Source organism: Ostrinia nubilalis, chromosome 8, assembly GCF_963855985.1.
Source record: "Ostrinia nubilalis chromosome 8, ilOstNubi1.1, whole genome shotgun sequence".
Taxonomy (NCBI): Eukaryota; Metazoa; Arthropoda; class Insecta; order Lepidoptera; family Crambidae; genus Ostrinia; species Ostrinia nubilalis.
The window spans coordinates 13,734,974-13,807,062 of record NC_087095.1 but is presented as its reverse complement, the minus strand read 5'-3'; the positions used below and the strand labels follow the sequence as shown (position 1 = coordinate 13,807,062).

The following is a 72,089-nucleotide window of genomic DNA, read 5'->3' as shown; positions in this document are numbered from 1 at the left end:
TCTATATGAATGGGTAAGGACTGATAAGGTCTGATTATAATATTCGGTCCAATCAAACTAACTAGACACATTGAAAGCAATTTGAATGGAAACTTGATATCTGTCGCGCAAATTGGAGCGTGGCTTAAATTCAGATTACGAAATTGTATATTGTATTAAACGTTAGTTTAATAACGTCACCCTTTATACTAATAATTATAAATGCAAAAGTGACTTAATTTCGAAGATTTTAATTATAATTAAGAATCAAACGAACTTACCTGTGATGTTTGATATCTAATTATACGAGTGTCTTGACCGAAGATGATTATGTTTTACATGCAGCAGTACCTGGGATGATGCCGTCCTTATCACACTTTTAGAGAATATTTATTTCAAAATATAAGTTTTAAATATAATAAAGTACGTGTTTTGACTCCTCAGCACCGTAGTACATTCCGCGGTCCGCCATATTTCTTGTCATTATTTTAGAGCAAATTTTTTCGATCGGTTAAGGGTAATTATTCTCGGGTGAGGTGGGACTGTAATCATCTTCGGTCAAGACACTCGTATAATTAGATATCAAACATCACAGGTAAGTTCGTTTGATTCTTAATTATACTTCGTATCTCTCCCGAAGATGATTATGTTTTACATGCAGATGTTTAGAGCATCGAAAAAATTACAACCGTAGAAACTATTAACTTGTTCAAGGTATTTTAGTAAATAAACAAAACATTGTTTACTTTCGTAATAATTAATGATGGTTTTGAAACGAACAGTTAACAAAATCACAATCACACAAAAAGTTAAATTAAGTAAGTTTCTAGTCTAATATTTAAGAAATGCCTACTTGACAAGATTCGGTCCACCAGCTTGCAAGCCTTACGAATGACTTACAAATTTTAAATTATTATTAATAAATTAACGCCAGCCCGGTGGACGCAGACGTAGCCCGTATGGCGGGTATTATGAGCGCTATAAAAATCGATATTATCAAATTTGAAGTTCCACTGAGTTACCACTTTTTAAGTGGTTTTTCGTAACTGACAAAAAGATTATCATCTGTGCGTATACCAATAGTCCTGTCAATGTAAGATTTAAGTGTTGAGGCTGGGCATAGTACAAGGTTGTCCATAATGTACGGTAATATATAGGTACAATAATAAATGGTTGATAAAATTAATCGAGTCCGGTTTTAATGTTTTCATCAATTTCATCTACCTACTTTAATTTATATTTAGTCTGGATACAATAAAATATTATTAGTAATATTATTAGATAAACTCGGAGTATTCATTATCTGTACAGAAACCAGAACTAGAAGAGGTAACTGTAAATTTTTTCAGGGAAATGATAATTTAATACCAAGTAGTGTCATATTTAGGCGGTCTGAGGCGAAACACGCTTTTGAGAAAACGTTTAATACAGTCATTAGTAGTAATATCCTGATATAACAGTATAGATAAAGTCAAACGGTAACCATTGAGAGTACTGTACTGTAACTAACACGAATAATTTAATTTGTCCGTTGAGTATTCCAATAAATGAGCTGAATTGGAATTACAACCATGATTTTAGACCTGAAGTATATTGTATAATATTAGTATGTACTATGTGAGAAAGATGTCATTAACATATCCAGAGAATTAGTAGGTGCGCCTCGCCTCAACTGCGATTGCCTGATAAGTTGCCGACCATCAGGGTTAAATCCGCATGGAGAGGATGATCAACTCTGAAGGGCGAACACAACAGATTTTTGTTAGGTTCGAAACGTATGACTTTTGAAACGAGGAGCTTTGACCACAATAGGTACCACGGTAGTAGGTTAAAACACGGTAGTAGTAGGTCAGAATGGTACTACTACTATGACCTTAGCGCCATTCTTTTTTTTTTTTTTTTTTGTATAAAACTTTAGAAAGTTACATTAAATGTGAAAGTATCAATAACTTCGGAAATATGGTCTAACTCCCAAGATGCATTCGTAGAACATTGGTGATTTTGAATAGTAAATGTACTGGCAAATAAGACGAATTCTGGAATACCAAAAGGTAATGTAATTTCTGTAAATGCGTAGTCTGCTAAATTCATAGTACGTGTCTATATTTGATTGACGAGATTCGAAATCTGTGACCGCGTTTTCACACCCAACCACACCAATTCCATAACTCTCGAACAGTATTATTTAAAGTGTGCTGTATACTACCCCTTTTTTTATTAGGCAATAACCGTTGTATTGTCTATTCTTAATAAGTAGGTGAGATGCAAATGTTTCAAGATCATAGAGTGCAGCGAGCAATTCCAGGGTATTTAAATGTAAAAGTAACTGTAACTGGGACCAATTTCCGATGGCTGTTACACGATGCGCGATTGCGGTTGAGGTTGACCAGTGGTTGAGGCATCGAAACAAATCATTTGATTGCAGGGTACATGATGTGCTGTGTCAATGTAATCTCTCCAGTCTCCACTATGCTAAATTATGTTTTAAATACTTGGCAGATGCATTATAATATTTATTGTAGTTATTTGAGTAATTGAGTGCCAAGATGTTTTTCCCGGTAACTTCGTGTACATCCAGCCGTAATTTTAACGGCGGGGCACGCTGAGGTCAATAACCCCAAGAATGAAGCAAATTACTGGAATGATATTTTTCGTAGTTTTAGCAATACCAGTGTCTTGCACTTTTGTTAAGTTAAATTAATTTCTATCGTATTAAATGTAAATTTTAGAAATGTAGGTAACATTATTATTTTGATTAGATAAAAAATCTTTTGTCCTCCTACCCTAGTTGCTCTTATAAATCTCCCGTTGTTTGAATATTATTCCAGCATTCTGACCGTTCCAATACATAAAAATTGGTACAAGTATTGGTACAGATAGATGGCCGAGTGATTGCAAAAAGTGTAAAACTGCTTTTAATAATTTTGTAAAGACAAAAGGCACCGTGCGGATGTAAGACAAAAACGATCGATCACGAAGAAATTCAAACAACTGAATATTAAAGTGCTTGGAGTTCCATGACAAACGAAGCCAAATTCATCCATTTTCAGCAATTGGTAATAAAAGATAGGAGTCTTTCAAATCTAAGGTTTTCACATAATAAAATGTATTGTTATATAATTAATTATGTAAAGTCAGTGGTAGTATTGCATTTTAAAATAGTTCATATTAATGAATTTATTTAATTCCTTTAAATTTAGAATAAATCTATGTCTACAATTTGGCTTTTGTACAGTTGTCGAATATACCTACTACTCCCCTCAGGTGTAGTATGTGACCTACATTGGGGTACTCCAACTTGGCATGGTTAAGTTTAAAATGGAATTTTATAACCCTGATCCTAATGCTGAATAAAATTATCATCTCCGATTCGGTTGATGATAGTTGGGTCTCGGGTTAACCGGAGACGGCCCCGCGGCGCAGGCGGCGGCGGCGGAGCCGGCGGCTGCTGGGCTGGCCGGGGTTCACTCACTGCTCAGCGGCTGCCGCTCACAATGCCCCCCTTGCGTTTAAAGTCTGATGAGTTGTAGACGTGCTGGGCTGGTATTACTGAATTATATTAGTCATAGATGATTTCGAGTGGTCTGATAAATCTGAACCAAACAAGAGATTCGTTTTGATAAATCTTTTATGATATCTTTTTTTTTTTTTTTTTTTTGCTTGAGTGTGAGTGTCACAAAGTAACCGCCAGCATCGCTCAAAGTTTTCATAATTCCTTACGGAATATTATTCCATTTGTGACATAGCTAGGTCATCAAATCATATTGAAGGCTCGGTGAAATCAGTTGCAATAAGGAAACAGAAGCAGAATCAGATGTTCAGTTGTATTGCTGCCTTTGTTGAAGCAATTATTATGCGCAATTTTTAGCAAGTAAATAATGTTTCATCAAGTCTTTTTTATTTGTAGGTAGGTAATCCATTAATCAATATTTTCCAATCTGTTGCTAGATCCTTGTGAAAGTCTTTGAAAGGCTTTGTCTTGAAAAATACCCGGTATTTTCGTCTGATGTAGGTAATTATTGTATGCTATTTTAGTAATACTTCACAATAAAGATTTTTGTATTTGATAGGGTAACAAATTATAAATACCCCATGTATATTGTATATTATTATATTTATAATTATGTTATACTATTTTACGACGTGTTGATACGTCTACTCACGTTATATGATAATACGTTAGGAAAATAATCAAAGCAAAATGCAATCAGTTTAAAAATGTCTTATCCACACACGATATTAATTTAATATATGCCGGGATAATTAATACGCTCAAAGGCAATAAAGCATCCACACACGATATACGTCGGGATGTTTATGTATTTTGTATAACACGATTTTTGTACGTGTAGTTTAGTATCCACACACGATATACGCCGGGATAAGCAATAAAGCATCCACACACGATATACGTCGGGATGTTTATGTATTTTGTATAACACGATTTTTGTACGTGTAGTTTAGTATCCACACACGATATACGCCGGGATAAGCAATAAATCATCCACACACGATTTACGTCTGGATGTTTATGTATTTTGTATAACACGATTTTTGTACGTGTAGTTTAGTATCCACACACGATTAAGTCGGGTTAATACAAAAAATAGAAATTATTCACATTATTTCATAACAATTTCAAAATACACGATTCACAACTTACCAGAATGTTTTAAATATGTATGTATGTATGTCTGCAAATCTGCAGTGACTGCACGATGGAGACAACGATGTTTTTTCTGGTTCATCATCATCAGATAAAACTATAATTTGTCGTTGTCTATGTACATACGAGGTTTCTTAACAAACTTTTCACCATATCACTATTATCACCATTACTTGATCGTTTCCTTTTACCCATTTTTACGCTAAGTTATTTTTATTGAAAAAGTACGTGTGAGTCGGACGAACACCAACACAAGTAATGACAAGAAATATGGCGGACCGCGGAATGTACTACGGTGCTGAGGAGTCAAAACACGTACTTTATTATATTTAAAACTTATATTTTGAAATAAATATTCTCTAAAAGTGTGATAAGGACGGCATCATCCCAGGTACTGCTGCATGTAAAACATAATCATCTTCGGGAGAGATACGAAGTATAATGTACCTATTTATTTTGATCTAATCTGGACAGACTAGAATTTACACCAGTGAAGCCGTGGGCAGTTGCTAGTAATGCAGTTAGTATTATATTTTCAAATTATCAATTTAAATAAGTAAGTACGTTTTATCTGTTCCATGTTAAGATATTTCTTTTACTGGAATTACTGGCCAGGCCACGTTCTAAATATTGTACCACAGACAGCTATAGTAATTTTGAAAGAGATCACTTTAATTGTTTACTACGACCATACATTAAATACAATAATTTTCTACAGATATTCTCAATCTGTAGAAAATTATTGTGCGTAGAAACAGTACAAACCTCCAAAAACTATTTACACAGAACTTTACAGACAGAAATATTATTAACCTGCCGAATTTATTTGAATATGATTGAAACATTAATTTTATAAACACATCCAACAATTTTAATATTTGTTCCAGTAAACAATAACCCAAATATTGGATTTTATAAATCGACTTTCTTATTACTAGAAAAAGGTTTTTAGGTGAAATTTTGGCTTTGACTTTGACTTTTGTGTACCTAATAAGTAATTAGGCTTGGAGAATTAAACCTCTATGTAAATAAGGTACCTACCTACATTTTGACATCGACAAAATACAGGATGGAATTTTGTAATGCCACCTGGAAGGAAAGTACTCTTAATATTGTAGATAGAAAAATTTTTTCAAAGAAAACATTCCTTTATTTTTGATAAGAAATAGAACTGCATTCAAAAATTTCCAAAAATTTGCTTGCCACACCCGGGAATCGAACCAACTAAAAGTTACACCCTGTATTTTTATTGCATCGATCGTTAGGGTCAAGTATAAGGATAAAATCTCTTTAACAAACTTGATTCATCAAATGAAAGGAAATCCATAAAATCTTAAATTATTTTAATCATGGACAGAAAATTGTATGGTATGGTAGTGAATTTTCGATAAAAATTCAAAAATCTATGAATGCAGTTCTCTTTCTTTTCAAAAATAAAGGGATGTTTTCTTTCAGTAAAATTTTCTATCTGCAGTATTAAGAGTACTTTCCCTCCAGGTGGCATTACAAAAGTCCACCCTGTATAGAAGCCAATATTATCTACTTGATGAATGCAATATAAGATTATAATCCGCATCAAAAACTTACATGTTTTCTATTACACAACCTAATCAAAGAAGTAGTTCTACAAACGTTTATAACTCTTCATTTACATAAAAGTTTAGACGGGATCATTAATAAGTATTAAAGGTACAATTTTGCTCCATAAACTTTAGTAGTAAGATTACCTTGTTACAATCAAACTTTTAGCGACTATTTGTTAATATCTGTCAAGTTAAATATACAAAATGTTTTGCTAATTTAATTACAGAGTTCTCCATCAACTGAAGTTAGTTTATTGCAGAAATTAATAGAGTAATAACTAATAATTATTTTCAGTTTACAAAATAATAAATGGGAAAGTTTCATAAGCTTAGTCAACTACTGACTCTCTGAGAGCGTAGGCTTTAACTCGTTTCATGTTATAAATATAAGTGCAACCAAATTTTCTATTAAAGTATCTTTTAAGGCCCTTAACTTTTCTGATAATATTTTATTTTTCAAGATATAGTGTTTTTTTTTCTCTTTCTCCTATTGATTTCTTTTGAGACATTTTGTACTTAACATGAACCGCACTCCCAGCTCTCTGCATGATCTAAAGGTTGACAGGCGGAGAATGATTTTGGCATTAAGTCCAACTTTTGTACGTTATTTGTGCAATAAAGTTTTTAAATAAATAAATAGTGGATTTTTTCTGTTACAGTAACATTGTGATTTCTTGAAATCCTGTTTCTGTCTGTCTTGTATACAGAATATAAGTAAGTATTAAATGGAAGACAGAGGTATCGGATTCAGTTTTAATGGGGTCTAGTAAGCAATCGATCTACCCTGGGTCCGGGAGTGCTAGAAATTAATAAGTTGTTTACCCTGTCTGAGGACTGACAATTCACTTTATGGAACCAATAGCTTTTGCCCGCGGCTTTACCCGCATGAAGTTTGTCACAGATCGTCATAAATTATAACCTATAATGTTATTCTGGGCTATCAATAATACTGTATAGTTTCATCAAAATCCGTTCAGTAGTTTTTGCGTGAAGGAGTAACAACATGTTAACATCGCAACATCCATACAAACATTCGCATTTATATAGGATTTTCCAAGGAAAGAAGCGATTTTGACGACTTGCTGAGACTGCTACATGACAGTAAATCTGCCAATCAAGGAAAATCTTATTCGATAGTGTGAACGTAACAAGGTCTCGAACCTAATGTCAGATCTAATAAGCCGCCATATGTGTCTGACATGGCTCAATTGGACGGAAAATTCTGACATATCCTTCGAAGCACGGATACATTTTTATTTTAGCACATCAAGCTAAAAACAGTGACAAATGTAATACAGGATATTTTGAAACAAAAACATATAACGGTCTTATTCATAATAAAATGCTAATATAGGTTTAAAACCTACATTAGCTAAAACGTTTGATAGGCTTAAAACACTCTTATAAACCTCTGATAAAAAACGTTATTCATAATCGTTTACAAACCTTTGATAGCTAAAACAGAGTTTAATATTTTCTTTCCACAGACTATACAAAAAGAATGAACGAAAACAGCTTTTTTGGTGATTTAACTTGATGGACCATGTAAAATCATAGACAAATCGCAGAAAAAAAAAACAAAAAATTGGCAGCTGTGACGTTTTACTTACTGACATTGACATTTGGCACTAAAATTTAATAAAGTTTTCGGTTTTTTCGATCAACTCCCAAGTTTTATCAAACTTTTATAAAACTTGGGATTGTATGTTCTGGATTCTGTACCTCTTACCCTGTACTCTGCAATAAGCTCTTACGACGACCCGGCTAGTTACATCGGATACTAATTATGTCCATGACGAAGGAGAACAGACCGCCTAAAAGGCAACGATCAGAAAACTGGTTGGAGGAAGATAAGGTAGTACTTATTTTTAGCCTGATAAAGTGCCTACTAATTTTTGTAGCATGGTTTTATTTATGTTTGACGCCTAGTGTTTGCTTTTCAGTATTTGCTGAAAGAGTTGGTGAAAGAAAGAGTAAATGCAATCGAAAATAAAAATACAGACACTAACACGAATAAACGGAAGGTTGCGGCTTGGGCTGATTTACAAACAACGTTGGTACATCTTTTGATTTCTGCCTTCAATATAAAATTTTGCCTTTACCTGTAATTCAAAATCCTGTCATTTCTTTTTCAGGTTTAATTCAATGTGCGCTGGTATGAACCGCTCCATTACCCAGTTAAAATCGCAATGGAGCCTCATAAAAATCAGTGCGAAGAAAGACAAGACCATTGCTAGGCAGGCTCAAATTAAAACTGGCGGTGGTCCACCATTATCAGTGCCTGACGATAGGGCTGATGATATAGCATCTTGGTTGCCCAATGAATTTGTAGTCGATGTTAACAGATTTGACTCGGACTCAAATAAAAGTGAATTAATTAACATTCAAGAGGAGGAATCAACTCAAAATACGCAAGATCAGGAATTGATAAATAATGAAGAAATCCAATATGAATTGGTGGTACTTGATGAAGAAATAGAAGATACACATGCTTGTACTACTAGAGGCATATTGGAAGATAAAGAAAATAAAAAAGTAGAGGCAAAAGAAAATAAAGCAAAACCTAATTTTAAAGCACCAGCAATCAAAAAAAAAAGGAAACTGTTAAACAAAGAAGGCTTAATTGATTTAAGCAAAGTTAGGATTTCCGAAATTGCAGAAACAGAATCAAAATGCCGGATTGAACTGCATGAAGTTCAAATGGAAAACGAACGGAAGAAAGGGAGAAACTTGGATCTTGAGCATCAATTATTACAGGAAAAACTTAAATATTACACTCACATTAATAAAGAATAATAAGTCTTTTGATGTTAAAGTTTTTCAAGTACTAACAGATTCTAAATAATAAGTTAGTTCCTCCCTTACTTCTGTTTGTTTTTAATTTGTATTTTATGCAGTTCCAATCCGCATTTTGATTGTGTTTCTGCAATATATTTAGACGGCTATGAATATGTTTACTAGTCATAACTTAATAAGAGTTTGAGATTACTATTAACTAGCTGTTGCCCACGACTCCGCCTGCGTAGACTACTATTTCTGTAACCTACAGGATCTGTGCATTTTTCCAGGATAAAAAGAAGCCTATATGTTATTCGAGACTATATAATCTATCTGTTTTAGCAATTTATTTGTTTATAAGAATTGAACTGTGATTTTTAGTAAGTAAGTTTAATAATTGTACTTAAATTAGTGATATAAAGTAAATACACATATGCCTAGTCACAAACATTCGCCTTTATAATAATAGTGTAAATTATGGTTATTTTGTTTTAAATGTAGAAGGTTGATAACCTCCGAATAGAAACGTTTATACTTAAGCAATTTCTTTGTTTTAAAGAATTGAACTGTGATTTTTAATAAGTAAGTTTGTTGAAACTAATTGTACTTAAATTAGTGATATAAAGTAATTTGTTTTGAATTTTTGCAGAATAATTGCTTTTTTAAAGAGAACTACAGGTTTTGTTTTTGTGATAGTAACAAATTGGACTGAAAATTGAAATACAGGTATTTTTCAATCAAATATTCTTTTTATTTTCATTAAGATGCCAGGAACAGTATCTGAAAAATTAAAATACAACATTTTCATGAACTCAAATGACATTACATAAAAGTAAATCGTTGGAATTTATCAAAATGTATTTTAGTACCATTCAAAAATGTTGATTTATAAAATTTTGTAGTATCAACTGCGACCTACGCCTCAACAATGAAGGTCGGTTGTCGTGAACACTGTTCTCCGTCGAAAGTTGCGGAGTTACAGGGACCTGCTCCATATGTTGTTCTGAAAAATATTATGAATTTGTCAACATTTTGTCATAAAGATTTGTATTCCTTATGTACAGTCAAATTGATAACATTTACCTAACAATGTGTCATTCATATCAATGGCTATATTATGTAATACAGCCAATGCTATGATCACAGCTTTTCCATTTTGGAGGCTTACTGGTAAGCCATGGAGTAGGCATTGGAACCGCTGCTTCCACACCCCAAAACACCTTTCAACAGTGTTCCTAGTTGAGATGTGAGCATTATTATATGCTTCTTCTTCTGGACGACTAGGCCTTAAAATAGGTGTAAATAGATATGGCAGAAGAGGGTAGCCCGAATCGCCAATAAGGCGTCCTCTAAACTGCCTATCCTCAAATCGTTGTTTTATATTGCTCTCCATAAAAATTCGACTGTCATGTGTACTGCCTCGCCATCTAGCCACTATATCCATTATTTTGAGGTCAGCATCACAGACAACCTAAAATAAAAAAAACAGTATCCTGTAGGTAATCCATCCAATAATATAGTGTTGAATGTTGCTAAAATTTAGATCATACAAAGTAAAAATTATAGACATTATTAAAACAAATCTTTCTCTGTTGTAAACTGTATAAAATCAAAATATATTTTACCTGAACATTCAGGGAATAATAGCCTTTTCTATTAATATAGTACTGGGCCATGTCACCTCCGGTTTTTTTAATTTTAATGTGGGTGCAATCTATGGCTCCTATCACCCCAGGAAAATTTTTAATTGCTCTAAATTTGGCACTAATTCTTTCCTGCTCTCCTATAGTGATAGGCATTTTGATGAAGGAATTTGCCTTATTCGCGATTGCATGCGCGACTCTGGCGCATATCCGGCTCACTGTCGGCTGACTTAGGCCATGGAGGTCACCAGCATCATCTTGTACCTGAAAATGTATGAAAATAATTATAGCAGCCACGACAAAGGGATAAAATAAAACACTTTTTTGTGCTTACCTCACGACGTCCCCAACATCTTATGGCCACTAAAACTTGCAGTTCAGGACACGTGCCACCACCTCTAGCGCTCTGAACCAGATCATCTTCCACCAAATCTATGATGGTGCGCACTGTGTCCTTATTGAACCTATATTTTATTTTAAAATTTAGGTCCCGCAAATCGAATGGGTTGCTTCGTTGGCGGTAGAGCTTTCTACGTCGCGCTGGGTCGGCATTATTGGCTAAATGCACAATTGCATTTATAGCATTCATTTTCACAAGCAAGGATCACAGCAAGGATATTTTGAATAAATAAACCAACGAAGTGACATTCATATGAAATGACATTTATAAAAGTTAGGTTAAAATAGGTTTATTAGAGCTTTAAACAAGGCCCGAGCTCTCGATAACTTATCACACAGTTATAAGAGGATTTTAGCGCTAAATGACGATTATGAATAACAATTTTTATCAAACGTTTTATAAACCTCTAATAAGCATTTGATAAAATGTGAAAAATGATTATGAATAAGACCGATAATCTGGTGTGCTGTTGCTTTACAATGAGATACAATTTACATTTTAGATATGGGATAAATCTATACTAATATTATAAAGCTGAAGAGTTTGTTTGAATGCGTTAATCTCCGGAACTACTGGTCCGATTTGAAAAATTCTTACTGTCTTGGATAGCTCATTTATCGAGGAAAATTTTAAGCTAACATCACCATACAGCCAATAGGGGCGGAGCGGTGAAGGAAAAGTATGAAAAAACGGGAAATATTATTGAAACTATTTTCACGCGTACGAAGTCACGGTCACATCTAGTGAAGTATTTTATATTAAGTATTGAATTTTATATAAAAAACAGATCTTGCACCGCAACATACTTCGAGTGCGCAATTACTTAATTCAACGCGGCGAACCTAATTAAAGTCTCGACCCCACAAATGCCAAGTTATTTGCGAAAGTCCTACAATATTTAAGGCTCACTTTAGACCTGCGTGTTAAAATTCGAGTACATTTTGGATAATTTATGGCATTGATATTGAAAGCGCTTCAAAAAGTAATTACCTTCGCGAAATTCTGCGCAAAGAAGGTAACATTTGAGTATAGAAGTACTTAAGCATTATTATACATATCTCTATTAAGGTAGTACCAACAAAATTTATTTATGATAAATAAGCTAACAGCTCTCCCGATAAGTGTACTAATAATCTGGTAAAGGTCGTGAGAAGCACCTGGATACGCAGAACCGGTAGTTATGGAAATCCTTAGGAAAGGCCGAAAGGCCTTTGTCTAGCAGTGGACGTAATTGGACAAACGAACAAAATTACAGTTCTTTAACTTACAGTTCTAGAAATTAATTAATTTCATCGACCTTTTTAAATACCCACTCCGTGAACAAGTGACATTTAGTTCAGTAATTAGTTTGTGCGATCAATTTTTCATTCCAATAAAGTTCCCATGTTAATAGGGAAAATATCGACGTTGAAATCAGTTTCATAAAAACTCGTATCTGAATCTTACTAAAGTTTAAAGAATACCGAACAATTCTGACTTTTACGTACTACGTAATTTTTACTTCATATAAGTACGGCTTTGATATTGTATTTTAACAATTTGAGCCACTCTACTGCAAGAGCACGACCGTCTCTAATTTACCAGAGGCAAATGGACGATTGCGAGGTAAGTGGCTTCTTAATATAAACCTGATTAAGTAGACTGAAATATCCTAGAAAACGGGTGGCATTTTCTACGAAGTATGAAGTAAGGACTGACGAAATAAACTCATGGGCAGTTAAGAGCGCTCGTTAGAAGTACAAAAAGTTTTTTTAGCAGTAATTCTTGGAAGTTTCGTCCGAAGTTCCGATGTTTGCAAACCTCTGTTGAGACTAATATAGTACCTACCGCAAGTAAGTTCAATACAAGATTAAAATGTTATTTCAAATTGACCAAATAAATGAATAAATATTGTAGGATATTTGGGCCATCGTGTGGATGAAGAAGTCAATGTATCGATTATTCTCACTATTTATCTCACTCCTGTATATTGAGAACATTATTTTATAAAGTACTGAAAATTACAACTAAGTTATAACTAAAATTTATTTCATAAAACCGACTCCAAAAAACCTACACTAAAACGTAGAAAAATAATTACTAATTACCTACTTATTTATTAGGACGAATTATTAATATTTATGTAGGTATACCATGATTGATACTTTTGGAGTCGGTGCAGGCAAACTTTACATGTTTCATAATCTTGGCACCGACTCCAGAAGTATCAATCATGGTATACCTACATAAATATTAATAATTCGTCCTAATAAATAAGTAGGTAATTAGTAATTATTTTTCTACGTTTTAGTGTAGGTTTTTTGGAGTCGGTTTTATTTTTTTTATAAAATTTTACTTATTTCTTGCTTTTTAGTTAACTAATTATTACCTTGATATTACCACTGAAGGTAGGCAGTACATTGAGACCATATTCTTAATGTATATTATAAAAAAGTTCATCCCCAATTTTCCACCCTTGGGGGTGAAATATTTTCTTCAAATTCGCATGAAACCACCCTTTTGATAATACCTATTCAACAAAAAAATTATCGTTCAAATTGGTTCATAATCGGCGGAGATATTGCGTATAAAAAAGTTCATCCCCAATTTTCCACCCTTGGGGGTTGTTTTTTTTATTATTAAATTTAAATGGGACCACCCTTGAGGTTAATTACCTATACGCTGAAAAAAGATTTGTTCAAATCGGTTCATAATTGGCGGAGTTATCGCGTAACAAACATAGAAAAAAAAAAAAAAAAAAAAAAAACATACGGGTCGAATTGAGAACCTCCTCCTTTTTATGAAGTCGGTTGAAAATAGGTAGGTAGGTATATGCTTTTGATCCAAAATTTCGTGTTCATTATAAATTTTACACCAACTTTGTTGGTTTAAAGTTGGCTTTTATTCTGTTCTTAAAATAGGGTAACATTTGAACAGTTATTTCCACGTGTTTATTTACACGGCTCCAAGCACTAGAAAGGTAAAGGTAGGATGATATTTACAGATGAAGGCGTATACAGGCGAATTTTCAACAAACATGTTTAGTCTGAAGTAGGTACCTACTGCCGTTCTGTGAGAGAAACTTTTGCCTTACCTTAAGTACTTACACGTATTTTGACTTGAATTACCAGCGTTTGGTGTGTCTTTAGACAATAGCTCAAATGTTTTAGGCATCGAAGAACTGATTTGAAAAGTCACCGGTTCCAACTTTGCTAGACTGTGTTGAACTTTTTCTTAACACAAGCACATACCTACTCGTGGGTATTTATTTGGCATAGCAGGCGGAGTTAGCGGGAATTACTATCTTTTTTTTATCCACAACGAGGAAGCTCTTGGCCTATAATATCTCACCTGATGGTAAGAGATGATCAGGCCGAAGGTGGAAGCGAACTTCTCCCGGAATCCTCAACCACACAGGAACTGGCTATCTTACCTATATCTAAACTGCCGGAACACAACAATGCTGTTAACATTGTTGTTATGGCGACAGACTTAGGTAGATAGTGGTAGCTAGGCAGGCGGACTTAGAACAACCCCTACCACCAACCAAACCGAACAGAAAAATCTGCCCCCACTGGGAATCGAACCCGGGACCTCTGCGTTTGAAGCAGGTGATCTTACCACTAGACCACAGAGGTGGTTAAAACTATTTTACCTTATATGACGTACCACAAATTATGAATACTCTACTTTTTTATAGTCAAAGGCGTTTTGTATAATTAGGCAATTGAGAAGTAATTGCCTAAGCCTACTTGTCAGACGGCGTTTTTTTACGCAAAGCAATGGTTTGATAAATAGGCCTACGAATGACTTCATGACAAGCTAAATACTTTAGTGATGTAGTTGTATTATGTGCTATTGTCATGTGTTGTCGCTACAACTTCATAGCAAACCAGGCAAAAAATGCTTAATTATCCCAAAGATAAAATCCACAAGGTTCTGAATGATTTTTAAGTATTTACAATTCGGGATTATTCAAATATCTTCAAACTTCAGTTTTTTTACCCGGTTCTTTTTATTTTATCAAACTTTTGACCTGCCAACTTTCCTGGTATCTTACAAGAATAATCACAGATTACTTTATCAAATTCCATTTAAGTATCTTTTTAACTTTCTGTTTTTGAGATAAAATTGTATCATCGCAAAGTCGAAAAGTTATCCTTTATTTACAAAAAGTATTTTGGTTTTCAGATAACTTAACCTTCACCAGTTTTTTAACCACTGCCAACACAAGCAATGTAACTAATTTAGTTAAGCTGAAGGGCGAGCGAAAGGGTGTGTTACTTATATGCGTTTAACGCTGTAACGCTGCCAATTCGCTCATTGCACGGTCTGTCCCGGCCGCTTGCTTTGGTGTTTGCCTTGAGGGAGAGCGCTGGTTGTGTAGATCCTCAAGGCAAGCCTGACTGTTATCCTTCTCGTGGTTGCCGCCTGTTTTTGGTCTGGTTCCTTATGAAACAGACGTAACGGAAATGGTCAGACGCATCCCATGCTCCTTAACACCCTTTTCCTACCCCAATCCTGCTTTGCTTTTGCATTTCCTTCCTCTCCTAGGGATACCACAAACCTTGAGGTCCTTAGCCTCCTCAAAAAGTGTGGTCATGGCTACCTTGGGAAAGTACCATGGACGATTTCCCCCTAATTCAAGGTGTGATGCGAACCGTGCCGATGAACGCGTGGCTGAGAGGGAGCTCAGTCTTGAACGGTGCCTGCCCGAGACCAGAGCGATTCGGTGCAGTATTCAGCTCTTCCCTGGGCATGCGGGGCTCTGCCGAGGGTGACCGATTACTTCCCTAGCTACTCGTGGGAACTTTTATGAATACCTTTTCTATAAAAACACCCAAAACTCCTCCCTTAGGGGAACAATTGGACAGGCCTGACGGAGAGCCTTCATTGACCTCCAAATCGCCTTGCTCCAAAATTTCGGAGAGTCTCTCGGCTATGTCTGTGGGGGGCACTAGTGCTGAACCACAAACAGAGTCGACAAAGACCCCGAAGGACACAAAGCGTGCCAGGCTTTGTGGTGCGGCCAGGAAGAGGTTCCGGAGGCTGATTGCAGCGGAACTTGGTGCTGAACAAGCCCTTGCTCTCTGCAGGAAGCCCTGGGATCAAATTCCGGTCGACAATCCTCCTCCCGATCCAAAGGCGAAAAAACGCCTACGTTCGGAGGAAGAATCCCCGCGGGAACAGCCGAAGAAAACCTCTAGGCTGGACGTCACGGCAACCCCCCTCCCTAAGGTACAATACAGCGTTGTAGCTGGCGCCGTGCGAGTGGGTGTCCGAAATTCGGCCCCCATGAGCGAGGACCAGATGCGACTGCTGCATGACGCCCTTCTCGAGTCCATCGCCAAGATGGCCGGGAAGAAGGGAGTCCCGCGACCAAGATTTGCTGGTTTCTCCTACAAGACGGGGTGGGTCCTGGTTAACTGTGAGAACCAGGAAAGCCATGACTGGCTTGTAGGAGAGATCAGGCAAATCAAACCGTGGCCTGAGGCGGAACTCTCGACCATACCCGAGAGCGAACTGCCTAGGCCACAGGTGGGGACCACTTTCATACCCATCAGCGAGGCGGCAACGGTCGAAAAGGCTTTGCCGCTGCTGGAGGCGCAGAATGATGGTCTCAACCCGGGGCTATGGCGAGTTCTCCATAAGCGGGCCGAGGCGGGAGGGACTGTGGTGACCTTCTCGTTGGACGATCCGTCGGCGGAGACTCTCCGTGCAAATAACGGCAGAGCTGGCCTTGGCTTTAAATATGTAATATTTAATGTCAGGGGGGGCTCTGCCGCGGAACAGCCCAACGTGGAAACACCTAGGCCGTCGACTTCTGCTGGAGTGCAAGAGGCAACGAGGAGCCCTGCGGGGACCTCGCGCCAAAGGCCTCCGCTGAGGTCGACCAAAGGCCGGGGTGGAGCCACGAGGGGCGGCACAAGTCGTAGGGGGGTAAGAGGAGGCGGAGGGAATAGAGGACGTCCACGTCCCCTACCCAAGAAGCCTCACACACCCGCCCTACGCTAAGCCAATGGCTCCCTACAACAGCAGAGCGAGGATCTTGCAGGGTAACCTCCATCATGCAGCAGCTGCGACTGCGGTGGTGGAGTGTTGCTTTGCCAAACAGAACATAGACCTCGCTCTGATCCAAGAACCTTGGATATCCAACGGCAACATCCAGGGGCTAGGGGCCGCCGGTAAGATTCTCTTCAATAATGGTGGCTATAGCGCATCCAGGGCGTGCATCGTTCATAACAAAAATATTGACCTTTTACCTGTTCCAGAGCTTTGCAATGACGACCTGGTCGCAGGATACATCAATCTCCAAGGGTGGAGTGGGGCTAGAGTAATCGTCTGCTCAGCCTACCTCCCCGGTGATAAGCCCAATCCCACAGAAGACCTGGTGAACGTTGTGGCCTACGCACAAAGACACAACGCCGACCTGCTTGTGGGATGCGATGCCAATGCCCACCACACCTCGTGGGGGAGCACCGACATCAACAAAAGAGGTGAGTTACTTTATGACTTCCTTCTATCTAACAATCTGCATACACTTAACCTAGGATGCACACCGACCTTTGTAACGTGTAACAGACAAGAAGTTCTTGACATAACTTTCGCAACGAATGCCTTAGCCAGGCACGTCATCGACTGGCAGGTAAGTAATGAAAACTCTATGTCAGATCACCGACACATTCGATTTAACCTGGAAGCATCGCTGCCAAGGCGAATCGAAACCTACAGGGATCCAAGGGCTACTGACTGGGACCATTTCAGGGACCAATTAAAAACCAACCTTGATGTGATCCCAAAAATCATCAGAACTGTGGAGTGCTTGGAATTAGCAGTGGAGGTAGTCACAGTAGGAATAACCAAAGCCTACGAGGACAGCTGCCCTGTGAAAACCAAAGCATCCACAAGTAAAGTCTCATGGTGGAACTCTAAGCTGCAAAAGCTACGAGAAGAAACCAGGAGACTCTTTAATAGAGCTAAAAAATCCCATGAATGGGACACATATAAGAAAGCTCTAACCAAATATAACACTGAGATTAGGAAAGCAAAGAGAGCATCGTGGAGGAAACTGTGCGAGGATGTCGAAAGTCTTCCTCGAGCAGCAAGACTCCAAAAAATGATCTCCAAAACTCCTGTTAGGCAGATTGGGCTTCTGAAAAGACCCGATGGAACTTTCACTTCATGTGAAAACGACACATTGGAGCTGCTGGCAGCAACCCACTTCCCTGGATCGGTGGGCAGCAATTGCTCGGCGACTACACATAGCAACCTTCGCAGGCCGAAGAATGACGACTGGCGGAGGGCTGCTATAATCATAAGACCCAACCAGGTAAAATGGGCCATCAGCTCCTTTAAACCATATAAAGCGTGTGGCGAGGACAACATATTCCCTGCTCAACTGAAGGAGGGGATGGAAATCCTCACTCCACATCTGGTCAAAATCTTCAGAGCCAGCTTGGCCTGGGGACATATACCGGAACGATGGACCACAGTAAAAGTCATATTCATTCCAAAGGCTGGCAGAAAGGACTACGCCTTGCCAAAGTCCTTTAGGCCAATAAGCCTCTCATCCTTCCTTATGAAGGTTATGGAAAAGGTAATTGACATCTATATTAGGGACGTAGCACTAAAAACGAAACCTATTCACCACACACAGCATGCCTACCGCAGAGGTAAATCTACGGAAACAGCCCTGATCAGCCTGATTGACAGGGTCGAAAAGGCACTGGAAGACAAGGAAATCGCGCTTTGCGCATTTCTAGACATAGAGGGAGCTTTTGACAACACTCCTACTACACTGCTGGTCGAAGGTCTGGTTGCAAAAAGCCTTGACCTGACGACCACGAGATGGGTGGAGTCGATGCTCTCCAACAGGAGAGCTAAGGTATCTCTGCTTCAAACCACTATGGAAGTTACAACCACCAGAGGATGCCCGCAAGGGGGCGTGCTTTCGCCCCTTCTCTGGACTCTGGCGGTTGATACACTACTGTATAAAATGGCCGACCTCAACATTGACACTCAAGGGTACGCTGACGACCTTGTTGTCATAGTAAGGGGCTTCTGCCAAAGTACAATATCTTCCATAATGCAAAGAGCGCTAAACACCATAGGTGAGTGGTGCAAAAGAAACAGTTTATCAGTTAACGCTGATAAAACTGTCATTATTCCATTTACCAGGCGTAGACAGTTGAACAAACTAGTCAAACCCTCTCTAAATGGAAAAGAGATCGAGTTTTCCACGGAAGTCAAATATCTGGGCGTCACTATCGACCAGAAACTAACATGGAATACTCACCTTAATAACATCATACAAAAGGCAAAAATTGCCTTAGGCTCCTGTAGCCGCATGATGGGCAACAATTGGGGCTTGAATCCCCGATCTGTCTTATGGCTGTATACCACTATCGTGAGGCCGACTATATCGTACGCCTCTGTAGTGTGGTATCACAAAACCAGCCAAAAGACAGTAACAGTTAAACTAGGTAGTCTGCAAAGGCTTGCCTGTCTCATGGCAACTGGGGCAATGTCAACCGCACCTGGGGCGGCCCTGAACGCACTACTGTGCCTAACGCCCCTAAGTATGCACATTGCTAAGGAGGCGGAGGCAAGTGCCTACAGGATAGACGCTCAGGGGGGCTTCCATTGCATATCCCAGAGAATGAGAACATTACTGGAGGCTATAAAGAGCACACCTACTCTTTGCATGACTTCTGACATCATGGTTCCAAGTTGTAGCTTCCAAAAGAACTACAAAGTGGAAATACCACACAGGGAGGACTGGCTGAACAAACAAGTCACCTGTGAGAAGGGCAGCCTTATATGGTTTACTGATGGGTCAAAAATGGGCCCTAACGTAGGCTTTGGCGTGTATGGAGAGCAGCCGAAGCTTAGGCTATCTCAAAGCCTGGGCAAATTTGCCTCTATCTTTCAGGCAGAAGTCTACGCCATTATTGAATGTGCGGAAGCTAACCTGCGAAAAAATTATGCCAACCACATAATTTACATTAACTCAGACAGTCAGGCCGCGCTGCTGGCCTTAAACTCCAACTTAATCACCTCAAAGTTGGTAGAAAACTGCATGAGTCGACTAAATACTCTAGGAGAACGGAACAGAGTAACGCTGAGATGGGTTCCAGGTCATGCGGGAATCGAGGGCAATGAAAATGCCGACGAACTAGCCAGAGCGGGAGCGGAGGGAACACAATATGGTCCAGAACCCTTTTGTGGTGTTCCCAAAAGTCTCGCTCGAATGACCCTGGAGAACATCTATTTAAACAAATCCTTTATGGCATGGTCAGACACGCCAGGATTAACTCATTCCAAAGCTCTCATAAAAGCCTATGATCGAAAAAGCTCTAAGCAGATCATAGGACTGAGTAGGACCAAAATGCGCATCTTAGTTCGAGCCCTCACTGGACACTGCAGCTTAAACAAGCACTTGTCCACTATGGGACTGTCCGAAACAAGAACGTGCAGGATGTGCCAAGAGGCAGATGAAACGCCACTACACATGCTCACGGACTGCGGACCTCTGATGCGCAAGCGGAGCTTACACCTGGGCAAACACATCCTAAGCCCACAAGATGTAAAACATATCGCCCCCCAAAAGATACTGCACTTCCTAATGGATGCAGGACTCGGAGGCGAACTGTAAGGAAAACAGCGGCGATCACAATAGATCGATAACGGTCGCAGTGATACTAGGACTTTATTGAACTAGAATAGCCGCTCAACACAAATAAAAAAAAAAAAAAATAAGCTGAAGGGATTAAGTGGAATACACCCTGTATATAAAAGTCACACACAACAATTGCTTTTTACCCGATTGAGCAATAAGGAAACTATTTTATCCAGTCAGATATAGTCAGCGTTAATATAATCTGCCAATTTTGTTAATACCTACTTATATTATTGACAAATATTGACTCTACCAGAGATTTTACTATCCTCTACCATTTCTTCTGATTAATTTCGTTGCGGGTCCAATGACAGTTTAACTTTCCCCCGGGACAAACTTGACCTTCATTAGTTGGGTTTTTGGAGCGATCAAGCTGTAGATTCTGGCTACACAGGAGTAGCAGTGGTGGGAACGAGAGGTGGGAATAGTCCCGTATCCTCTACCATTAACATTACTTCCCTTGGGCCTTTTTTTTCGTCAGGAAATGCATGAAATTACATACCCACTGGCGCGCCCGGAGGAACCTGTGGATTATGTGAGGCTCTCCCTAACAGATGGACAAGGCCTACTCACTAAAACCTGACGGTGTTACTTCCCTTGGGCCTGATTTCACCATAAACAATCCGTTGCTATGACAATTCCAGCTCCGAACCTATGTTTATTAAATTCGTTTGCTGGTGAAATTAGGCCTTAGTAATCAAAGGTAACTTTATTCAAATCACTGTTACATAGACAGTATTATTTAATTTTGGTCTTATGTTACAAAAATTGCAAGTTTCTATTGCCGCGGAGTATATAGAGGAAATACCGTCGTGCTGGCTTTGAAAGGAAGACCTTTATCCAAGGGCATTATGGGGCAAATATTAAGGGCAGCCGACTGCTATTCTACGAGTATTTACCACTTCGTGATCAGAATATTTATATGTGTATGTGATAGTGCTACTAAACTTAAGGTGATGCCTTGCGAATATTGGGCGTTTTAAAGAAGCGCAGAATTAGTTTTAATCGTACTTTTCCTTTATTTTATGTTCTTATTTTGAAATATGTTATAGTTGACAAATAAATCTAGTATGTGGCTAGAGCCGAAACATGAATGGAAACAATTTTCTCGATAGAAAAACATTCCAAAGATGACCCTTCTATTACTCTATTTTTAGTTATACAAGCAGATAGGCGAATGTATAAAACCCAAATTTTTATATTGGTAAGGTAATAACCGATTCTAATAAGTGGCAAGTTTTGTTTTTTAAAATACAGTTTGGTTTTTCAATAAATAAATGATTTCCAATTTGTCGCTTACGTTATTTTATTCCGCGCCGCGCGCGCTATTGCTGTCCCTTTCCTCGCACTGAGAAATCATATTTCTATCCCTCTGTGTGCGAGGCATTCAGTCGGCCAAAAACTTTGATGAGGACGGACGTGCGCTCGGTGGCACTGACAATGACAGTTAATATCGTCGAACTTTAGGTTCATTCCACTTTGTTCTGGGTGATATCAGAAACTAGGAACAACAGAAATCGGGAGGGTAAATATCTTATTTACCGTTATAGTTTTTGTTGTAAAATCCCGTGGAGTGATAATTTATATCAGAAACTGTCAAATTAAGAGGCAGCTTAATTTTAAATCAGTTTAATGGTAATCACAAGTAATAAAATTTGTATACCTACATCATGTCACAGGGAATATAAGACTGTAAAACAATACATACCGCCTCGTAGTGAGCTAACTGGTGACAAATTGAAACATACAGGGTGTCCCAAAAACAATGGATAACCCTGTAACCATCGATAGGCCTCGCCATGGTCTCCCTAACGTCCAATTTTGACCCCAGTAAAAATATCACCGTTTTCAAGATTTTTAAGTTTTTGTGCATTTTTAGAAAATTGCCACCTGCGATTACTTTTTCTCATGCCATTTCTACAAATGAGGATACTTTTCAATCTAGTTTTTTTCCTTATCACAAGGGATAGTTGGGCTATCAAAAGAAAAGATTAAAGTTCAACAAACTAGTTTAAAAGTATGAAAATTTTAAGAAATTGCAGAGAAGAAGGAAAAATTAATTCATTGTCTTGCACTTTTGATCAGCCGTCGTGTAAAAAAAATGTAGGAAGACCATCGTGCCCATTACCTTAAAAACTTCCTTGGTTAATTGAGATTCTAAAAAGGTATCACAAGCCTATGTATTCTGTATTATTTTTATCTTATGGCTACTTGAATAGCAACTAGTATGAAAACTGCAAAAATGAGTTTTTCTCGTAATAGTTAAACTAGGACTGCATAGTGGCATTAAATACAAACGGATAATTTTTAGCGTAGGAATTTTAATAAAGCAATATTTTATCATCATCATCATCATCATTTCAGCCATAGGACGTCCACTGCTGAACATAGGCCTGTACCCCAATGATTTTCATAATGACCGCTTGGTAGCAGCCTGCATCCAGCACCTTCCTGCTTACCTTTATGAGGTCGTCGGTCCACTTTGTAGGTAGACGTCCTACGATGCGCTTTCCGGTACGTAGCCTCCACTTGAACCCTGTTGCCCCATTGGCCGTCCGTTCTGCGTTTTTGTGATTACTTAATTTTTGTTTTAAACCTTATAAATGTGCCTATAGACAGATACCCGTGATAATACACGGCTCGGAAACGTGGATTTTTTGGACAGCGTGCTATGGAAGGGGCTATGCTCGGGTTTCTTCACGAAACCGTATCAGAATTTAGGAGATCCGTAAACGAACTAAAGTCGCTGACATAGCTCGACGGATCAGCAAGCTGAAGTGGCAATGGGCAGGGCACACAGTAGGTTGCAGAACTGAGGCAGCAGGGTTAAAGTGGAGGCTACGTACCGGAAAGCGCATCGTAGGACGTCCACCTACAAAGTGGACCGACGATCTCATAAAGGTAAGCAATAAGGTGCTGGATGCAGGCCGCTACCAAGCGGTCATTATGAAAATCATTGGGGTACAGGCCTATGTTCAGCAGTGGACGTCCTATGGCTGAAATGATGATGATGATGATGATAAAATATTGCTTTATTAAAATTCCTACGCTAAAAATTATCCATTTGTATTTAATGCCACTATGCAGTCCTAGTTTAACTATTACGAGAAAAACTCATTTTTGCAGTTTTCATACTAGTTGCTATTCAAGTAGCCATAAGATAAAAATAATACAGAATACATAGGCTTGTGATACCTTTTTAGAATCTCAATTAACCAAGGAAGTTTTTAAGGTAATGGGCACGATGGTCTTCCTACATTTTTTTTACACGACGGCTGATCAAAAGTGCAAGACAATGAATTAATTTTTCCTTCTTCTCTGCAATTTCTTAAAATTTTCATACTTTTAAACTAGTTTGTTGAACTTTAATCTTTTCTTTTGATAGCCCAACTATCCCTTGTGATAAGGAAAAAAACTAGATTGAAAAGTATCCTCATTTGTAGAAATGGCATGAGAAAAAGTAATCGCAGGTGGCAATTTTCTAAAAATGCACACAAAAACTTAAAAATCTTGAAAACGGTGATATTTTTACTGGGGTCAAAATTGGACGTTAGGGAGACCATGGCGAGGCCTATCGATGGTTACAGGGTTATCCATTGTTTTTGGGACACCCTGTATTTATTAGCATAATTATGTATTGACATACTTACATCATAAATTGCATACAAATAATAATTCAGAGCAATTTTTAGGCAATACATAATCCTATTAGCATTATTTATGTCGGTGAAATAATTAAGTCCACTTGATCAATGAAAAATGTCCCATCTGTTCACCTGTGTTTTCTAGGCGACTGCTAATATCGACTGAAAGCAGGTGAACAAAGTGGAATAAAACTAGAATGACAGCACAAAAAAAGAACAAAAAAGAGTGGAGTTGCACAGTATAACAATTTTATTTTTATTTAACGCCAACAAAATATAATTTTTCTGTAATCTGTTTTTTTTCTGTAATCACAAATTAACGATAACTTCTAAACTAACATACATTTACATACTCGTACATCAGGTGTCATCATTTTGTACCTATACCCACAAATCACATAAACTTTACGCTTTAAAAAATGTTTTATAACATTGTTACTAACATAAATGGTATCTGGAAAATGAATAAATAAAATTAATTATAATACTTTTATGATGATTTCCTATTAATACTTTGTATGAATTTTAATAAATGGTAAAATTTGAAATCAAGTGAAAGCAATTTTTACAGATTTTTGCAGTCAAAAGTTGATTTGACCGATTATGAGTTTTGACTGCATCATAATATTTAACGCAAACCTATAATATGGACCAATAACAATGTACATCAACTAATTAAATCAAAAAAAGAAATGTGTGACGCGACTCCATTGTTTCCATGTTCGTTTTCATTCAATTTCAAATTTTACTCTGATTTTACGAAGCGAGCGACTCGTCGCGACGAGTGACGCTTTCGCGGGTGCGGAGCCTGCGGGGGGAATGGGCGGAGCTTGTTGAAAACAAATTTTACGAGGTAGCGCCTTAACTCCATCAATAGATATTACAACGTAGCGAAACCTTTTTTGATTAATATTTTTTAATACAAAAAGTGGAATACTCTACTAAAGCACTCGTCAAGATTTGTAATAACATGGTAGACTGATCCCAATCATAATCTCATAACATAATATTTATTATTTTCAATAAAATAAGTCAGTATTGTTTTTATTTTAGTTCAGTCCTTCAGAATATACGATCAATTTTGTCGCTTTTTAGAACGGAAGAAGCCCTAAAGTACTCATTTTGTCTACAAGCTCATTTAATTTATTAACTAATTTCCAAAGCATACTTTTGAGCTCCACCACGATGAGTTTAGCATTAAATCTAATAAATTGATCAATCCCAAAGAATAAGTTTTGTCATGAAAAAAATAACACAAACCTCTTTTGAAAGTAAAAAATATGTTTGACAGATCTGTAAATGACACAAACATGACCAAGTGATTTTTTTAAATGATTTTATTTTGTATAAAAAATTTAGAAATCCCACAAAAATCGTTTAAATTCTTGTGAAATGCCCAATACGAGGCGTCGGAGATTTTCAGTACAAAATGACATCGGCGGTCGGGACTCGTCTAAAATGCAAAATGGGCTGCAAGCCAGGTAAGCGAGCGAATAAGTGATTCCAGCTAAGTCCCAGGTCCCAGCTATGAATACTAATTTGTATATTTATCATAAATTATCAGATAACGTTCTGAAGTTATTCGAAAATTAGGCTCCCACTGAGCGCTTTTTTCTTGGGCCAGTTAATTTTATTGAAGTGGATTGAATAAACGGCAGCTCATCAGGATAGCATCTTTCTGGGCCTAATCAAAAACATGTATTAGATTTAACAAATTGCTCGTGGAAATATTGCCCTCATCAAGACTTAATGTGGCTAGCTTTATAGTTAGCTAGACTGGATAGTTTAGCTCTGGAAAATTAATTTTGTTTCTAGAACTTGTGTAGATATTAATTTGACAGCTTAGAACACAGCAAATTGCGCGTGAAGTTTTTGTCCAAGCAAATAGATGTACCAATGTTGCTAATTTGCTCACTTTAATAAGAGAGGGCAAGACCGCCAGACAGAGAGCCTGTTTGTTTACTGGATATGTCATTTTTATTTAAATCTGCTTGTGGTCTAGACAAACAAGTTTTCGGTTCAAATGCATTGCCCTGAAATCTTCTCATCCTTTGTAGTAACTAAATTGTAATGTATATTTTATTCATTTTTTGTCTGTAGCCATCAAGAAACAGATGATACAAAAACTATAGTAAACAATCTGGTTTCTATGAGGTCATCAAAATCCAAAAACAAAATGTTTCCGAATTCCTCAAAGAACACGAGCAGTCTCGAGATAGTTGCTGAATGTGAAAGTTGTACATCAGCTGGCAAGATTAAGTCAACCGTAGACAAAGATGTTACAGCAAGCTCCAGTAGTATTGATCTATTTAATATTCTAAACGTGGATGATGCACCAACAGACCAACCAGTGGAAACTATAAGTCAAAAAGCATCTCAAGTTAAAGAGAGAGATGCGAGATCTGTAAACAGAGATAAAACTCCTCTGAGACGTGAAAAATATCCCCGGCAGCATCGAATCAAGGTTCGGAGTCCGAGGCGTCGACTGCCGGTTATGGATCAGAAAGCCAATGACAGCTTCCACAGATCTATCGCAACAGGGGCAATAGACTGGGAGCAAGAGGTGGAAGTGTGTATGGAGCCGGCCACCAACTTGTCGGAGACAATCGAAGAGCAGCAGAGAGTGAGCAATCATTCTCTGGATGATATGTGCCGTATTTGCCACGGAGGGGAATCGTTGTCGAGTGAACTGGGGCAATTGATTTCTGCTTGTTCCTGCCGCGGGACAGTGGGGAGAGTTCACGTGAAGTGCTTGGAGCGATGGTTGACGGAGTCGGGCAAGTCGAGATGCGAGCTGTGCGGGACGAGGTATGCGACGAGAAGAGTGCATCGCTACGGCGTGCCTCGAGCGTTGCTCATGTGGGTGCTCAGCCAGAATGCTAAACAGGTACGTGAGCTACCCTATGTTTGATTTAAGCTAAGCGTCCACTTGTCGGTATCGTACGCAACGGACGCATCGTACAAAACACATCGTATCGGATGTGCGATGCGTACGATGCGGACAGGTGGATGCACTTATATGAGTTTCTATATAAATAATACTACGATCCGTTGCGTGCGATACGTCCGATGCGTACGATACCGACATGTGGACGCTAGCCTTTACAGCTTTCACGTCTCAAACTGCGAGACGCTAACGTCATAAGCGAAATTTAGGTTTAGCCAAGTCTGAATGTTTTTCAAAAGTATGTTTGTTATATCACGTATCAAATACATTTTGGGTTACTATAATTTTCGTTAAACAAAAACGAGGCAAGATAAATGTGTAGACGATTGAGATTGAGATATTAACATAATACGTGCTCCCATCAAAGCAAAAGTGGTTTCCAATTTTTCAAAGAACTAAAAGTTGAGGCGACGGCTCGCTAAAATAATTGCGTTCCATAAACAACACAATAATATTAAAGTATTAAAATTTCAACTTTTGGCACTACCTTTAAAGTGCTTAATATTTTATTAAAACACTTTTAATAAATTACAAAGTAAAATTCCCTGAAATGGATCAAAGACTTTTAAATAATTAAAATAAAATTGTGAAAATTATTTGCTTGCTATCGTGGCCTCCCAACTTTGGGAAAGTCATTATCAAAGAATCACACTTTTATTTTTAGATAATAGCTGTACTTCATAAAAGTAAATACTTACCTACAGTTTTTTTCTGTTTCGAACATCAAAGAAATGTAAATAATAGCATAATATGAAATACACAACATACTTTTGTATCCATTTTGTATTTGATATACATTATATCAATATTTGCGTAAAAGGAATAGAAAAAGTTCTGTCAGTTCATTTTATCTTTCTTTCTCTCAATTCTTTCTATTATTTTGACTAAAGACGATATTGAATTCAATATTAACAGTCCTTATTGATATGATATTGCTTTGTTATTTTTATAATAACCTACCATACCTTTTCTCACTAATGTGTTAATTTGAAATAAGAGTTAAACACGATCTAGCTAGATAATCTAGACCGTGTTTAACTCTTAGCTTGTATGTTAGCTTGTACATTATCTTCTTACTTAGTTATATTATTTGAAACTTAAGAAACAACTTGAAAAAGTGTAAAAGGTCATTATATTTTAATTACCCAAAAAAAAGGTTTCCAAGCACGAGGAATGGTAATATCCTACAGAGACGTCTTTGTGAAAACACTTCATTTCTATTTCAATCACAAAACTAAGTGATCTCGCTGAAAATCAAAGAACTTTAAAGAGAAAACGCGAGTAATTAATTGTATTTTGTTTGTATAAATTGTTTTGCTAACGAGCGTGAAAATAAGAGCTAAATTAATTACATACGTCGAATAGATTGAGTAAATATGTCTTTAGGATTAAATGACACTTATTTAACCAGTAAACTTGACCTTAGTCAAGGTTACTTGTGATTTGTGACTTTGGGAATGCTTGGAAATATTGTCAATTTGTCATACAATATCATTCAATTAAAGGGTGTACTGAATGGTGCTCCGTGCGGGTTGTAGTTCGGGTCCCTTTAATACATATTTAGGTCTGCTACGAAGTTATAATCTAAACTCGATTCAAACTAAAGATTCAATTGGTTTATTTTTTAAGAGGAAAAAATAGAGAGAATAGAGCGTTGATTGAGACAAAACTTTTTATCTCATGAACTACCTAAATGCAATTCATAAGTGCAATCAAGTAATAAAAATAATGTTGAAAGTAATTAATACACTATGCCCGTAATGTGCTGCATTATCCATCATCCAACTTAAGCAGTGTTCTTAGAATTTCTAAAGTAAATAAACAAACACTCCCAACGGTTTCCAAGGAAAATCCGCAAATTTCATTAGTAAGAAACTAATGAAATTTGCGGATTTTCCTCAAAGCTGTTTAAGTTAAATACGAAGCAACCTTAATAAAATTCATGCCTGAAGATCCTCCGGGATTTTCCCAGTAGAATCCAAAGTATTTGTTGCTGAAAAAAAGGAAAAACTGGTATTGGAGACGGCACGAAATAGGACGGGGAAGTTTTACAAACTACCGCCCACGACACTATCGCGGCACACAAAGTTTTTCCGCCCATTGGAAATTGTTACGCTGTGCCTTGAGATATTCTCCTTGTTAATGGTTTGCTCATTTATTTTAAACAGCTTTTGCCCGCGGCGTTGCCCGCGTGCAATTCAGTTTGTCACAGAAAGACCGACTTAATACTTGACACGTACCTAATAGTAAAGTTTGTAATCATCATTATCATTTCAGCGAAAAAAAATAATAGTAATATCACTTAATTGAAAAATCAATAAGTCAACTGCAATGAATTAATTGGCTAGTTTATTGAATAAAAAGAAAACTATTTACTTTGTGCCAGAATTTCGTATGATAACAGGACATCCATGAAAAAATAAAAAGGAACTGAAATTCTCCGTAGAGCTTTTCTTATCTCTAGTGAATTATTGTATACGCTTTAGGTTCGGTCATTATTTTACTTCAGGGCAACGATGTGTAAAAATATACAATATCTGTTTCAAAAACCATCGTAACTTACGGCCTGAACGCGGAAGCTAATAGATAACTTCACGTAACAATAACTTGAACTACTCAAGTATTCACAGAGCTGAAAACTAGCTCATAACTTGACGTGAGGGTAAATTGACACGGGACGGTGGGAAACTATTTCCCATTCTACAGATTATCTTCTATTTGCTGTCGAAGTTTTCCGTGCGAATAGTTCATTTTACTGGCCTTTCCTTTGCTTTTGCCAATTGGATAGCTTTTAGGAGAATATATACAAACTACACTCGACATCAAATAAATCGCACCTCCCGCGACAAGCATATTGAAACGTATGCTTCCCCACTTCCCACCAATATTGGCACCATTTGAAAGCCTAGTTCTAACCTTCATTTCATTAAAGAAAAGGTTTTTACCCCAAAAATGTGTCTTTAGAAGGATCCAGAGTCAATTCTTCAAAAAATAGGTAGTTACGCTAGAGCCAACTTTTATGGCTATAAAACTGTTAAGTTGGGATTAATCGCTATCCATCTGTTAAAGAGGACACGTGAGATCATTATTTGGTTTTATAACCATAAAAATTGGTCTAATTGATCCCATAGGTGGGCCCAAAGTGAGGTATTTTTTCAAGTCACATTTGTGGTATATGTTAATCATTTATTAAGAAATTAAATGCGATTTTCTTTAAGGATATTTATTGGGCTTTCAAATAACACCAATATTGTTGGGGCACCATGATTGTGTCAGAAGAAAATCGTTAAAGTTCGCGTCGCGGAAGGTGCGGTTTATTTGATGTTGAGTATATTTGAAACTCTTTAGCTGCTAAACAAAGACGTATCGTTCTATGTTTACATATTTTTGCTTACTAACCTATTTATTATCGTGGATCGTATTAAAGTGGATACTTTTGGCACAAATAGTAACATTTTTGTTTAGCTATTAACAGGTATTCGCAAATAGTAATTACATTTATTAACTGTAGATAGACCAAAATTAAATAAGAATTATTATCGAGTTATACCCAGTTTAATTCAATATTTATTCAGAGCCAGCTACCTACTTTATTTTCTTATTAGGTCTCTTATCTTTTCATTACGATGTGCTTTGCCCCATTAACCTTTTTTCCTTAGTAATAGAAAAGTACCGACGGCATTTTCGTTGCTCACATCCACTTTTTTATTAAATTTTGATACCAAGGATAGGATAGGATAAGATATTTGATATCATTTCAATTTTAGTGTTATGAAGGTGATTTCACTGGAAGAAACTGGATCCGGGCAGCGCAGGACCGGTTGTTATGGAAATCCTTGGGGGAGGCCTTTGTCCAGCAGTGGACGTCATTTGGCTGAAACGAACGAACGATTTTTTTTTCAGTTGATGGTTGACAGCTTGGGCATCATGCTGATGTCTCCGCTGGCAGTCCTGGCCGCCTGGTTGTCTGGTCGGACGCTCGCTGGCCTGATGACCCAGGATAGCCACGCCACGCCCTGGCCACTCGCTTCTACCTTCGTACTGGCTTGTATGACCCTTGTAAGTAATTACTTACTTATTGTAGTAGTTTCGTTGCGGTTGCGTTCTTTTCCTTGGGACAAACTTGACCTTCACTGGTTGGGTTTTTGTTGGCGGTCAAGCTGTAGATGCCTGGCTACACAGGAGTTGCAGCGGTGGGAACGAGAGGTGAGAATAGTCCCGTTGTAAATAATTACGTATGAATTTACGTCGTTGTAACTGAAAAAGACATGTGTCATATTCGAATGACATGATGTAAACACGGATAAGTACCAATAGAAGAAAATATAACAAACATCTTACATAATGTCACACAAAATGATGTCGTGCTGTGTTTCGACGATGACAGATAGATGGAAAATGTTGTCTGATGTTCAGATAATAAGTAAGCAATACACTTATTTGTGCAATGACAAAAGACTTGGCCTTATCCTGGTTCGGTAAAATCTATAATTGAATGTTTCAACCAGACTTCTCAACAGGAAAGTGAAGCGTCATGTTGAGCAGTTTTGTTTTATTTTCTAAAGTGTTTAGCCGGCTATAATTGTATGATAAAGATTGACCATTAAGTGTTCGTGAACGTGTAATAAATAGTAGACAAATGAAACAAAACAATGCAACATGACTTTTCTAGGTCTAGTTCGCGTCAGGTTTCAGTAAGCGCTCCTGCACACGCCGCCGCCGCGCCGCCGCCGCGCCGCCCCCGCGCCTTTGCACTGTTTATACGCGCCGCGTGAAGCCCGCTGCCGTGCCGCCGCAGTATGAACAGTGTAGGGGCGCGGCGTCGGCGCGGCGGCGGCGCGGTGGCGGCGTCCGTGTGCTGGAGCGCTAAGTGCTCTACATCTTTACTGAAACTCAAAGGAAAGGGGAATATTATCTTATCTATCATTACCATTTATTATTTTATCAATAGAAACTTGAAAAGTTTAAAATACTTGTGAAAGGGATCTTGCTGGAATGAGACTCCTTGTAGTTTCACACACTTTATTACACTTTTACAGAGTTCTTTACACTTTGACTTCTCGTCGCACACTGACGAACGCTCGTGCTACCCGGCCCTTTTATCATGTCCGTTAGAGTGGGGCGAGTGGAGTGGGTGTTCCCCACCAATCGCATAGTCGGAAGCACGTGCGTTAGTCAGTATAATTACTTATAATTTAAAAACAAATTAGAAAAAATATTAAGAAATAGTAATAATTGAAATAAATTCATGTGAATTAATCATACATTTACTGATTTTCTAACAGTCGGCCTTTCCTGACATATTTCCCGTCTCGGGAAATTATACGTACATACATTGTACAGTATTAAATAATCTTCATCGTATAACTACACTTATAAATAAATTTGTTGAAATCTCTACACAATATAAACAGTATGAAATCATCTAGGTACATAATATTATTTTAATATTATTGATTTTATTGTTGAGGCCTCTACATATCCACAACAAAATATATACAATTTTAAATCATCTGCGTCATAATAATATTATAGATTAATTATTGTTGAGGTCTCTACATATCCACAACAAAATATAAACAATATTAAATCATCTGCATCATAGTAATATTATAGCTTAATTATTGTTGAGGCCTCTACATATCCACAACAATAAGATAATTACAATTTGCTATTAACTATTCTTTATTGAAGCCCCTTCATGTCTTCAATACTATTTAACTGAGACCCCTTCATGTTCTCAGTCAAACAACACATAATCATAGGTTTACTGAAACCCCTTCATGTTTTCAGTCAAACCCTCATCACTTTTATGATAAAGATAAAAATCACTTATTAGAATACTTATATAAGAATATCATCATTCGTGTATTGTATGTAGATATTCAATATGATAATTATATAAAACAAAATAATGTATCTAAGCTTTAATCATTTTCATAGAGTCGTAAATAATAGATCACTATTAATAATATGCTAAAATATTTGTTACATGTTTTGCAGCAGATCAAACGGTGAGACTTTTTCACTGTCATCATTATTAGACGATTCAGATTGTGAATCTGCCCTATTAAATACCATCCATGGATGAATTTTGTCAACAGAGAATATGCCACTAAATTTTCTATTTCCTTTACGGGACAATGGTGTGTCTTCTACGACATACCTGTCGTTGTCTAAAATTTTAGTGATACGATACGGCCCTCTGATTTTTGGAAGTAGCTTCCTACTTTTTCCTACCGATGGGACTTCTCTCTCTACCCTAACGAGTTCTCCTAATTTGAAAGTAACGTTTTTCCTGGACTTATCGAATCGTTCCTTTTGTTTTTCTTGATTAACTATTATTGTATCTGTTATTTCTTTTCTAGTTTCTTCTAAGGGTGGTGTAAAATTGACAGATTCATCTACGACATTAAGTTGAAGCAGTGAATCTGGAGTGCCAACCAAATTTATGCCAAAAAGAGCCTGAGCTGGACTCTTCCCTGTCCCTTTGTTTAATGTATTATTAAGACCCCATTGGATTTCAGAGACACACTCATCCCAAGTGTTATCGGACTTACTGTGGTTCATTGCCGTTAATGCGGATAAAACGGTTCTATTATAGCGCTCCACTTGGCCATTGGCACGTGGAGTAGCCACCGCATTCATAATGTGTTTGATGCCAAGGGAGCTAACATAATTTTGAAAAGTTTTAGACGTGAAAGAGGTTCCTCTATCGGAAATCAGGCGCTTGGGTACACTAAATGTATGAAAATAGTGTTTTATGGCTTTAATGGAATGACTGGACTTGGTACTCTTAACTGGGACAAGAACAATGAATTTGGTGAATGCATCGATAATTAATAAAAGATACGAATTATTCTTTTTGCTGCGGACAAATTGCCCTAAGTGGTCTATATGTAAGGTGTGAAATGGTTGGTCGACCTTTTCAATTGGGTGTAATAATCCTGCCTTTTTACCAGCCGGAATCTTAGCATGTGCGCATTCCAAACACGATTGAACATATTTTTTTATAAAACGTCTCATTTTAGGAAACCAATAATTACTCTTTATCTTTTCATATGTCTTGTCAAACCCAAAATGCCCTATTTCATCATGATTAGATTTCATTACTTGCCACCTTACTCCTTTTGGTACAACCCAGCGATCTCCATTTTCAGTTTTTCGGTATAATAATCCCCTTTTAACGATAAACCCATTTTTAATTTCAGTTATGTTGTCGCTTTCTTTATCATTTAAAATATGAACTATTCTTTGCAGTTCGGGATCGCTTTGTTGTACTGTAGCTACCCAATCTGTATCAATTTGTCGAACTTGGAATTCATCAATCGTGTTTGAAATTGGATTCCGGCTGAGTGCATCTACGTGGGTCATAGATGTCCCCGGCTTATAAACGATATTTATATCAAACTCCTGTATTATGTTCCACCACTTCGCGACCCTAGGCAATGTATCTCTTTTTTCAAAGGTGGATCGTAATGAGTTACAGTCAGTAACCACGGTGAAGGGAATACCTAATAAGTATACCCTAAATCTTTTCAGGGAGTCTACAACAGCTAAGGTCTCTAAATCGTAAGATGTAAATTTAGCCTCCTCAGGAGATGTTTGACGACTATAGTATGCTACCGCATTAAAAGGTGAATCTTTATCACGTCTCTGCATTAAAATTCCAGCTATACCTACTTTTGAAGCATCAGTATGTAATTGCGTCTCATAATCTGGATTGTAAAACGATAATATAGGGCGTTCAACAAGCTTACTCTTTAGAGTATTAAAAGCATTTTCCTCCACTTTGTCCCATTTCCATTTTGTGTCCTTCTTTAGAAGCTGTGTTAAGGGCCTTGCAATGATGGAAAAGTCTTTTATAAAACGACGGAAGAAACTAGCTAAGCCAATAAATTGACGGACCTTATGTTGGTCTGTAGGTCTAGGAAAATTATCTACCGCTTCTATCTTCTTTTTCCCGGGCTTTATCCCATTTTCATTAACCTCAAACCCCAGATAATCAATGGATTGTTTAAGGAAATTGCATTTGGATAAATTTAAAGTTAAACCAGAGGTTCGAAATAGGTCCAAGATGTTTTTAAGAATTTGGAGACCCTCTTCCACGGTTTTTGACGGTATGATGACGTCATCCATATACGCAAACGCATCCTTGAATCTTGCGTTTCCCAGTATATTATTGATGGTTTTTTGAAAAACAGACGGCGCATTAACGAGTCCAAACGGCATCCGATTGAACTCGTAATGACCGTCCGGAGTTATGAAAGCTGTTAAATGCTTAGATGCATTTTCCATGGGGATCTGATAATAACCAGACGCAAGATCCAAGGATGTGTAGTATCTATGACCAGATAGATTGTCTAGTTGATCGTCTATTCGTGGAAGGGGGTAATGTTCCTTAATAGTTTTTTTATTCAATGCTCTAAAATCCACGCAAAGCCGATAGTCACCAGTTTTCTTACGAATAAGAATAATTGGTGACGCATAGTTAGATGAAGATTGTTGTATAATACCGGAATCTTCCATCTCTTGGACCATATTTCGCACCACTTCGCGTTCGGTATTAGATAAACGATAGGGCCTATAGACAACGGGAGAGGTGTCGTTGAGATTGATTTCCATTTCAGCACCACTGACGCATCCTAATTCCCTAACCGAAAATGCAAAACAGTCTCTGTATTCATTAAGCATATTTATAAGTTGTTCCTTGTACTCTGGCTCAATACTATCATCAATATGCATCATAGTAGAATCAATACGCGAAATCTCAGGTTTATTTTGAATATTATGTTCGACTCTGTTTACATCTAATATCTCTAGCTCATTTAAAGGCAATGCTCGAACTATCAAAGTATCTTTAACTAATTCAAACTCTGAAGGTGCAAGGCCTTTAATTATGATTTTGCCTTGTCCTTTGTTCAGTCTTATTACACTTTGAATTGATTGATATTGCCTTTGATGATGTTGACATAAGCCAGGTTCAATAAATAAATCTCCAGTGTATTCAGGTTTAGAGTAAACATCAACTTCTGTATATTTATTAATATAAACAGGATTTGATACGTACAGTTCAATCGTTTTTAATGAATCTGACGTAATTTTAAGTTTGTTTTTAGTTTTGTAAACAACTACATGATCTTGCTCTGTAAACGTTTGTCCGAGAAGAATTGGTACGCGCAGCAACTTATCGGGTACGATAAGTGCTTCCACTGTGGCTTTAGCTGAATCAACTTCAATCTCAACCTCACATCTCCCCAAACAATTTACAACACTATCACCAAACCCTCTTAAAATGGGCAAATCAGATACTGACCAAGAATCAACTAAGGTTTTAGCAATGGACTCCTGTATCATGGTACATTGACTTCCAAAATCTATAAAAGAGTTTAGATTATGACCATTTACCGAGGCTAATTTAAAATATTTAGAATCATTATCTTGCTCTTTAGATATGCGTAAAACCGTGTTACTTTTTTGTGTTCCACTTTTATTTGGGCAGTCGTTAGTTAAATGACCAACTTTGTGACATGTGTCACACCGCTTGATTGGCTGCTCACATCTATAGTAAGGGTGTCCTTCTACACCACAATTATAGCATTTGGTAGGCTTAGAGTTACTAACATTTTTAACAAATTTCTGACGTTTTGGTTCAGAGTTGCTTGGTTGTAAAGGTGTGATTGACTTATCTGTTCTTTTAAGTACTCTAACATTTCTAAGATAAACAAGTAATTTATCTGGTTCCGTGAATTGAGCTGCTTCAGCGCTAGTTCTCACGGATCTGTCATCTATACCGAACAGTATACAATCAGTTGCATTCTTTCCAGAGATTTTACAGCGATTTAATAGAACCATCTTTTCATAAAAATATTCTTCTAATGATTCGCCAAACCTGGCTTTACAAGCAAGCATCTCTGTCAACAATTGAGCATAATTCTCGTCACTTGGAAAGGCCAATTTTAATTTATTTTGCCATTCAGACCAGGAAAACAATAAACTAGGCAAGCCTTGATACCATTTCTGCGCTAAACCAGTTAATTTAGGTAACGCGTAATGAATGGTTTGTCTTTCTGTCCAATTATAAATTTGGGCACATTCGTTAACCTTACTGATCCACATATCAACTGTTTGGTTTCGTTTTGAAGGATCGAATTCTGGAATTACATTTAGTGATGGATATCTTTCACTACCGCTATCTGTTTTCATAGTTTGTATCAGGTCTTTGAATGCATTAACTAAAACGTTAGAATCAGAAGTACTAGGACAAGGTGCACTCACTGTGGTAGGCTGTGGAGCAGCTGCGCCTGGTTCTTGTTCGCGGTTGTCCTTCGGCTCCGGGGCGCCCGGCTGGTCCACCTCGCTGGTGCTGTCGCGGCGACTTCTCCGTGAAGAACCTTTCGAGCGATGTCTGCGTCGGTGTCGTTTTCTATGATGACGCCCTCTGGAGTCATCACGCCGATGGACGCGACGTGATTTGCGCACAGGAGACTCGAACTCGCTATCAGGCGAGTCATTGCTGCTTACTGGGCTGCGGTGACGCTGCTGTGACCGTGAATCCCGTACAGAAGATTCAGGTTCATTCGTCAAAGGGCTGCCCGATTTTCTTTTGCGTCTTCGTTTGTCCATGATTCCCTTTTTGGGCGTTATGTTCTTACATTGAGTGTGATAATAACACGATCTCAATGTTATCCCGCTTTCTGAACTGAAAGGGGTCTTGCTGGAATGAGACTCCTTGTAGTTTCACACACTTTATTACACTTTTACAGAGTTCTTTACACTTTGACTTCTCGTCGCACACTGACGAACGCTCGTGCTACCCGGCCCTTTTATCATGTCCGTTAGAGTGGGGCGAGTGGAGTGGGTGTTCCCCACCAATCGCATAGTCGGAAGCACGTGCGTTAGTCAGTATAATTACTTATAATTTAAAAACAAATTAGAAAAAATATTAAGAAATAGTAATAATTGAAATAAATTCATGTGAATTAATCATACATTTACTGATTTTCTAACACTTGACACTGGCTATGCGGGCGGCGCAGGACCGTCTTTGAGGAAAACCTTGGGGGAGGCCTGTGTCCAGCAGTGGACGTCTTTCGGCTGAAACGAACGAATGAACGAACGAACTGGCTATGTGCAAACCGCACGAAGCCATTAATTGAATAAAAAAAGAAACGTTTCAACCGGCGATTGCCAAAAAGGGTTTATCCGTGACCGATTTCGCCATCAAACACCGCAGCGGCACCGCAGAGCGATCGGCATCCCGCTCCGATTCCTCCGCCTCGGGGAATTCCGACAAATTCAATGCGGATCCGATTTAAAAAATATTCGATTTCGTGACAGAAACAGTAATTGGCACGGTATTCCGACCGTTGTAATTGAGCAATTAAAAACAATAATATCGGGGTAGCGATCACGGCGCGATCATAGGGAAACGACAGGTCGCGTGAACTGTCATCGGTCGCGCGACCTGTCATTGGCCTTTGATCGCGCCGGCGATGGCGATCTGCACGCGTTGGTGTGGTTGAAACTTTAGTTTACGAAACCTTCAAGCCTACAAGTTGTACCTTTCCAGGTGTGCTACTACTGCTGGATCGTATCAGCGGCGACGCGACACGCCCTCGGCTGGTGGATCTGGTACCGATCACAATATGAAGTCAGATTGCAGTTCCAAGAGAGCGAAGAGTAACGTTTAAATCAAGAAATCCCGAATCAGAAAGAAATCTTTTAATCAACTTTTTATAATGGACATTTTAGTAAACATAAAGCTTTTTTAAGTTTTAAGATTCCTAATTTATTTATTTATAAGTACATTTAATTGCAGGACGATTGTAAACATAATATTGAAAGGCTTTTATAATGGTGTCAAAAGTCAAAAACAACGGTAAAATATTTTATTATTTTGAAATTATTAACTGGTGGTTACATTCTGAGTTTGTTTTCAACAAAATGTAGAACTTGTGCTAAGATCTCCACAATAAACGCCTCGTTTTAAAAATATTTGTTTCAATTAATTAGTGCTAGTTTATTCGATATGTTTTACTGCTATAAAGTCTCGGAGCAAGAAATATTTAGTTAAGGCAATATTAAATTCTTTTCTTCCTTCTTTTAGTTGAGGCGTAATTTAAAGTCGCGCTGCGCCAAAAGACTCGAAACAAAGTTTTGTATTGAAGGAATTCCAAGATAAACACTGAACTTAAGGTAGGCCATTTGAATTTCTTGTTTTCGTGATTTTCAAAGACTGTTCTTCTGTTCCGAAAAGATAGCCAATATTTTTTATTTATTTATTTATATCATTCACTTTATCTGATTCTATTGTAAGGAACTATTTATCATACCTACTTAGTTTAAGTTATATTATTACCACAGTGCAATAAAAACACTTTCTGAAAGTTAGCATCATGTATTGCTATACTGTTACAAAGCAAGACAATTTACCTTGTACTGTACGTGTTTCAAAAACTGGCACAAAAACTGTAACTATTTTTTCCAGGGTCTAAAACTATCTCTATTCCAAATTTCACTTATCTACATCGGTTCAGTTTTAAGCATAAATAGGTAACAGACAGACAATAATATTAGCACGGATCTCTTTTAATTTTTGATCGAGCTGACGTCGTCCATCCATTCGGGCCAAGTCCTGATTTCTGCCCACAAGTTCCTGCCAGGACTCAAAGTGGCGAGTACTTGCTTGGCACCGATCACGTGATAGTTTGAGGTTAGGTGACCGTTCTCCACTCCACACCTAAGGAGGGCCTTCACTGCGTTCAATTGCTGAGCCGTTGGCACGTCAGCTGGAAATGAAAATTGGAAAAATTTAATAGTAGCACAGTAGGTTATGATAGTCTTTCACCCGTATTCCCAAACGATACAGCGTTGAAAAGAGCTTTGTGATTGTGTTCGTGTGTCACCCTGTGCGTCCACGCGCACTGTGAGACCTTATAGTAATGTTTGTGTATACGGGCGTTTAGGTAAAATGAAAGTGAATATTTTGCTGTTGAATGATTTGCTCTAAAGTTATAGGTACTTTTTGAAACAGTTTTCTTTTGTTTTTTTTTTTCGCAGGAAAGACTAATTACTAGCTCGCTTGTAGTGGTCCTGTAATTAGTTTCAAACGGTGACGCTGTAATTATGTAATTATCACACCACAGCCATATTCTACATCTCTAAATTCAATGTGTACCTAATTGAAAGAAACATCTAATACATAAAATTCTCGTTCCACAATGTTTGTATCAAAGACGCCCGAAACGACTTGACCGATTCTTATGCCTTTATTCAGGTCTGAGAATAGGAAGTTTATTCATACCCCTAAGTTATGAGGGTTTTTCAAGCCGCGGGCACACTATGTCTATTACTCGTATTAGGTAAAACAATATTTACTTTCATAGTTCCCGATGAAGGAGATGCCAATAGAGCGTTTGTTGTAGCCGTAAGTGTGCGCCCCCACGTGCAGCCAGCCAGGGCCTTCGTAGACCTTGCCGTTGCCGCCGACGTAGAAGCTGAAAGTCACAAAGTATGCAACCTCCTTATTTGAAAAAAGCCATAAAAGAAAAAAAAAGAATTTAAATTTTAAATTCAAACACATCATGCTTTTTCAATTGGCGTTGTTCTATTGTTTCATTAACTTTTTTTTTCATGGCTTTCGCGGTTTGCGTTTAGCCACAACGGTTTCATTAACAGTGACGAAATAACTTAACTGTCCATAAAAAATAACCACAGATTAAACAGTTTGTGACAAAATGTTGGAGATTATTAGATGTATTTTTAGAAAATCCCTACTATTTCTTGTTTAAATAATTTATCTATTTATTACTTTTCGATCACCAGAAGTGCATTCTTGTCAGTGTTGACCCTATTAATATTGACTCTAGAGATAACCTTGGAAATGAACTACACTTTGCATTATCGCCTTAATAATATTATAAGGAAACAAACAGATTCTATTAACAACATAATAAATGGTTTACACAATGCAACATTACAAAATCTATAATTTCCCCCGATAAAAATACATAAACAGCTAATGACAGACATAATTGGTCTATTCCTAGATTCCAGGCGACACTTCGGTGTTTTTTGATCACCTATGGATAAGATCACCTAGGTGATCAAAGTGGACTTCTTATCCATGAGTGATTAAAGAACTCCAAAGTGTCGCCTGGAGTTCACTTTGATCACCTGGGTGATAGTGGAATAGACCAATAAATTATGAATTAAAAGAAATACTCACGAAGAACCAATGTCCCACCAATCCATGAAGTCCATGAGATAATCCTGTATGCTCTTCACCTCATTCTTACAGGCTGTATCGGTGGTGCACATGGGAGTCGTTGTGTGCTGGATGATGACCAGGTCAACTGGTCTCGGCAGGTACTGAACATGGGTCGGTTCCAGGCCCCCCCATTCCTTCTTGGTTACAACGTCGCATTCTGAATCGTAAAATATCGTTTTTCGTGTTATTATATTGCTAAAGCTTCAACCACACCGACGCGTGCAGATCGCCATCGCCGGCGCGATCACGGCGTGATCATAGGTCAATGACAGATCGCGCGGACTGTCATGGGTCGCGCGACCAGTCATTGGCCTAGTCGTGCCAGCGGTGGAGATCTGCACGCGTTGGTTGGTTGAAGCTTTATGAATATAGAACAATGGTCCTGTCTACTCTGCCGGAATCACCCCCTTCTCTTGCTCATAGATGGCATAAGCCCTACTGGTTAGGAGACATATTATGCGAGCAAGCCATAGCCTTCCTAACCTGTCTGACCACCGTGAAAACTCTCCATTTTCTTCTGATAAATTAGAGAGGGAAGTGTTCCTGAAGTGGATTGTGATGATGATGATGATGATACCTATATTTTATGATTAAATGGATAAGAGTTGGCTGACTGGAACTTATTACATACTGAGTACGATAACTTGCAATTAGCCTAGTCCCCTAGAGTTCCAGAACTACCTGATAAAATATTTACCTTAAAGTTTAACAAGCTTAACCTTCACCTCAATTGTTACAATGTAGGTATGTGTCTTAATAATAATAATAATAATAAATCATTTATTTGCCAGAATACGGTTACAAATGGTTTTAAAAAGAGAAGTTTCCAACATATTCTATCGTACATACGATGTGCAAATATTACAAAAAATACGGTTATGTTTTTAATATTAAAAAGTAGTATCATTATTAATTGAATGTCATGCAAATGTCAGAAAATGATTATGAACTATTGAAATAGCACAAACATATTATTACATTAGATTCATACAATGTCAATGATACACAATGTCATATTTTAAGAAATTTTTAGATGTCAAGTACAAAATGTCAAAAAGATTTTTCTGTCAGGAATTCATTGACTGTGTAATACATCTTTTGTTTTAAGAATTCTAATAAATTATTTCTAAATTTAGTAAATGTCAATGTTTTAATATCTTCGGGTAATTTATTAAATATTTTTATTGCCATACAATACACATTCCTTGAGTAGAGGGTCAATCTTTGTGGAGGAATTCTCAAATTTTCAGTTTTCCTGCCTATCAAAGTCTTTGTTTTTATCGAAGAGATGAATGTATCTTTTAACAAAAATCGAAATTTCCAATATATATAGGCAGGGAAGTGGTAAATGTTTAGAGCCTTGAATAGAGGTTTACAACTATCCAAATAATGTACCCCACAGATTGATCGAATACATTTCTTTTGCACTTTAAAAGCTCTTGGCATATCCACAGAGTTTCCCCATAATATGAGACCATATCGTAGCACAGATCCCACATATCCATGATAAGCCATGACTGCTGCATCTTTAGATGCTACTTGTCTAACTCTGCGGAGGGCGTAAACAAATCTGTCAATTTTGCTAACTATATAGTCAATATGGTCTTTCCAATTACAAAATTGATCTATTTTTAATCCTAAAAACTTTGTCGAATTTATATGTTCTATTTTACGATTGTCACAATATATGTCAAGTAGTTTTATGTCATTGTTGAATTTTGCTTCAAATTTAATATATTTGGTTTTATTAACATTAAGATTCAAATTATTACATTCAAGCCATTTTATTATTTTACATAATTCAGTACTTGCAATACGATCTAACTCTTCTTTATTTTTACATTTAACGGTAAGAGTGGTATCGTCGGCAAAAAGTAAACATCGTTGGTTAGTGACATTTGGCAAGTCATTAATGTACAAAAGAAATAACAACGGTCCTAATACGCTACCCTGGGGAACACCGCATCTAATAGCAGTATGAAGATGAGTATGTTTTCTTAACATTCTCAGATATTCTTGTGATTTCTACGCACTGTTGACGATCCGTTAGATAGCTTTCTATCCAGGATAGAGCGTTTCCCCTTATACCATATCTATCCAGTTTGTTAAGTAGCAGCTTATGAGAGACAAAATCAAAAGCTTTGCTCATGTCTAAAAATATGGCTAATGTGTGCATTGCGTCATTTAGATTTTGTGTTACTTCCCTTATCAAATGAAAACAAGCAAGCGTCGTTGAGCTATTCTTAATTATGTTACATCATTGAGTATATCCACAGAATAATAATAAGTACTACGTACAGAAGTTTTACTTCGCGAAGGTATTTAAAAAAATGTATGCTCATTGGCATTAACAATATGGTGTAATTTAGCTTGTCTCAAGAGTCAAGCACCATTTTGTTGACAAACGTCAGTGATCGGCACTGCGCCGAAGCTATAGGGCTGACTTCGGTAAAATGATGTGACGTGAGGTGCCAAACTGCGGAAAATGGCGGAGGAAATACATGATTTAGCATGAATTATCATGAATAATATTAACATTGAAGTAATATTACTACGTATAAAACAGACATCGCGAACAAAATATGTACAGTGCGGGGTGCGGGGCGGGAATTTGACGGACAGCTGTCAGTCAAATCCATGACTATCAAGTTTCATAATTTATGGCGATAAAATCTGCACCAGAAAATGTCGTACTTCATTGATAGGATTGCACGAATAGTGACGTTCCTGCGGTCGCCTCATCATAGACATTGTGAATCGACTGTGAAAATAAACAAATCGGCTAAATTGTGTTAAATTTTCATGGTGCTCAATAGCAAAAAGGTTCAGCTACTTACATTATTTTCTTTTATTATTATATTGTGCGTTTCCTGTAATGTAATCTAAGCTCCCCTCCCTTAGACTAAAATTAGCCCTCCTAGACAAGGGACAAAACGTAGCAGTTGAAACATTCGAAATCACTTCGCTCTGCCGTTTTTTGGTGTTAGTTACTTCACTCTGTGATGCGATTTTAAAATTACAACTGGCGATTCCGAATTCACAACTTAGGGGACTGAGGCTAATCGTGTTACTTGTGCTACAAGTGCGTATGGGCTTCATACTGATGCTTAAGCCATTAATTATTTTTCTTCCCGATTAAAATCTAATGTAATCGATATTGCCTTGAGAATCGTTAACTGGTATTTTCTAATTCGATAAAAAAATTACCCATCTCTAGTTTAAAACTGTCATCCAACAGCGCACGAAATATTATGAGTTATAGATAATGATACCATTACAGAGGCGACACTTCGTTTACGTTTAGTTTCTGCCTATTGAATTGGATACTGTAAGGAAACATCGTCATCATCATTTTAGCTACTGGACGTCCACTGCTGAACAAAGGCCTCCTCTAATGATTTCCACATCGCCCAGTTGATAGTGGCCTGCACCCAGCGTCTTCCTGCTATCTTCAGTCAGTCCATCTTGAGATTTTAGAAAAATTCCCACTCGTCACGGTAGGAACAAAGCTAGGGATGACCCACGCCTTCACTCCAGAACCAATCAAATAACTGAAAGTCAGAAACTTTCAGTTATTTTATTGTCTCTATTGTTAACTATCTCAGTGGTTGAGTACACGTATAATAGCTGTGAGGTAGAAGTTACGGGACTATTCCCACCTCTCCTTTTCACCGCTGCATCTCCTGTGTAGCTAGCACCTAGACTAGTTGATTTAAAGCCAAGGTATATCAGTTTTTAGGTAATGACTTAGTGCATCTAAAAATGTAAAACTTTCTAGTTTTTTGCAACATTGAAAAATCTAAAAAGAAGCATCATTTTTTTTACGTTCAAGTGTTTCTAAGAAATTTAAATGGAAGCTTTTGATGACAACGTATTGCTTACTTTTTCAGCTGTCGAACGAATCACTTTTATACTCATAGGTCCTGTACATCGGTAGATTTGGTAAATAAATGAATCCATCCGGACTCAGAAACTAAAAAAATTAAAATAGCTGTAATTTTTTAATACTGGATTTGTCGATTAAATTGATCATATTACTGCGCCCTAACGGGTCGGACACTGGTGACCAGACACACTGTACAATTATTGTAATTTTAGCCTATCTCGTGAGCTAGGTGTCAATAATTAGGGTGATTTAGTAACTAACCAGTCGCATACGAACAACAGCAGTGAGATTCAAACAAGTTTGATCCATGATGCCGCACGACTATTGTGTGAGCCCACCCGTAACCCAAGCTTATTTAGCTTAACGCAAGGGGCTAGACGGGACTATTAGTAATTTGTGCAATACAAAGTGCTTATAATCTTTAAAAAAATCTTTTTATTGCTGTATTTAACCTTCCTTTCGTATACTAATTTATGCGTCAGTGTCAAGTCTGCGATTTTTATTCTTTGAAATTTTCGTAAAATGGCTGCCGCCGCGATGACGCCTTGTAATTAACAAATTAAAATTAAATTAGTGTTTTAAAGTGCATAAATGTACAACTTAATGGTAAAAAGTCATTCCTTAATTTTTACTTAATATGTATCTGGAGTTATTTGAACAGTATTTTCGTCTATAGGATGGCATATTTCAAAAAACAAAACTGCACTCAAGCGTGTTGTCACAGCAACCGCTGAGCACATACTAATTGAATTTCGGTCCATGGACCTATTTGCGTGCCAGAAACAGTCTAGTTGACATGTCTTCTCTAGTACGTAGGTCCACAGAATAATAATAAGTACTACGTACAGAAGTTTTACTTCGCGAAGGTATTTAAAAAAATGTATGCTCAATGTCATTAACAATATAGTGTAATTTAGCTTGTCTCAAGAGTCAAGCAAGTTTGTCAGAAGTTTTGTTGACAAACGTCAGTGATCGGTACTGCGCCGAAGCTATAGGGCTGACTTCGGTAAAATGATGTGACGTGAGGTGCCAATCTGCAGAAAATGGCGGAGGAAATACATGATTTAGCATGAATTATCATGAATAATATTAACTACTTATTTACCTCTCAGTGTCTTCAGGCAACTTAAAAAAGTACATTCTGTGTTTTTATTATTATTTAGGCAGTTAAATACTGCACAGTATTTAGTACACCATTTTCTTTATTTTTTTCCATCATACACAAGAATACGCGTGCGTGAGTCAATGTTCGCTCGTATGTGAGGCCTTGTCGAATAGTACTCTTGTAGGGGGCAATCGTGCGTGTTTTGTTTTCGATGTAAACTCTTATGGTCTTTTACTGTGGGGCTCAGCAGCAGACATAGAATCAATTTTCATTTTACAGAAAAGAGCTGTTCGGGCAATATACGGTCTTAAACCACGTGACTCGCTTAGAGAAGTTTTTAAAGAAATCAATATATTGACTGTGGCTTCGCAATACATATTTGATAACATTATGTATGTCCGTAAACATATACATTTATTTACTAAGAAAAGTGACGTCCACTCATTTAACACGAGACATAAGAATAAACTTGCTGTTCCATCATTTAGGTTGCATAAGATAGGTAATTCATTCTTGGGGAAATGTATTACCATATTTAACAAAATACCACACAACCTTGTCGAATTGCCAATAAACAAATTTAAGATACATATAAAAAATACCCTTATGTCCAAAGGGTACTACAAGGTTCGAGACTATATTGATGACAAGGATGCGTGGTCAGTTCAGTCTGCACATATTTGATGTACTTAAATTTGACTATTCTTACCGTTAGATAATTCCTGGCAATAAGTGGTGACTGAGTTTGTTCCGGCGTTTCTTCTCAGCACTTGCCATATGTTTGTCTCGAAGCGCTGGTAGGGCCCAAAAGTTAAGGAGACATGTAAAGTGCCCCATAAGGGCTACCTTTTCTTTTTTTATTATTTTCTATTGACGTTCATAAGTGCCACTTGTGGTCTAAACTGAATAAATATTTTTTGATTTGATTTGATTTGATTTGACTCGCGGAGATGAACAGGCCTGGTAGTACATTATAACTCAATGAATATTAACTACTTATTTACCTCTCAGTGTCTTGAGGCAACTTAAAAAAGTACATTCTGTGTTTTTTTATTATTTAGGCAGTTAAATACTGCACAGTATTTAGTACACCATCTTCTTTATTTTCTTCCATCATACACAAGATCACGCGTGCGTGAGTCAATGTTCGCTCGTATGTGAGGCCTTGTCGAATTGTATCCTGTAGGTGGGCCATCGTGCGTGTTTTGTTTTCGATGTAAACTCGCGGAGATGAACAGGCCTGGTATATCAGGCAATACATATAATTTAACTTCCATGACTGACTAGGTACTAGCATTCGTTCAATAAATTGGAATTCATCACATAAGTAATACAACTACGTTATGCCTAAAATTTAATATCTGATCTGAATCTACGCAAATTACTAATTAAATTAAAATCATATTGGCTGATATTGTCTAAAGTAAAATCTATAATATTATTTTCTCACTAACAAGCGTAATAATAATAAATGATTGATTTATCAAATTAATACCAATTAGACTAATCTATGCAAAGTTTTAGTGCTTGCATTAATGGAGATAATTTCTATTAATAAGATTTGTATTATTTCAAATGTGCGTAAATTTAATTTAAAAACTAACAAAAGAACTTACCTCCTCTCACTAGCTCGCAGAAGCAGATAAAAACGGCAAAAATATTCAACTTTCGGAACATTGTTAGCTTACACTAAACGACAACTTGTATGCAAAGTTATCCCAACACTGACGATGACGCTTACAAGTTTACAAGTTAAAGATAAGACTGCACCGAGCGGGAATAATCTGGGCCCAGTCGCCTGTCTTACTCACTCACCTACGGCGGAACAAAGACAGATGTAAGTTTGCAAACCTTATGCTTTATACGGCGAAACAATAAAACGGTTACGTATCACGTCACAACAAGAAAGGCCCGGAAAGAAAAATAATTATTTTCCTGATACAAACTAAACCAAATTAAGAAACCAAACTGTGTACAGTCGCCTTGAAGCTATAATCGTTACAATTTTGTGCTTCTGATAGTACTGTTACATCTTGCTCATGCCACCCCCTTAATCAGGATATTGATACAGTGTTGCCTTATGCCCCGGAGCCAGAACTCCTTTGTAGTCAGGAGTTACAGCTTGAAACCTAGTAAAGGTAGAGTCAACGGCACATCAGACTTTCTTGCAATAAAATGCATCAGTGTCAAGCTTGATGTGTTGTCGGTATATTAACATATTACTCATCATCATCGTCATCTTCATTTCACCCACAGGACGTCCACTGCTGAACATAAGCCTCTCCGAAATAGCATAGTGCTACATAATATGTTTTATAGAACGATGAGTTAACTCTGTTCTGCTAAGTAAAGTTGAATTAGATTATGCTTAGTCACTGATATTCAATTTTATTCAGACAGCGATATTTTCGCACTTCATACTCATAAATCATAATATTATTGTAATAAAAAATTAATACAAAATGTCGAGTAATAAGCGTCATCATAGTTATTTTAGTAAACTAGTTACTTGTGTCCATTAGATGACTCCATGCGATGACTCATAACAACACGACTCGTTAGCTCTAAAAGATCCCCTGTTCTAATACTACGTATATTTAGCTTTCCGCCCGCGGCTTCGCCCGCGTGTAATTTTGTTTGTCACAGAAAAACTTTATCACGCGCGTCCCTGTTTTAAAAACCGGGATAAAAACTATCCTATGTCCTTTCCCGGGACTTAAACTATCTCTATGCTATATACTATTTCATCAAAATCGGTTCAGTGGTTTACTCGTAAAAGCGAGACAGACAGACAGAGTTACTTTCGCATTTATAATATTAGTATAGACTAGCGGCCGCCCGCGACTTCGTACGCGTGGATCCCGTTTTACCCCCTTCATCTATCTTACGCGGTTTAGATTTTTTCATACAAATGTTTTTTCCCGCTAACTCTCGTTCCCGTGGGAATTTTGCAATATCCTGTTGTAACTAAGCTTTAAGTTTACTAAGATACCTGCATGCCAAATTTCAAGCGTCTAACTTAAGCAGTTTAGATTTTTCTATACAAATATTTTTTCCCGCTAACTCCCGATCCCGTAGGAATTTTGCAATATCCTGTTGTAACTAAGCTCTAAGTTTACTAAGGTACCTGCATGCTAAATTTCAAGTATCTAACTTAAGCGGTTTAGATTTTTCATACAAAAGGATTTTCCCGCTAATTCCCGTTCCCGTGGGAATTCCTAAGTATCCTATAACCTGCCCAGGAGTACGAAGAATAATTGTGCCAAATTTCGTTAAAATCCGTCGAGTAGTTTTTGTTTCTATAAGGAACATACAGACGGATAGACAGACAGACAAAAAATTTACTGATTGCATTTTTGGCATCAGTATCGATCACTAATCACCCCTGATAGTTATTTTGAAAATATTATTTCATGTACAGAATTGACCTCTCTACAGATTTATTATAGAAGATAATCCAGTTTGAAACCTAATGCCAACGACCCGTGCTTACTATGTACCTATTTATTACAAAAAAACATCCCATGAGTCATTATCTTTCAGTTTACACACCTAAACGCCTTATAACGTTTTCCTTTTAACACAGAGAGAAGGTGTTTAGTAAAATAATCTTATTAATTAACTAGTACAGAGTAATTTTACCGACTTCGGCATCTTAACGATCTCACTTTAATACTCAAAATCTTTCGTGTGTTTCGGAGTAAGTATAAAGGCTACAATAATTCGTAATGAGAGTTTTAACAAATCTAAAACTAGCTTGAAATCTTAAAAGTTACCCTATTTGCAATATTACATTGATAAAACTAAATCCCATCAAAAACAATACTTGTCAAAAAAACCAAGTCTCGCAACTCAGTTGTTCTACGGTAAAAAGTTGTGAGATCCATGTAATACCAAGTCCAGGCCAGGAAATCTTTAACGTTGTACATAAATTATTGACTTGGCCATCGCACTAAATAATTTAATTTACACGTGTTTTCATGCGATGGCCAAGTCAATATATTTATTTTTTGTATTTTGTAAACAGTTCTACTTTTTTCCTTTTCGGTACCTTCTACTTATTGTATGTATATCTAACCAGCAACGAATTTTCTTAAAGTCCTCTCTCTGACCTATGAAATTTTCTTATTTTTGTAGGTAGCCTTCCGTTTTCTCTTTTCCGGTTCTACTTCTTGAGCTGAAAACTGGACCGAAATTGAAAAATGTTACTCGACTTGGCGGGGACACTACCGTGTGCCTTTATATTTAATTTTATATGATATTACAAACTTATTTAGGTAAGTAGTTAAATATTTATAAAACTGGACCGAAATTGAAAAATTTTGCTAGACTTAGCGGTTGCACTACCGTGCCCCCAAATATTTTAGTTTTTCCTTGATTCATACACCAAACACTACTTATATTCCAAATTTGAAGCTTCTAGGTCTGCTAGAAGTGCCTTAGAATTTTGATGATCGGTGAGTCGGCCAGTCAGTCAGTCAGCGAATGACAAAATTAAGAAACTTTGACCCGTTATAATTCTTAAACTACTGGTTCAAATTGAATGAAATTTGAAATATACCGTGTCTTTACAATGCCTGCATAGCTAATGAAAATTCAGCCTTCTAGTTTTATCCACAACGAAGTTACAGGCGGTCGAAAATGGCCTGAATTGCTTCGAGGAAAGAATGATACGGCCGTACCGCTTTTTTGCTCGACTTGGTGGGGGCACTGCCGTGCCCCCAGATTGGAGAACTGAATATTAAAACAAATGCGTGTCGTGACACGCGCAGTGTAGGTAGTGTTCACTGACCGCCCGGCGCGGGGACGATGACGTCACTATATCCGATCCGAACGCTGCCGGCGTAGTGCGTGGATAGAAAATATTTTTTTCTAGCCAAACTATCAGTTTTAGAGATTTATTCATGAGAATAAAGTAAGCTATCGATAGGTAATTTTTAAAAATAGAAATTGTGAAAAATATCGCAAAAAATCCATACGCTCATACGATTCAATGGAACGCAGAGACGCGATTGGGGTCTCCGCGGTGGTATATTTGGCGATTTATTCAAAATCTAAAAATGATACCATTTCAAAATTCTCTTTGGAGGGAAATATCATACAAAATAAGATTTAAATTGTATCCATCCGGAATACTCGAGCATTGCGGTGACTCAAAACTAAGACAAGTGTTATGAAACTACTCTCAAGTATAAAATCTACATAATAATTACCATAGTGCAATAAAAACACTTTCTGAAAGTTAGCATTATGTATTGCTATACGGTTGCAAAGCAAGACAATATAAAGCAAGACTTTTACCGTTGACGTGACCCTCACACACTCTTTCAAAAACTGGCACAAAAAACTATTTTTCTCAGAGTCTATAACTATTTTTAATCCAAATTTCACTTAGTTTACATCGGTTCAGTTTTAAGTTTGAATAGGTAACAGACAGACATTTATAATATTAACACGGATCTCTTTTAATTTTTGATCGAGCTGACGTCGTCCATCCATTCGGGCCAAGTCCTGATTTCTGCCCACAAGTTTCTGCCGGGACTCAAAGTGGCGAGTACTTGCTTGTGACCGATCACGTGGTAGTTTGAGGTTAGGTGACCATTCTCCACTCCACACCTAATAAGGGCCTTCACTGCGTTTAACTGCTGAGCCGTTGGCACGTCAGCTGGAAATGAAAATTAGAAAAATTTAATAATGCTACTGTAACAGTAGGTTACGAAAGTCTGCAAGTAAAATGAAAGTGAATCTTATGGGTTTGCGCTAAAGTTTTATGAACCAGTTTTCTTTTGTTTTTTTTAGCAGGAAAGACTAATTACTAGCTCGCTTGTAGTGGTCCCGTAATTAGTATCAAACGGCGACGCTGTAATTATGTAATTATCACACCACACCCATATTCTACATCTCTAAATTCAATGTGTACCTAATTGAAAGAAACATCTAATACAAAAAATTCTCGTTCCACAATGTTTGTATCAAAGACGCCCGAAACGACTTGACCGATACTTATGCCTTTATTCAGGTCTGAGAATAAGACGTTAACTATTTTTCATACCCCTAGGTGATAAGGGTTTTTCAAGTTGCAGACGCACTGGTGCCCGTTTTCACCATAGGTCATAGGTCATAGGTCTAGGTCTATTAATCATCATCATCATCATTTCAGCCATAGGACGTCCACTGCTAAAGGCCTCCCCCAATGCTTTCCATGTTACCCGGTTGGTAGCGGCCTGCGTAGGTCTATTAATAGGTAAAACAATATTTACTTTCATAGTTCCCGATGAAGGAGATGCCAATAGAGCGTTTGTTGTAGCCGTAAGTGTGCGCCCCCACGTGCAGCCAGCCAGGGCCTTCGTAGACCTTGCCGTTGCCGCCGACGTAGAAGCTGAAAGTCACAAAGTATGCAACCTCCTTATTTGAAAAAGCCATAAAAGAAAAAAAAGAATTCAAACACATCATCATGCTTTTCCAATTGGCGTTGTTCTATTGTTTTGTTAACATTGACGATACAACATAACTGGCCATAATAAATAACCACAGATGAAACAGTCTGTGACAAAATGATGGAGATTTTAATGGATGCATTTTAAGAATATTTTAATTTAAAAAATCCCTACTATGTACATTGAAGTAATATTACTACGTATAGAACAGACATCGCGAACAAAATATGTACAGTGCGGGGTGCGGGGCGGGAATTTGACGGACAGCTGTCAGTCAAATCCATGACTATCAAGTTTCATAATTTATGGCGATAAAATCTGCACCAGAAAATGTCGTACTTCATTGATAGGATTGCACGAATAGTGACGTTCCTGCGGTCGCCTCATCATAGACATTGTGAAACGATTGTGAAAATAAACAAATCGGTTAAATTGTGTTAAATTTTCATGGTGCTCAATAGCAAAAAGGTTCAGCTACTTACATTATTCTCTTATTATTTTCTTTCTGTTTCTTTTTATGTGGTGTACAATAAAGAGTATTTATTATTATTATTATTATTTTCTTTTATTATATTGTGCGTTTCCTGTAATGTAATCTAAGCTCCCCTCCCTTAGACTAAAATTAGCCCTCCTAGACAAGTGACAAAACGTAGCAGTTGAAACATTCGAAATCACTTCGCTCTGCCGTTTTTTGGTGTTAGTTACTTCACTCTGTGATGCGATTTTAAAATTACAACTGGCGATTCCGAATTCACAACTGAGGGGACTGAGGCTAATCGTGTTACTTGTGCTACAAGTGCGTATGGGCTTCATACTGATGCTTAAGCCATTAATTATTTTTTTTCCCGATTAAAATCTAATGTAATCGATAATCGCCTTGAGAATCGTTAACTGGTATTTTCTAATTCGATAAAAAAATTACCCATCTCTAGTTTAAAACTGTCATCCAACAGCGCACGAAATATTATGAGTTATAGATAATGATACCATTACAGAGGCGACACTTCGTTTACGTTTAGTTTCTGCCTATTGAATTGGATACTGTAAGGAAACATCGTCATCATCATTTTAGCTACTGGACGTCTACTGCTGAACAAAGGCCTCCTCTAATGATTTCCACATCGCCCAGTTGATAGTGGCCTGCACCCAGCGTCTTCCTGCTATCTTCAGTCAGTCCATCTTGAGATTTTAGAAAAATTCCCACTCGTCACTGTAGGAACAAAGCTAGGGATGACCTACGCCTTCACTCCAGAACCAATAAAATAACTGAAAGTCAGAAACTTTCAGTTATTTTATTGTCTCTATTGTTAACTATCTCAGTGGTTGAGTACACGTATAATAGCTGTGAGGTAGAAGTTACGAGACTATTCCCACCTCTCCTTTTCACCGCTGCATCTCCTGTGTAGCTAGCGCCTAGACTAGTTGATTTAAAGCCAAGGTATATCAGTTTTTAGGTAATGACTTAGTGCATCTAAAAATGTAAAACTTTCTAGTTTTTTGTAACATTGAAAAATCTAAAAAGAAGCATCATTTTTTTTACCAAGTGTTTCTAAGAAATTTAAATGGAAGCTTTTGATGACAACGTATTGCTTACTTTTTCAGCTGTCGAACGAATCACTTTTATACTCATAGGTCCTGTACATCGGTAGATTTGGTAAATAAATGAATCCATCCGGACTCAGAAACTAAAAAAATTAAAATAGCTGTAATTTTTTAATACTGGATTTGTCGATTAAATTGATCATATTACTGCGCCCTAACGGGTCGGACACTGGTGACCAGACACACTGTACAATTATTATAATTTTAGCCTATCTCGTGAGCTAAGTGTCAATAATTAGGGTGATTTACTAACTAACCAGTCGCATACGAACAACAGCAGTGAGATTCAAACAAGTTTGATCCATGATGCCGCACGACTATTGTGTGAGCCCACCCGTAACCCAAGCTTATTTAGCTTAACACAAGGGGCTGGACAGGACTATTAGTAATTTGTGCAATACAAAGTGCTTATAATCTTTAAAAAAATCTTTTTATTGCTGTATTTAACCTTCCTTTCGTATACTAATTTATGCGTCAGTGTCAATTCTGCGATTTTTATTCTTTGAAATTTTCGTAAAATGGCTGCCGCCTTGTAATTAACAAATTAAAATTAAATTAGTGTTTTAAAGTGCATAAATGTACAACTTAATGGTAAAAAGTCATTCCTTGATTTTTACTTAATATGTATCTGGAGTTATTTGAACAGTATTTTCGTCTATAGGATGGCATATTTCAAAAAACAAAACTGCACTCAAGCGTGTTGTCACAGCAACCGCTGAGCACATACTAATTGAATTTCGGTCCGTGGACCTATTTACGTGCCAGAAACAGTCTAGTTGACATGTCTTCTCTAGTACGTAGTACATTATAACTCAATGACTATGTACTTCTTGTTTAAAGAACATTTCATCTATTTACTACTTGATTACCAGAAGTGCATTCTTAAATTGTCTGTCAGCTCGGTCATATTTTTGAAATAAATGTCAACAGCCGCGCGGTACGTCACCGTATGACAACATGCGATAGGGCTGCTCACCTACTGACAGTACCCATTCTAATTACATCTGTCTACTTTCTTAGAATTTCGATCTAGTTTTGTGATTGTATTTTTTTTTTATTTAGACTAACAAAATACTTTGTGAATGGAATAGGATAAAAATGCGTGTTGTTTTGTGATTAGTAGATTTAATTTAAAAAGTATACTAAAATAATTTTGTATCTACTAATCATAATGAGTACTTAATGATCTGTTACTTTAATTTCAGGCGGGCGAAGTCGTGGGCCAAAGCTGGTTTTATACAATATAATTTTCATTTCAAATCAAACTGACTGAAAATGACCATTTCTGACAGTTAATGACTAGTTATTGACAAAGGACAGTGCCAATCCACGTATGGAAGTTGAACCAAGTGCTGCCCAGAATGAAACTATAGTGCATTTTGTCCCTCAGGCCAATACTAATTTGTAAACCGAAGCGCACTGAAATCTATCCCTGGAGTTAAGAGAAAAAAAGAGTTTTGTTTTGAATTATTTACATACAAAATATCATCGATGTATACCTACTACGCATAAGATTTCGCGATTTTGGCATTAAATAACACTCGCTATGTTGAACTTAACCATACTGCATCCGTACACCTTACTTTAGTACGACTTCGACATTATTTATAAGCGATCAAGCGCTGTTTCAGTAGTTTAGTTAGTTGACCGAAATTAATTATTTCCATAATGGAGCAAGAAGTTTTAGCTTACAATAACTTCAATAATCGATTGTAATACACCAATAAATTGATTTTTCGCAAGGATAGAGAACTAAAACTTCTTGCTTCATTTTGGAAATAGTGATTTCTGTCAACTAACCAAACTATTGCAACAGCGTTAGATCGCTTATAAAGAATGTCTAAGTCGCACTAAAGTAAGGTGTACGGATGCAGTATGGTTAAGTTTAACATAGCGAGTGTTATTTAATGCCAAAATCACGAAATCTTATGCGTAGTACGTATATATCGATGATATTTTGTATGTAAATAATTCAAAACAAAACTCTTTTTTTCTCTTAACTCCAGGGATAGATTTCAGTGCGCTTCGGTTTACACATTAGTATTGGCTTGAGGAACAAAATGCACTATGGGTTGATTCTGGGCAGCACTTGGTCCAGACATTGGCACTATCCTTTGACCGTTTAAGACGGTCAGTAAAATTCAATCACCTTAGTCATTTTTAGGGTTCCGTACCTCAAAAGGAAAAAACGGAACCCTTATAGGATCACTTTGTCGTCCGTCTGTCTGTCTGTCAAGACCCTTTATCTCAAGAACGCGTGGACGTATCAAGCTGAAATTCACATGAAATACTCAGGTCTATTGTCCCTTTAAGTAGTGAAAAAATCAAACTTCTAAGTTAACGCGATCAAAAGATACAGCAGTTTATACCGACACCTTAGACGAATTTCCGTCACACGCTAGGGAATCAAAACCTACAAGGTACTTCCCGTGAACTCAGAATCTTGAAATTCGGCACGAAGCAACGTTATATAGTATAGATAAAGGAAAAATTGCGAAAATGATAAATTTGAAGTTACATAAAATATTAAAATATTATTTTTGCTTACATGACATAAAATATTTTTTTAATAATTATAAACTTACTACCTACCCTTTTTCACATGAACGCGTAGAGATATTAAAGTTTAAATTCATATCAAACACTTCTTAAATCTAATTGCCTCTAAACTGTGAAAAAATCTATATCAACGCAAAAATTCAAAACGCTGAGGTAGGTAGGTACCTACCTATAATCATACCGCATATTTTGAAATTCGCCACTACTCGCAATGGAATCAAAACTTAAAGACTACTACGATATCTAGTAAGTAATTTGATTTAATACGTCATAAATTGTAAACCGCTACGTTTGTACGGCGGAACCCTCGGTGTGCGAGTCCGACTCGCACTTGGCCGGTTTTTAACACTAGGCCATCGACGTCCTTTCGGCACATTCGCGACACCCCTAACTTTTGGATCTCGACCACGTCCCGAGATTTGAAATTCGAAGGAAAGCTCGCGTTTCGTCGGTTTATATGAAGTTACAATACTGTATGATATTATTACCGTGCTGTCAGTATTGACAAAGCAATGTTGACCCCTAATATAAACTTACAGAGATAACCTTGGAAATGAACTAAACCCACTTTGCGTGTCACCTTAAATATTAAAGGAAAACAAACAGCTTCTATTAATATTAAATGGTTTACGCAAGTCAACATTACAAAGCCTATAATTTCCGCCGATAAATATCGTGCATTCGTTTCAGACAAAGGACGTCCACTGCTGGACAAAGGCTTCCCCCAAGGATTTCCGTAACGACCGGTCCTGCGTTGCCCGCATCCAGATTCTTCCCATTAAATTAAATTACATTTAGCTATAAAGTACAGCAAATTACAGGCTATATCAATTATAAATTGTAAGAAATACTCACGAAGAACCAATGTCCCACCAATTCAGGGTGTCCATGTGATAATCCTGTATGTTCTTCACCCGGTTCTTGCAGGCTGTATCGGTGGTGCACATGGGAGTCGCTGTGTGCTGGATGATGACCAGGTCGACTGGCCTCGGCAGGTACTGAACATGGGTCGGTTGCAGGCCCCCCCATTGCTTCTTGGTTACAACGTCGCATTCTGAATCGTAAAATATCGTTCTTCGTGTTAATATATTGCTAAAGCTTCAACCACACCAACGCGTGCAGATCGCCATCGCCGGCGCGATCACGGCGTGATCATAGGTCAATGACAGATCGCGCGGACTGTCATGGGTCGCGCGAGCAGTCATTGGCCTAGTCGTGCCAGCAGTGGAGATCTGCACGCGTTGGTTGGTTGAAGCTTTATGAATATAGAACAATGGTCCTGTCTACTCTGCCGGAATCACCCCCTTCTCTTGCTCATAGATGGCATAAGCCCTACTGGTTAGGAGACATATTATGCGAGCAAGCCATAGCCTTCCTAACCTGTCTGACCACCGTGAAAACTCTCCATTTTCTTCTGATAAATTAGAGAGGGAAGTGTTCCTGAAGTGGATTGTGATGATGATGATGATGATACCTATATTTTATGATTAAATGGATAAGAGTTGGCTGACTGAAACTTATTACATATCTACTGAGTACGATAACTTGCAATTAGCCTAGTCCCCTAGAGTTCCAGAACTACCTGATAAAATATTTACCTTAAAGTTTAACAAGCTTAACCTTCACCTCAATTGTTACAATGTAGGTATGTGTCTTAATTATGTTACATCATTGAGTATATCAGGCAATACATATAATTTAACTTCCATGACTGACTAGGTACTAGCATTCGTTCAATAAATTGGAATTCATCACATAAGTAATACAACTTTCTACGTTATGCCTAAAATTTAATATCTGATCTGAATCTACGCAAATTACTAATTAAATTAAAATCATATTGGCTGACATTGTCTAAAGTAAAATCTATAATATTATTTTCTCACTAACAAGCGTAATAATAATAAATGATTGATTTATCAAATTAATACCAATTAGACTAATCTATGCAAAGTTTTAGTGCCTGCATTAATGGAGATAATTTCTATTAATAAGATTTGTATTATTTCAAATGTGCGTAAATTTAATTTAAAAACTAACAAAAGAACTTACCTCCTCTCACTAGCTCGCAGAAGCAGATAAAAACGGCAAAAATATTCAACTTTCGGAACATTGTTAGCTCACACTAAACGACAACTTGTATGCAAAGTTATCCCAACACTGACGATGACGCTTACAAGTTTACAAGTTAAAGATAAGACTGCACCGAGCGGGAATAATCTGGGCCCAGTCGCCTGTCTTACTCACTCACCTACGGCGGAACAAAGACAGATGTGCAGTTTGCAAACCTTATGCTTTATACGGCGAAACAATAAAACGGTTACGTATCACGTCACAACAAGAAAGGCCCGGAAAGAAAAATAATTATTTTCCTGATACAAACTAAACCAAATTAAGAAACCAAACTGTGTACAGTCGCCTTGAAGCTATAATCGTTACAATTTTGTGCTTCTGATAGTACTGTTACATCTTGCTCATGCCACCCCCTTAATCAGGATATTGATACAGTGTTGCCTTATGCCCCGGAGCCAGAACTCCTTTGTAGTCAGGAGTTACAGCTTGAAACCTAGTAAAGGTAGAGTCAACGGCACATCAGACTTTCTTGCAATAAAATGCATCAGTGTCAAGCTTGATGTGTTGTCTGTATATTAACATATTACTCATCATCATCGTCATCGTCATTTCACCCACAGGACGTCCACTGCTGAACATAAGCCTCTCCGAAATAGCATAGTGCTACATAATATGTTTTATAGAACGATGAGTTAACTCTGTTCTGCTAAGTAAAGTTGAATTAGATTATGCTTAGTCACTGATATTCAATTTTATTCAGACAGCGATATTTTCGCACTTCATACTCATAAATCATAATATTATTGTAATAAAAAATTAATACAAAATGTCGAGTAATAAGCGTCATCATAGTTATTTTAGTAAACTAGTTACTTGTGTCCATTAGATGACTCCATGCGATGACTCATAACAACACGACTCGTTAGCTCTAAAAGATCCCCTGTTCTAATACTACGTATATTTAGCTTTCCGCCCGCGGCTTCGCCCGCGTGTAATTTTGTTTGTCACAGAAAAACTTTATCACGCGCGTCCCTGTTTTAAAAACCGGGATAAAAACTATCTTATGTCCTTTCCCGGGACTTAAACTATCTCTATACTAAATTTCATCAAAATCGGTTCAGTGGTTTACTCGTAAAAGCGAGACAGACAGACAGAGTTACTTTCGCATTTATAATATTAGTATAGACTAGCGGCCGCCCGCGACTTCGTACGCGTGGATCCCGTTTTACCCCCTTCATCTATCTTACGCGGTTTCGATTTTTTCATACAAATGTTTTTTCCCGCTAACTCTCGTTCCCGTGGGAATTTTGCAATATTCTGTTGTAACTAAGCTTTAAGTTTACTAAGATACCTGCATGCCAAATTTCAAGCGTCTAACTTAAGCAGTTTAGATTTTTCCATACAAATGTTTTTTCCCGCTAACTCCCGATCCCGTAGGAATTATGCAATATCCTGTTGTAAAGAACTAAGCTTTAAGTTTACTAAGGTACCTGCATGCTAAATTTCAAGTATCTAACTTAAGCGGTTTAGATTTTTCATACAAAAGGATTTTCCCGCTAATTCCCGTTCCCGTGGGAATTCCTAAGTATCCTATAACCTGCCCAGGAGTACGAAGAATAATTGTGCCAAATTTCGTTAAAATCCGTCGAGTAGTTTTTGTTTCTATAAGGAACATACAGACGGATAGACAGACAGACAGACAAAAAATTTACTGATTGCATTTTTGGCATCAGTATCGATCACTAATCACCCCCTGATAGTTATTTTGAAAATATATTTCATGTACAGAATTGACCTCTCTACAGATTTATTATAAGTATAGAAGATAATCCAGTTTGAAACCTAATGCCAACGACCCGTGCTTACTATATACCTATTTATTACAAAAAAACATCCCATGAGTCATTATCTTTCAGTTTACACACCTAAACGCCTTATAACGTTTTCCTTTTAACACAGAGAGAAGGTGTTTAGTAAAATAATCTTATTAATTAACTAGTACAGAGTAATTTTACCGACTTCGGCATCTTAACGATCTCACTTTAAATTCAAATTCCAATTCAAATTCAAAACGTTTATTTAATACTCAAAATCTTTCGTGTGTTTCGGAGTAAGTATAAAGGCTACAATAATTCGTAATGAGAGTTTTAACAAATCTAAAACTAGCTTGAAATCTTAAAAGTTACCCTATTTGCAATATTACATTGATAAAACTAATCCCATCAAAAACAATACTTGTCAAAAAAACCAAGTCTCGCAACTCAGTTGTTCTACGGTAAAAAGTTGTGAGATCCATGTAATACCAAGTCCAGGCCAGGAAATCTTTAACGTTTTACATAAATTATTGACTTGGCCATCGCACTAAATAATTTAATTTACACGTGTTTTCATGCGATGGCCAAGTCAATATATTTATTTTTTGTATTTTGTAAACAGTTCTACTTTTTTCCTTTTCGGTACCTTCTACTTATTGTATGTATATCTAACCAGCAACGAATTTTCTTAAAGTCCTCTCTCTGACTTATGAAATTTTCTTATTTTTGTAGGTAGCCTTCCGTTTTCTCTTTTCCGGTTCTACTTCTTGAGCTGAAAACTGGACCGAAATTGAAAAATGTTACTCGACTTGGCGGGGACACTACCGTGTGCCTTTATATTTAATTTTATATGATATTACAAACTTGTTTAGGTAAGTAGTTAAATATTTATAAAACTGGACCGAAATTGAAAAATTTTGCTAGGCTTAGCGGTTGCACTACCGTGCCCCCAAATATTTTAGTTTTTCCTTGATTCATACACCAAACACTACTTATATTCCAAATTTGAAGCTTCTAGTTCTGCTAGAAGTGCCTTAGAATTTTGATGATCGGTGAGTCCGTCAGTCAGTCAGTCAGTGAGTGACAACATTAAGAAACTTTGACCCGTTATAATTCTTAAACTACTGGTTCAAATTGAATGAAATTTGAAATATACCGTGTCTTTACAATGCCTGCATAGCTAATGAAAATTCAGCCTTCTAGTTTTATCCACAACGAAGTTACAGGCGGTCGAAAATGGCCTGAATTGCTTCGAGAAAAGGATGATACGGCCGTGCCGCTTTTTTGCTCGACTTGGTGGGGGCACTGCCGTGCCCCCAGATTTGAGAACTGAATATTAAAACAAATGCGTGTCGTGACACGCGCAGTGTAGGGTTCCGTAATTGACTTCAGAAGCAAGCAATTACCTACTTCATCTAAAAGTCACTTTTAATATTTTTAACCGACTTCAAAAAAGGAGGAGTTATAATAATATGTTCGACTGTATGTATGTTTTTTTTTCTACGTATGTTCACCGATTACTCCGCAATGAGGATCATTTCGATTTTTAGCTGTGAATGCAGATTTATAGGGCTAAGAAATCCTTAATACACAGTCCAAACATTTTTGTTCTACGACAAACTTTGACGAAGTTATGGCCAAATTACTAAAAAAGTTCACTGACCGCCCGGCGCGGGGACGATGACGTCACTATATCCGATCCGAACGCTGCCGGCGTAGTGCGTGGATAGAAAATATTTTTTTCTAGCCAAACTATCAGTTTTAGAGATTTATTCATGAGAATAAAGTAAGCTATCGATAGGTAATTTTTAAAAATAGAAATTGTGAAAAATATCGCAAAAAATCCATACGCTCATACGATTCAATGGAACGCAGAGACGCGATTGGGGTCTCCGCGGTGGTATATTTGGCGATTTATTCAAAATCTAAAAATGATACCATTTCAAAATTCTCTTTGGAGGGAAATATCATACAAAATAAGATTTAAATTGTATCCATCCAGAATACTCGAGCATAATTGAGGTGACACAAAACTAAGACAAGTGTTATGAAACTACTCTCAAGTATAAAATCTACATAATTATTACCATAGTGCAATAAAAACACTTTCTGAAAGTTAGCATTATGTAGGTATTGCTATACGGTTGCAAAGCAAGACAATATAAAGCAAGACTTTTACCGTTGACGTGACCCTCACACACTCTTTCAAAAACTGGCACAAAAACTATTTTTCTCAGAGTCTATAACTATTTTTAATCCAAATTTCACTTAGTTTACATCGGTTCAGTTTTAAGTTTGAATAGGTAACAGACAGACATTTATAATATTAACACGGATCTCTTTTAATTTTTGATCGAGCTGACGTCGTCCATCCATTCGGGCCAAGTCCTGATTTCTGCCCACAAGTTTCTGCCGGGACTCAAAGTGGCGAGTACTTGCTTGTGACCGATCACGTGGTAGTTTGACGTTAGGTGACCGTTCTCCACTCCACACCTAAGAAGGGCCTTCACTGCGTTTAACTGCTGAGCCGTTGGCACGTCAGCTGGAAATGAAAATTGGAAAAATTTAATAATGCTACTGTAACAGTAGGTTACGAAAGTCTGCAAGTAAAATGAAAGTGAATCTTATGGGTTTGCGCTAAAGTTTTATGAACCAGATTTCTTTTGTTTTTTTTTAGCAGGAAAGACTAATTACTAGCTCGCTTGTAGTGGTCCTGTAATTAGTTTCAAACGGCGACGCTGTAATTATGTAATTATCACACCACACCCATATTCTACATCTCTAAATTCAATGTGTACCTAATTGAAAGAAACATCTAATACATAAAATTCTCGTTCCACAATGTTTGTATCAAAGACGCCCGAAACGACTTGACCGATACTTATGCCTTTATTCAGGTCTGAGAATAAGACGTTAACTATTTTTCATACCCCTAGGTGATAAGGGTTTTTCAAGTTGCAGACGCACTGGTGCCCGTTTTCACCATAGGTCATAGTTCTAGGTCTATTAATCATCATCATCATCATTTCAGCCATAGGACGTCCACTGCTAAAGGCCTCCCCCAATGCTTTCCATGTTACCCGGTTGGTAGCGGCCTGCGTAGGTCTATTAATAGGTAAAACAATATTTACTTTCATAGTTCCCGATGAAGGAGATGCCAATAGAGCGTTTGTTGTAGCCGTAAGTGTGCGCCCCCACGTGCAGCCAGCCAGGGCCTTCGTAGACCTTGCCGTTGCCGCCGACGTAGAAGCTGAAAGTCACAAAGTATGCAACCTCCTTATTTGAAAAAGCCATAAAAGAAAAAAAAGAATTCAAACACATCATCATGCTTTTCCAATTGGCGTTGTTCTATTGTTTTGTTAACATTGACGATACAACATAACTGGCCATAATAAATAACCACAGATGAAACAGTCTGTGACAAAATGATGGAGATTTTAATGGATGCATTTTAAGAATATTTTAATTTAAAAAATCCCTACTATGTACTTCTTGTTTAAAGAACATTTCATCTATTTACTACTTGATTACCAGAAGTGCATTCTTGTCTGTCAGCTCGGTCATATTTTTGAAATAAATGTCAACAGCCGCGCGGTACGTCACCGTATGACAACATGCGATAGGGCTGCTCACCTACTGACAGTACCCATTCTAATTACATCTGTCTACTTACTTAGAATTTCGATCTAGTTTTGTGATTGTATTTTTTTTTTTATTTAGACAAACAAAATACTTTGTGAATGGAATAGGATAAAAATGCGTGTTGTTTTGTGATTAGTAGATTTAATTTAAAAAGTATACTAAATAATTTTGTATCTACTAATCATAATGAGTACTTAATGATCTGTTACTTTAATTTCAGGCGGGCGAAGTCGTGGGCCAAAGCTGGTTTTATACAATATAATTTTCATTTCAAATCAAACTGACTGAAAATGACCATTTCTGACAGTTAATGACTAGTTATTGACAAAGGACAGTGCCAATCCACGTATGGAAGTTGAACCAAGTGCTGCCCAGAATGAAACTATAGTGCATTTTATCCCTCAGGCCAATACTAATTTGTAAACCGGAGCGCACTGAAATCTATCCCTGGAGTTAAGAGAAAAAAAGAGTTTTGTTTTGAATTATTTACATACAAAATATCATCGATGTATACCTACTACGCATAAGATTTCGCGATTTTGGCATTAAATAACACTCGCTATGTTGAACTTAACCATACTGCATCCGTACACCTTACTTTAGTACGACTTCGACATTATTTATAAGCGATCAAGCGCTGTTTCAGTAGTTTAGTTAGTTGACCGAAATTAATTATTTCCATAATGGAGCAAGAAGTTTTAGCTTACAATAACTTCAATAATCGATTGTAATACACCAATAAATTGATTTTTCGCAAGGATAGAGAACTAAAACTTCTTGCTTCATTTTGGAAATAGTGATTTCTGTCAACTAACCAAACTATTGCAACAGCGTTAGATCGCTTATAAAGAATGTCTAAGTCGCACTAAAGTAAGGTGTACGGATGCAGTATGGTTAAGTTTAACATAGCGAGTGTTATTTAATGCCAAAATCACGAAATCTTATGCGTAGTACGTATATATCGATGATATTTTGTATGTAAATAATTCAAAACAAAACTCTTTTTTTCTCTTAACTTCAGGGATAGATTTCAGTGCGCTTCGGTTTACACATTAGTATTGGCCTGAGGAACAAAATGCACTATGGGTTGATTCTGGGCAGCACTTGGTCCAGACATTGGCACTATCCTTTGACCGTTTAAGACGGTCAGTAAAATTCAATCACCTTAGTCATTTTTAGGGTTCCGTACCTCAAAAGGAAAAAACGGAACCCTTATAGGATCACTTTGTCGTCCGTCTGTCTGTCTGTCAAGACCCTTTATCTCAAGAACGCGTGGACGTATCAAGCTGAAATTCACATGAAATACTCAGGTCTATTGTCCCTTTAAGTAGTGAAAAAATCAAACTTCTAAGTTAACGCGATCAAAAGATACAGCAGTTTATACCGACACCTTAGACGAATTTCCGTCACACGCTAGGGAATCAAAACCTACAAGGTACTTCCCGTGAACTCAGAAGGAAAAATTGCGAAAATGATAAATTTGAAGTTACATAAAATATTAAAATATTATTTTTGCTTACATGACATAAAATATTTTTTTAATAATTATAAACTTACTACCTACCCTTTTTCACATGAACGCGTAGAGATATTAAAGTTTAAATTCATAATATCAAACACTTCTTAAATCTAATTGCCTCTAAACTGTGAAAAAATCTATATCAACGCAAAAATTCAAAACGCTGAGGTAGGTAGGTACCTACCTATAATCATACCGCATATTTTGAAATTCGCCACTACTCGCAACGGAATCAAAACTTAAAGACTACTACGATATCTAGTAAGTAATTTGATTTAATACGTCATAAATTGTAAACCGCTACGTTTGTACGGCGGAACCCTCGGTGTGCGAGTCCGACTCGCACTTGGCCGGTTTTTAACACTAGACCATCGACGTCCGTTCGGCACATTCGCGACACCCCTAACTTTTGGATCTCGACCACGTCCCGAGATTTGAAATTCGAAGGAAAGCTCGCGTTTCGTCGGTTTATATGAAGTTACAATACTGTATGATATTATTACCGTGCTGTCAGTATTGACAAAGCAATGTTGACCCCTAATATTAACTTACAGAGATAACCTTGGAAATGAACTAAACCCACTTTGCATATCACCTTAAAGTTTAAAGGTCTATAGATAGCTTCTATTAATAACACTTATCGTTTACACAATGCATTATTACAAAGCCTATAAATATAGGCTTTGTAATGATGCATTAGTTCGTTCGTTTCAGCCAAAGGACGTCCACTGCACAAAGGCTTCCCCCAAGGACTTCCCTAACGACCGGTCCTGCGTTGCCCGCATCCAGGTTCTTCCCACTAAGTTACATTTAGCTATAAGGTACAGCAAATTACAGACTGAAAGAATTATAAATTGAAAGGAATACTCACGAAGAACCAATGTCCCACCAATTCAGGGTGTCCATGTGATAATCCTGTATGTTCTTCACCCGGTTCTTGCAGGCTTTATCGGTGGTGCACATGGGAGTCGCTGTGTGCTGGATGATGACCAGGTCGACTGGCCTCGGCAGGTACTGAACATGGGTCGGTTGCAGGCCCCCCCATTGCTTCTTGGTTACAACGTCGCATTCTGAATCGTAAAATATCGTTCTTCGTGTTATTATATTGCTAAAGCTTCAACCACACCGACGCGTGCAAATCGCCATCGCCGGCGCGATCACGGCGCGATCACGGCGCGATCATAGGTCAATGACAGATCGCGCGGACTGTCATGGGTCGCGCGACCAGTCATTGGCCTAGTCGTGCCAGCGGTGGAGATCTGCACGCGTTGGTTGGTTGAAGCTTTATGAATATAGAACAATGGTCCTATCTACTCTGTCAGAACCACCCCCTTCTCTTGCCATAGATGGCATAAGCCCTACTGGTTAGGAGACATATTATGCGAGCAAGCCATAGCCTTCCTAACCTGTCTGACCGCCGTGAAAACTCTCCATTTTCTTCTGATAAATTAGAGAGGGAAGTCAAAGTCAAAGTCAAAGTATTTATTTGAAGTGTTCCTGAAGTGGATTGTGATGATGATGATGATGATGATGATACCTATATTTTATGATTAAATGAATAAGAGTTAGCTGACTGTAACTTATTACATACTGAGTACGATAACTTGCAATTAACTAAGTCCCCTGGAGATCCCGTTCCTAAACTACATATGTAATAAAATAGTTACCTTAAAGTTTAACAAGCTTAACCTTCACCTCACTTGTTACAATGGTATCTTAATTATGTTACATCATTAAGTATATCAGGCAATACATATAATTTAATTTCTATGATTAGGTACTGGCATTCGTTCAATAAATTGGAATTCATCACATAAGTAATACAATTACGTTATGTCTAAAATTTAAGATCTGATCTGAATCTACGCAAATTACTAATCAAATTAAAATCATATTGGCTGACATTGTCTTAAGTAAAATCTTTAATATTATTTTCTCACTAACAAGCGTAACAATAATAAATGATTGATTTATCAAATTAATACCATGTAGGTACACTAATCTATGCAAAGTTTTAGTGCCTGCATTAATGGAGATAATTTCTATTAATAAGATTTGTATTATTTCAAATGTGCGTAAATTTAATTTAAAAACTAACAAAAGAACTTACCTCCTCTCACCAGCTCGCAGAAGCAGATAAAAAAGGCAAAAATATTCAACTTTCGGAACATTTTTAGCTCACACTAAACGACAACTTGTATGCAAAGTTATCCCAACACTGACGATGACGCTTACAAGTTTACAAGTTAAAGATAAGACTGCACCGAGCGGGAATAACCTGGGCCCAGTCGCCTGTCTTACTTACTCACCTACGGCGGAACAAAGACAGATGCAAGTTCGCAAACCTTATGCTTGATACGGCGAAACAATAAAACGGTTACGTATCACGTCACAACAAAAAAGGCCCGGCTCGGTGGAAAGAAAAAGAATTAATTTCCTGATACAAACTGAAGCAAAGAAACCAAACTGTGTACAGTCGCCTTGAAGTTATAATCGTTACAATTTTATGCTTCTGATAGTACTGTTATATCTTGCTCATGCCACTCAGGGAACCCCCTTAATCAGGATATTGATACAGTCTTGCCTTATGCCCCGCATAAGGTCCGTATAATCACCTCATACTCATCACTCCTTTGTAGCCAGGAGTTACAGCTTGAAACCTAGTAAAGGTAGAGTCGACGGCACATCAGACTATATATTTTTCTTGCAATAAAATGCGATATTGTCAAGCTTGATGTGCTGTCTGTACATTAATATTACTCATTATCATCGTCGTCGTCATTCCAGCCACAGGACGTCCTCTGCTGAACATAATCCTCCCCCAATTAACTATGAGTTATTTTTTTAATAGAACGATGAGTAAATTCTGTTCTGCAAAGTAAAATCGAATTAGAATATTATGCTTAGTCACTTATATTCGTTTTTATTCAGACAGCGATATTTTGCACTTCATACTCATAAATGCCATTGTAATAATAATCTAATAGAAAACGTTACTAACAAACGTAAGAATGTTTAATGTTAAAATAAATAAACATTATGGATTATATTTCCTAATTTCTTTAGTAAACTGTAAGTAGCCTTTGTGTCCATTAGATGACTCCATGGGATGACTCATAGTAACACGACTCGTTAGCTCTAAAAGATCCCCTGTTCTAAATACTATGTATATTTACGAATGATAAGCCAGTTTGAAACCTAATGCCAACGACCCATGCTGCCTGCCATGACTGGTGTAATGGATCAAAAATTATATCTAGCGAGTGGCCCGCCGGTCGAGTTAACTGCACACTTGGCAGCCGTGACGTCACATCGACGCTCTGGTACGGAACGGGACGAAGGTAGGGAGAGGTGCGCAGTTAGCTCGATTGAGTTGTAGGCTTAAAAAACTTGTGTTTGTGTATATCGACACAACAACACAAGTTTTTTAAACTTACCGGATTGTCTCTACGAAATGCCTTTCAAATATGTTCTATAGCAGTGACTGCGAACTGTGATTATAATATTAAATAATCTTTAGGCGTCTAGACAATTGATTGCAGTCGATGTCGCTTATTTTCTGTCGGTAGCCCTAAAATATTGTACAGAATTCGGATGAAAAGAAATGTGTAGGAAAAATCCCACCAAAACATTCTGTAAAAAACTAGCCAAGTCTCGATGGAGCTGCTTGTTTATCTCTAAAAAGTAATGAAATCTAGACAAAGTCGTGCCAAGTCTATGGTTCCTTACTGCAATTTCTTTATTATTAGTTAATGTTTTGTGACTTGGCCGTTGAATTATCTTTATAAGATAATCATACATAAAGTATTATTGAAATACGCAGCTTTATCAAGCCTACTTGACAGGTTATTGAATCAACGTTTTCAAAGTGGCAATTTTCCATCGTCAATGGGTAGCGGTTCTGGCGATAGATTGGTGCAATGGTGTCATGGAGCACCTGGTTTTGTACCCTTCAACGGCCACTTGGCCGTTACACACACACAACACTAACTATAATAATAAAGAAATTGCAGTAAGGAACCATAGACTTGGCACGACTTTGTCTAGGTTTCATTACTTTTTAGAGATAAACAAGCAGCTCCATCGAGACTTGGCTAGTTTTTTACAGAATGTTTTGGTGGGATTTCACTTCTTTTTGTAGAACGTGGCAAAATTATTTAACGTCGTCGTTTTGACGACATTTTTTTACGATATTAAACACAAATAAACTCAACGACCTTTAAAATGGACAACAAATCAGAATTGTTTTAATAACATAACCTTAGCGAACCTTACAATATAATAAACGAAATCAACGAAATGCAAATTACACAACATTCAACTTAATCGACGACTTTCTCTAGAAAGGAAAAAAATCTGGGCACCGCTTGCTAGTGCTAGCGCCATCTAGCGGTGAGCGATACAGGCGAACACCACGGTGCCGGAGTAGTATTGATTATGAATGTGGTGTTACTCCAGATCTTCGATTTTCCTAGTTTTTATAGTTTTCCCTTTATGTAGCCATTAAACCCTAACTCTGTACCAAATTTCAGCTCTCTGAGTTTATGGAAAGTACTAGTTCTATTTTGATGATCATCAGTGAGTGAGTGAGTGTCGTAAATGCGAAACTTTGCTTTCGCTTAACTTCGGAACTAAATGACCTACAGACTTGAAATTTTGGATTTTAAGTATGTGATTATAGCTTACTAGATGACGAAAATTTCTATGTTCTGGTCTTATCCAGAGGTTCTCAAATAGGGGCCTGAAAATGCGGCGAAATGGTTCCAGTAAAGGATGGTACGGCAGTGTTTGCTTCGCGCTCGACTTGGTTATCTACTCATATTAAATGCCTGCCGAATGCCTGCTAAGTTATAGACACTCTTGTTGATTAGATAAATAAATATATCTCATTCTTCAAATTACGAAAAAACTAAACTAAGTCTCTTCTAGCAATTTCATTCCCAAATAACTCCTGTTTTATACAGCCGTGTCGCGCAACTAATTACGTTAAATTTTTGATTTTCGCGCAAAAAGGATACTGAAAATAATGTGAGTGTTGGGGCCTATGGTCCTATTGGGGTCCAATGTTTACTCACCTACCTTTCTAGATTGAATATGGTGTTGGGTAATGGAATTGAGGAACTCTGTAGATGTTGAAATGTGTGATTTAGGTACCTAGACTCAGGCCAACGAACTTTAGATCTTCAATATTGGATTTGGCCTTCATTCTATCCTATTCAACTTTTGATATGTCTGACAGAAGAATGTCATTTTACTTTGGTATGTTTTCACGATGGAGGTGGTAAAATATATTCTCAAGGATATTACAAAGAACCTATAAGTAAAATAAATAAATACTATTTAGTTTTATTACTTTCTTATTTGTATTTTCCGGACGTTATGGAAATCCTTGGGGGAGGCCTTTGTCCAGTAGTGGACGTCATTTTATTTTATTTTATTTTATTTTGTTTTATTCAGAAAACAAACAGCTTACAAATATTTAATTTGACTTTGAATGAATACATTTGACTGAAACGACGACGACGTCGACTTTCTTATAAACAGTTTGAACTGATGTTAAGTTCAAAACCACCATCATCACAGAATTTTAATAATAACACAAAGAAAAGTTAAATTACATGTAGTAAAAGTATAATGAGCTCTATCGTATATAAAAATTATATGACAGCATGCACATCTACATAGCTACACAACTACCTACTTACACAAAAACATTTTTTACCAAACTTTCATTTGATATTAATAGTCTGCTGATAGAAAATTATTACTTCAGGTCGAAACAATACCGAGAGTCATAATTCCTTCAGGATACTAATTAAGTTACCACAAAGCTGAACTGAACGTCTTTACTGTATTTTATTTATTTAGTACAACAATATAGA

The 72,089-nt window shown here is 37.3% G+C and overlaps 5 protein-coding genes across 7 annotated transcripts; 3 read left to right on the top strand and 2 right to left on the bottom strand.

Annotated features, from left to right (window-relative positions):
- Nucleotides 1-7,561: 7,561 nt before the first annotated feature.
- LOC135074240 (uncharacterized) lies at nucleotides 7,562-9,373 on the top strand. The gene is made up of 3 exons (XM_063968534.1): nucleotides 7,562-8,083; nucleotides 8,172-8,281; nucleotides 8,364-9,373. The coding sequence occupies exons 1-3, from the start codon at nucleotides 8,015-8,017 to the stop codon at nucleotides 9,022-9,024; spliced, it is 840 nt and encodes a 279-aa protein (XP_063824604.1). The 5' UTR covers nucleotides 7,562-8,014; the 3' UTR covers nucleotides 9,025-9,373.
- A 399-nt stretch (nucleotides 9,374-9,772) lies between these two features.
- LOC135073991 (putative nuclease HARBI1) lies at nucleotides 9,773-11,500 on the bottom strand. The gene is made up of 5 exons (XM_063968277.1): nucleotides 10,984-11,500; nucleotides 10,632-10,913; nucleotides 10,090-10,477; nucleotides 9,876-10,009; nucleotides 9,773-9,786 (listed from the first exon to the last, which is right to left on the bottom strand). Exons 1-4 carry the CDS (start codon nucleotides 11,236-11,238, stop codon nucleotides 9,879-9,881), a joined length of 1,056 nt encoding a protein of 351 aa, XP_063824347.1. The 5' UTR covers nucleotides 11,239-11,500; the 3' UTR covers nucleotides 9,773-9,786; nucleotides 9,876-9,878.
- Nucleotides 11,501-15,843: 4,343 nt separating this feature from the next.
- On the top strand, nucleotides 15,844-17,775 carry LOC135074253 (uncharacterized). Its single transcript, XM_063968542.1, has 2 exons — nucleotides 15,844-17,213; nucleotides 17,301-17,775. Exon 1 carries the CDS (start codon nucleotides 15,844-15,846, stop codon nucleotides 17,041-17,043), a length of 1,200 nt encoding a protein of 399 aa, XP_063824612.1. The 3' UTR covers nucleotides 17,044-17,213; nucleotides 17,301-17,775.
- A 7,877-nt stretch (nucleotides 17,776-25,652) lies between these two features.
- On the top strand, nucleotides 25,653-39,658 carry LOC135073985 (uncharacterized). The gene is made up of 4 exons (XM_063968268.1): nucleotides 25,653-25,832; nucleotides 26,452-27,238; nucleotides 31,202-31,357; nucleotides 38,871-39,658. Exons 1-4 carry the CDS (start codon nucleotides 25,744-25,746, stop codon nucleotides 38,982-38,984), a joined length of 1,146 nt encoding a protein of 381 aa, XP_063824338.1. The 5' UTR covers nucleotides 25,653-25,743; the 3' UTR covers nucleotides 38,985-39,658.
- A 105-nt stretch (nucleotides 39,659-39,763) lies between these two features.
- On the bottom strand, nucleotides 39,764-59,421 carry LOC135073986 (peptidoglycan recognition protein-like). Of its 3 annotated transcripts, XM_063968269.1 has the most exons (6): nucleotides 59,212-59,421; nucleotides 58,015-58,213; nucleotides 52,822-52,940; nucleotides 41,529-41,727; nucleotides 40,679-40,797; nucleotides 39,764-40,089 (listed from the first exon to the last, which is right to left on the bottom strand). In XM_063968269.1, exons 1-6 carry the CDS (start codon nucleotides 59,270-59,272, stop codon nucleotides 39,890-39,892), a joined length of 897 nt encoding a protein of 298 aa, XP_063824339.1. In that variant the 5' UTR covers nucleotides 59,273-59,421; the 3' UTR covers nucleotides 39,764-39,889. The 3 variants fall into 3 exon arrangements, with proteins under 3 accessions (XP_063824339.1, XP_063824341.1, XP_063824340.1); XM_063968271.1 differs by lacking the exons at nucleotides 52,822-52,940; nucleotides 58,015-58,213; nucleotides 59,212-59,421 and adding an exon at nucleotides 48,178-48,663; XM_063968270.1 differs by lacking the exons at nucleotides 39,764-40,089; nucleotides 40,679-40,797; nucleotides 41,529-41,727 and adding an exon at nucleotides 51,912-52,226 and having other exon boundaries at nucleotides 59,212-59,416.
- Nucleotides 59,422-72,089: the final 12,668 nt, after the last annotated feature.

Excerpts from the sequence above, each read along its gene's own strand:
- LOC135073991 (XM_063968277.1), bottom strand. The coding sequence starts at position 11,238 with ATGAATGCTATAAATGCAATTGTGCATTTAGCCAATAATGCCGACCCA. Across the intron at positions 10,914-10,983 it reads GATGTTGGGGACGTCGTGAG|GTACAAGATGATGCTGGTGA; the intron begins GTAAGCACAAAA and ends ATACATTTTCAG. Across the intron at positions 10,010-10,089 it reads TATGAATGACACATTGTTAG|AACAACATATGGAGCAGGTC; the intron begins GTAAATGTTATC and ends AATATTTTTCAG.
- LOC135073986 (XM_063968269.1), bottom strand. The coding sequence starts at position 59,272 with ATGTTCCGAAAGTTGAATATTTTTGCCGTTTTTATCTGCTTCTGCGAG. Across the intron at positions 52,941-58,014 it reads TGGTGGGACATTGGTTCTTC|CTTCTACGTCGGCGGCAACG; the intron begins GTGAGTATTTCT and ends TGTGACTTTCAG. Across the intron at positions 40,798-41,528 it reads TGGTGGGACATTGGTTCTTC|CTTCTACGTCGGCGGCAACG; the intron begins GTGAGTATTTCT and ends TGTGACTTTCAG.
- LOC135074253 (XM_063968542.1), top strand. The coding sequence starts at position 15,844 with ATGAATACCTTTTCTATAAAAACACCCAAAACTCCTCCCTTAGGGGAA.
- LOC135074240 (XM_063968534.1), top strand. The coding sequence starts at position 8,015 with ATGTCCATGACGAAGGAGAACAGACCGCCTAAAAGGCAACGATCAGAA. Across the intron at positions 8,084-8,171 it reads ACTGGTTGGAGGAAGATAAG|TATTTGCTGAAAGAGTTGGT; the intron begins GTAGTACTTATT and ends TTTGCTTTTCAG. Across the intron at positions 8,282-8,363 it reads TGGGCTGATTTACAAACAAC|GTTTAATTCAATGTGCGCTG; the intron begins GTTGGTACATCT and ends TTTCTTTTTCAG.
- LOC135073985 (XM_063968268.1), top strand. The coding sequence starts at position 25,744 with ATGCCCAATACGAGGCGTCGGAGATTTTCAGTACAAAATGACATCGGC. Across the intron at positions 25,833-26,451 it reads CAAAATGGGCTGCAAGCCAG|CCATCAAGAAACAGATGATA; the intron begins GTAAGCGAGCGA and ends TTTTGTCTGTAG. Across the intron at positions 27,239-31,201 it reads TCAGCCAGAATGCTAAACAG|TTGATGGTTGACAGCTTGGG; the intron begins GTACGTGAGCTA and ends TTTTTTTTTCAG.